Consider the following 58457-nt stretch of genomic DNA (forward strand, 5'->3'; position numbering starts at 1 on the left):
GATCCTGACTTGGGACGCGAGTCCGCAGGTCCCCGGGCCCTGAATAAAGCACCGCATAAACTGACACTCTGTTAGTTTGTGTTTTACTTGGGGTTTCGGGCAGCAGTTTTGGCGACCACGGCAGGACTCCGGGGGCGGCAGGGGCGGTTCGCGAGCTGATCTACTCCACGCCGGCACCAGGTGATTTCTGGGGAGACATCAACCCGTGCCCGACCCCGCGCCTGACGGACGACTGTGAGGTAAGCCCGCAAGGTGCTTTATTCTTTATTGAAAGGGAAAGCCCGCCGATTAAGACGGGACGGTGATCCTGCACCGGGGGCAAAGGACGTCTTAAAGGTTGTGGAAAAGGAAGCCTAGGCGCTGGTCGTCAGACGCAACAGTGATTGCGCAGATCCAGCACTTGCCACTCGCGGCGACGAGAAAGGCAAGAATTGTGGTAAAGGGTGTGTGAGTGTGGAAATAATAGTAAAGTGTGTGAGTGTGAGTGTTATGATGCCTTTTAAAACCTTTAAAGCTCTGGCTAGTTCGGGGATGGAAATTCCGAATGATTCACCCTTGGGCTGTTTGTTGCAACATTGGAAGGTGGGGAAATTTGGTCAAGAACTGAGTAAAAAGAAATTGATTGATTTTTGTAATCATGTGTGGCCCCAATACGAACCTGAGGGTATGCAATGGCCCCGAAATGGTACTCTAAATCCTGATATTATAACTCCTCTTATGCACTTCTTACAAAATAATGAGAAATGGGAAGAAATTCCGTATCTTGATTTGTTTTATTATTTGAAAAATAAGCCAGAATGGCAGAAGGAGTGTGGCATTATGGTCTTAAAAACAGCAACAGATGGTTGTGCGGGCTGCAAAGGGTGGCAAAAAGGGAAGGAGTATTCTGTTAAGTTGTCAGATCCTAAGGAGGATGTTTCTCTGTTGGTAGCACCTAGTGCACCCCCCCGGAAGAGAGTGAACCGAGTGAGTCGGACGAAGAGGTGAATGAGGAAGAAAAGGGGGGGGGATTTAGAGAAAGGAAAAGTCGTTGATAAGCCGCGTACTCCTCTATGTGAAAGGACCCGTAGCGGGCAGGAGAAGAAGGGAAAAAGGGGTGCACAATTGATGGCTCCGTTGCGGGAAGCGGTTGGACCCCACGGGGAACGAGTAATGGTGAAAGTTCCTTTTTCTCCTAATGATTTGTTAATTTGGAAGCAGTCTGCGGGGGCTTATCGGGAGGATCCTGAACGGGCGGCAAGGGTAGTGAAAATGGTGATTAAAACACAGAATCCAGACTGGAATGATTTACAGGTCTTACTGGATACAATAATGGACTCTACTGAGAAAGAGATGGTGTTTAAAGCTATGAGGGAAAAGGCACGAGAAATGATTAGGTCGCAAATAGTGGACGGTACATTAAATGATTTGGTGCCGCGGGAGGATCCAGAGTGGAATGTTAATTCAACAGGGGGTTACCATAGACTTAAGGCTTATCAAGAATTGTTGGTAGAAGGAATACGGAGCAGGATACCTAAGACGTTAAACTGGTCCAAGTTGTATTCAGTAAGGCAGGAGAAAAATGAGTCCCCGTCAGCTTTCTTAGAAAGGCTTAAGGAAACTGCTCGAAAATATACCAGTTTAGAAATTGAAGGGGAATCAGGGAAATTGCAGCTAGCTTTAATTTTTATGGGACAATCCCAAGAGGATATTCGGAAAAAGTTGCAGAAATTAGAAAGGGAAGATACACGGAATTTCGATAAACTTTTAGAAGTTGCGTGGAAGGTATATAATAATAGGGAAAAAGAGACTGCTAAGAAGCAACAAGCTAGTATGTTGGCAGTACTACAGCAGATAACGGGGAATGGTATGTGGGGAGGTGGCCGGGGGCGCGGACGGGGGCGAGGAATGGCTAGGGGAGGAATTTCGATGGGTGGAAGGGGATTCCCAAACCAATTACAAATGGGACAAGGAAAAATGAGATTGGGATTGGATCAGTGTGCCTTGTGCAAGAACAGAGGACACTGGAAAAACGAATGTCCACTTAATCAAGGTATGGGATTCGGGCTAAATAGCGGGGAGGGGTTGATAAATAATTCAAGTGCAGTTCAGGGAGGGCCACAAGGTGTCGCCCAAGCCTTTATGATGGGAAGCTACCAGACTCAAAGCTGACTAGATCGGGATCTGAAGGTAGTTTTAGAAGTAGACGGGGAACCATTGGAATTTAGAGTAGATACGGGGGCTACATATTCTGCAATTAACACCAAATTAGGACCTCTAAGTGATTCTACCATTCGGGTGGTAGGGGTTACAGGACAGGTGGAAGAAAGGGCATTTTTACGTCCGTTGGATATAAAGTTTGGGGGGAAAGAATTTGATCATCAATTTTTATACATGCCAAATAGCCCAGAATCATTAATGGGGAGGGATTTGTTATCAATGTTAGAGGCAAAAATAATCTTTGAAAAAGGAAGAGTAAAATTAGAAATTCCAAAAGATAATATAGCCAAATTATTTACAGTGAAAGAAGTAGAGGCAACAGAAATCCCCACAGAAATAGAACAGGCTGTGGTACCATGGGTATGGGAAACAGGGATTCCTGGAAAATCAAAAGCAGCACAACCGGTAGTTGTGGAATTGAAGGAAGGAGCACAACCCGTACGGATAAGGCAGTACCCTCTGAAACTAGAGGCTCGGAAAGGAGTAGCACCCTTAATAGATCAGTTTGTTAGTTTAGGGATATTACAGGAATGTGAATCAGAATTCAATACCCCCATATTTCCGGTAAAGAAGTCCAATGGTAAGTACAAGTTAGTTCAAGATCTGAGGGCAATTAATAATATAACAAAGGATATTCATCCAGTAGTAGCAAATCCATATACATTGCTAACAGCTGTCTCGGAGAAATTTAAATGGTTCACAGTAATTGACTTGAAAGATGCATTCTTCTGTATCCCTTTGGCATTTGAAAGTAGGAACATTTTTGCTTTCGAATGGGAAAACCCTGCTACAGGACGGAAAAGACAGCTCACCTGGACACGTTTACCACAAGGATTCAAGAATTCTCCAACCATCTTCGGAAACCAACTAGCCCGGGAACTGGAAGAATGGAGACTAACCCAGGTAAAGGAGTCACCTTCCTCATTTATTCTTCTACAGTACGTAGATGATATTTTTCTAGCCTCAACAGAAGAAGACATCTGTCGAAGACTCAGCATTGAACTCCTCAACATGCTCGGACAAGCTGGATACCGAGTGTCAAAAGAAAAGGCCCAGCTGGTAAGAACACAAGTCATTTATTTGGGATGCGAGATATCACAAGGAGTTCGGAAATTAGGGGTGAACCGGATCCAGGCAATATGTGCTATACCGACACCTCGAAATCCACAAGAGTTAAGGTCCTTTTTAGAAATGGCAGGGTGGTGCCGGTTGTGGATTCCAGAATTTGGACTAAAAGCAAAACCTCTGTATGAGGCAGTCAAGAATCCTGAATTTAAATGGAATAAAATACAAGAAAAGGCATTTCAGAACTTGAAGCAAGCTCTAAAAGAGGCACCTGCATTAGAGTTGCCAGATCTCACAAAACCCTTTCAATTATATGTAAATGAGAGGCAAAGACTGGGGATTGGGGTGTTGACACAAAAATTGGGAACATGGAAGCGCCCGGTGGGGTACTTCTCAAAACAACTGGATCCAGTAAGCGCTGGATGGCCTGGCTGCCTTAGAGCTGTTGCTGCAACAGTGCTTCTGATACAAGAAGCTAGAAAACTAACTATGGGGCAGAAAATGGAAGTGTTTGTCCCACATATGGTAATAGCAGTTTTGGAACAAAAAGGGGGGCATTGGCTCTCCTCTAGCCGTATGCTGCAATACCAGGCAATCCTTAGGGAACATGATGATGTTGAAATGAAGGTAAGTAACCATCTCAATCCAGCCGAATTTCTTAGAGCCACCCAAGAAGAAGGCAACCTGGTACACGACTGTGTGGAGACCATCGAACAGGTATACGCTACCCGCAAGGATCTAAAGGATGAGCCCTTAGACGAACCTGAATGGGAGCTGTATACCGATGGATCGAGTTTCGTGGAGAATGGAACCAGGTACGCCGGGTATGCAGTGGTAACTCTAAGACAGGTTATAGAAGCCAGAGCCTTGGCTCCCGGAACATCAGCACAAAAAGCTGAAATCCAAGCCCTCATCCGAGCCTTGGAATTGAGTCAAGGGAAAAGAGTAAATATTTGGACTGATTCTAAATATGCATTTGGGGTAATACATGTACATGGGGCATTATGGAAGGAGAGAGGACTATTAAATTCACAGGGTTCGTCAATTAAACACCGAGAACAAATTGTGCAACTACTGGAAGCAGTACATAAGCCCCAGGCGGTAGCAGTAATGCATGTAAAAGGACACCAGCAGGGAGAAGAAAGAGCATTCCAGGGAAATCGTCTGGCTGACAGAACAGCCAGACAGGCTGCTCGCGAGGTATGGACCCAAATGGCATTGCTACCAGCACGTACCAACCCTGCGGAAGCTTTTATGGACGAAGTACCAGTATATCTACCAGAAGACGAAAAATTAGCACGGCTAGTACAAGCTAAGAAGAATGTGGCCGGATGGTATGAAGCTGCCGTAGGACAAGTGATATTGCCAACAAAAATAATGAAAATTATATTAGAAATTGAACATAACAAATGCCATTGGGGAGCAGAAGCTTTAGTGCAATTTCTAAAACAAGAAATAATCTCCAATCAGATGTTAACAATGGCCAAAAGGATCAATGCAATGTGTCCAGTTTGTATTAAGAACAACCCAATGACACGTAGGCAAGTGCAAATGGGAAAATTGCAAATACACCCACAGCCAGGAGATTATTGGCAGATAGATTTTTCAGAATTACCAAAAGCACAGGGGGATAAGTATGTTTTAGTCTATGTATGTACCTTCTCAGGCTGGCCAGAGGCATTCCCATGTAGAACAAACCAAGCAAAAGAAGTGATTAAAACTTTACTTCGAGAGATCATCCCTAGGTTTGGAATCCCACTAGGGATGTCCTCAGATAGGGGACCTAATTTTGTGGCAGGAATAGTGCAAGAAGTGGCTAAGGTACTTGGGATAACATGGAATCTCCATACACCTTGGAGACCTCAGTCTAGTGGACAAGTAGAAAAGATGAATCAGACACTAAAAGGCCAAATTAAGAAAATCTGCCAAGAAGCAAAGATACAATAGCGTCAAGCATTACCTTTAGCTCTGTTAAGGGTCAGGATCAAACCTAGAGACAAAGTAGGAGTAAGTCCGTATGAAATTTTATACGGCAAACCCTATCATGCTGCAACTTACAAAGGGGACCCGAATGTGGTGGGAGATCAGGTACTGTTAAATTACATTTTGTCTCTCAATAAGACTCTTACAGCACTACGGGGGGCGTTGCAGTGGAATCGACCTTTGCCTCTGGAGAATCCCGTCCACGATATACAGCCTGGAGACCAAGTCTACATAAAAAACTGGAATGTGGAACCACTAAAAGAAACATGGGACGGTCCCTGACAAGTGATTATGACTACATACACAGCCGTAAAGGTCCAAGGGATCGACAATTGGATACACTACACCCGAATCATGAAAGTCCCGTCACGATGGGAAGTCCAACCTTTAACCGACACAAAACTGGTATTCAAGGCAAGGCCTTGATTGCGATGTTAATGTTGAGCATTGCTCGTATCGGAGATGCCTTTGTTAAAGTTACTGTTCCTAAACCAACAGTGATTGTACCACAAGGGGCAAATGTAAATCTAACCTGTTTGTTTTTTGATGACCAGGGAGCTGGATTTGATGAAGTAAAGACGAAATGGAAATTGATCACAACAAATAAGGTATTTTCAGAAGGGATTGTGACAATTTGGGATATGAAACAGCAGAAAGGTAATACTACCCTAATGATCTCACACTTGCGAAAAGCTCAGGTTGGTCAATTTTCATGCATGGTATGGATCAGGGAAAGCTTCGATTATGGGAACTTAGATGTAAAAATTTTGGTGGAGGGTTTTAAGACAAAAGGGTATTCTTATCCAATACAAGTAACACCCACAAGTATGAGAATTGTCATGTGGGATGGTCCTTCATTAAGAATCAATTGCACTCTCAAATTAGGGAATCTTTGCAGGATGAGAGAAACTAGAATGGTCCAACAAGCAAAAGAAATGGAAAATGTGAAACAGGAATTGGGGCAAGAGAATTTGGTAGTGGGATTAATTAGGGATTTTGGGAAAATGCAAAATGTAACAGCGATAACAGCGTGTTTGCCCTTGCCAAAGGCAGCAAGTGACCCTATACCGTGGGGAATCATCCCATTAGGAGAAATGCCCCCCAAAATAGTAAATGGAACGAGGAAATGCCACAGAGAGCTACGAAATCGCACTAGAATAGTAGAAGAGGTTTATACCTATGGAAGACGATGGTCAACCCCAGGGCAAAGATCGGAATGTTTAAAATTACCAAATTCTGTATTCACTGAAATAGGTCAATACAAAAATGTTGGGTGGTGCACATTTGAAGTAAATCAGAAAAGAAGAAAACCTGTAGTAGATTATTATCATGAGATAGTGTGTCAAGAAGGGAAAGAAGAATGGGAGCAATGGAAAGCAATTTGGGGTCCTAGCCTACTGGAACCCTATAGTTATATCGGATCAATACACTGGTGTATTGAGTGGTCAAGAAAACAGGAACATCCAGGGGCCCTCGAAGCTGAAACAGTGCACCACAACAGACTAGCCCAAATATCAGGTTGGAACTGTAGTAAAGTCATAACCTGTGATACCCCAGAATCCCAAATTGGATTAGTACCCGTCCGGGTGTTGTTGAAATGGGGATGTGAATGTCAGAGATACAACCATACAATAACGGGAGAATTAAAAGGAGCTCGGAAAGATTGTCAATCAACCACAGTACGAAGCCCCGGAAATTCAGTCTGGGTAATGGGACATGGCCAATGGACTACACATTTACCGATAGGTGGTCCGATTACTCAAATAACGTTAGGGATACCAACCTTATGTCCATTTTGGAAACAGTCCAAATTAACCAAGGAAGACCAAGAGAAAAGGACAAAAAGAGGATTAAGCCCTGAGACAGTCGAAGCAGTAAATCTAGAGAATGAATGGAACGAGCCAGGGGAAAGTGTAAAATTCGGTTGGATGCTTGAATCTTTATTTGCACCTGTATCTACATATAGAAACCGGGAACTGTTATATAAATTACTAGAGCAGACAGAAAGATTGGCAGCAGTAACAAAAAAGGGATTTAGAGATCTTAATCTACAATTACAAGCCACAACCAGGATGACAATCCAGAATAGAATGGCATTAGATCTGCTCTTATTAAAGGAACACGGAGTTTGTGGATATTTACAAGGAAGGGATGATCACTGTTGTGTACATATCCCAAATGTCACGAAGGAAGTAGAAAAGGATATAGGTCAATTGGAGCAAATTGAACTAAACATACATGAAGTACAAAAGGATGCAGAACGTAATTGGGTTGGAGCTTTATTCAGTTCTTTGGGAATCCAGGTCTCTGGTTGGTTATCCTCAATTATTCAAAATGGAATAATGATTGTAATAATCATTGTAGTAATTGTGATTATGTATAGATGTCTTTTAGGAATAATTGCTAAAGAAGGAACACACACACGGCAAATCATGAAGGCCCTGACTCGAAAAGAAGTGATTCAACCAACTTCTTGAAACAACCCTCCACCATCATATCTAGAAACTATCACTTGGAAGAATTGAGCATCCTTGCAGAAGACTCTAAAGAATGCTCAAAAGGGGGGAGTTGTTACCGTATGGACTAGAAATCCTGAATATTAGAATATAAAGTGTATAAACCATAATAGTAGTAGTAATGCTAAGGCTTGAAGACTGCAGTCCCCAGAGTAGGCCCTGGGAAACTAACTTAGGAATGTGCTGTGCTAAGAGCATGCAGAACCGTTAGTGATAAAGTTAAAGTATAAACATAAATAAAGTACTGGTGGTGGGCAGTGGCATAAGAGAGAGATTGAGGGGGAGAACACTATAGTCCTAAGGCAGTGGCGCCAGAGAGAGATTGAGGAGGAGAACACTATAGTCCTAAGATAAGCAACCATGTAAGATTTATGACGCCAAAATGCTATCTTCAAGGTGAATGTATCTACAAAAGAATGTGTACTTCTGCACATAAACCATTTGTAAAAGGGTATAAAAAACCCTCTAAAAAGGGAACCAGTGGGATCCTGACTTGGGACGCGAGTCCGCAGGTCCCCGGGCCCTGAATAAAGCACCGCATAAAATGACACTCTGTTAGTTTGTGTTTTACTTGGGGTTTTGGGCAGCAGCAACAGCGGGGAAAAACAATCTGGGCTGCTGATGAGTGGAAAGACATTGCCACTCGGGTAGAGAAGCTGCCTGTAAAAGTCCGTCATGTAGATGCCCATGTCCCCAAGAGTCGGGCTAATGAGGAACACCGACACAATGAGCAGGTAGACCAGACTGCACAGATAGAGGTGTCAAAGATAGATTTAGATTGGCAGCACAAGGGAGAGTTGTTCCTGGCTCGATGGGCCCATGATGCCTCAGGTCATCAGGGCAGAAACGTCACCTATAAGTGGGCACGAGACCGAGGGGTGGATCTAACCATGGACAGTATTTCTCAAGTTATCCATGACTGTGAGATGTGTGCTGCCATCAAACAGGCCAAGCAGGTGAAGCCCCTCTGATATGGAGGGCGATGGTCCAAATATAAGTATGGAGAGGCCTGGCAGATTGACTACATCACACTGCCTCAAACCCACCAAGGCAAGCGCTATGTACTGACCATAGTGGAAGCCACCACTGGATGGTTGAAGACCTACTCTGTGCCCCATGCCACTGCTTGGAACACCATCTTGGGCCTGGAAAAACAAGTTCTTTGGAGGCATGGTACCCCTGAGAGAATTGAGCCAGACAACGGGAGTCATTTCAAGAACAGCCTTATAAACACCTGGGCTAGAGAACACAGCATTGAGTGGGTGTACCATATCCCCTACCATGCACCAGCTGCAGGGAAAGTTGAACTGTGCAATGGCCTGCTTAAAACCACCTTGAAGGCACTGGATGGGTGGAGGTGTTTTAGGTGGTCTCAGGTGGGATTTGAGGGGGATTTGAGAGATTTTGGGGCTTCTGGGTGAGACTTTAGGGTGAAATCTTGGGATTTGGCAGTCCCAGGTGAATTTTGGTAGTCCCAGGTGAATTTTGGGGTGAATTTGTGGATCTTTGGGGTGTTCCAGGTGTGGATTTGGGGGATTCAAGGTGGAATTTTAGGGTGAATTTCTGGAATTTTGGGGTCCCAGGTGGGGCTTAGGGGAGGATTTTGGTTTTCCCAGGTGGATTTTTGAGGTGAATTTCTGGGGAACCAGGTAGATTTTGGGTTTCCCAGGAAAATTTTGGGGTGAATTCGTGGAATTTGCAGTGTCCCAGGTGGAATCTGAGGATCCATGTGGAATTTTGGAGTGGATTTGGTGGAAGTGATGGAATCCAAGCTGTATTTTAGGTTGAATTTTGTGGGATTCAGGTGGAATTTTGTGGGTCCCAGGTGAGGGTTTGGGGGATGCAAAGTGGAATTTTTGTTGGAATTTTGTGGGAAATTTTGGGGGTCCAAGATGAATTTTGTGGGTCCCATCTGAATTTCGGAATGAATTTGTGGCATTTTGGGAGTCCTGGGTGGATTTTGGGGTGAATTCGTGGGATTTTGGGGTATGAGTCTGGGTTTTGGGAGGGATTTGAGAGAGTTTGGGACTGCCAGGTGGGATTTGGGCATTTATGGATAGGTTTTGGGGGAGATTCGAGGGATTTTGGCAGGTCCTTGAGGGGGTTTGGAGGTGAAATTCAGAGAACAGCTTAATAATTCAATTTCAAAGCACTTAAAACCTCCCCACCCACCCCCTCCCCAAGCCCAGATTTCTCTTTTTGAGAGGCAAAACAGCCTCAAATCGCCCTCCACGGAGCCTCGTAGCACCTTAACTGATCGCCGCGAGCACCCCGCCACTAATTAGGTTAATTAAATTAATTGAATGAAGGCATGAATGGCTCAAAGCATGCAAGATCCACCCAGCCTCGACAGCTGCTACTGCTGGACTGAGGGTGAGGAAGGCTTGGGACGCCTTTTATCATCACAGTAGCCTCACCCCCTTTGCCTCCCTTCAGCCAATCACGATGCCGCCTGCCTCAGAATACTCCGCCCTTTTTCCCGCCCTGTTCTTTCCCGGTCAGTCAATCAGCCCACGGGTCTGCCCTCGGACACAGGCGCTGACCAATCAGAGAGCGGTATGGAAAGGGCGGGAAATGCTCAGCCAATGAGAGCACTGGGTGCCAATCAGAGTGTAGCGTCCGCCAGATGAGAAGGGAGTAAAATGGCGGCCGAGAGCAACTGGGGGAGCAGTTGGAGGGGTTTTGGGGGGTCCCAGGTGGGATTTATGGGGGATTTGAGAGATTTGTGGGCTTCTGGGTGGGACTTTAGGATGAACGCTGGGAATTCGGCAGTCCCAGGTCAATTGTGCTGGTCCCAGGTGAATTTTGGGGTGAATTTGTGGAACTTTGGAGTGTTCCAGGTGAGGATTTGGGGGATCCAAGGTGGAATTTTAGGGTGAATTTCTGGAATTTTCTGGGACCGAGGTGGGACTTTGGGGGGGATTTTGGGTTTCCCAGGTGGATTTTTGAGGTGAATTTTGGAGTCCCAGGTGGATTTTGGTGTTCCCAGGTGAATTTTGGGGTGAATTCGTGGAATTTGGAGGGACCCAGGTGAAATCTGGGGTTCCAAGTGGAATTTTGGGGTGAACTTGGAGGATTTCAGGGAATCCAAGCTGGATTTTATGGTGAATTTTGGGGGATCTAGGTGGAATTTTGGGGGTCCCAGGTGACAGTTTAGGGGATACAAAGTGGAATTTTTTGGGGAAATTTTGAGGGTCCAAGGTGAATTTTGTGGGTCCCAACTGAATTTTGGAATGAATTTGTGGCATTTTGGGGGTCCCGAGTGGATTTTGGGGTGAATTTGGGGCATTTTGGGGCATGAGCGTGAGTTTTGGGAGGGATTTGAGAGAGTTTTTGACTGCCGGGTGGAATTTGGGCATTTATGGATTGGTTTTGGGGGAGAGTGGAGGGATTTTGGGCCGGTTCCAGGTGGATTTGGGGGGAATTTGGGGAATTTTGGAGGGTCCTTTGTGGAGGGAGTAGAAAACATTCATAACGAAGAAAGTTCCTCTGTATCCCCAGAACAGGCTCCTTGGAAAACCATATCTGAAAGATAAGAAATGACTTGTTAAATGACGAATACATAAAGGAATCCAGCTTCCCTCACTTGGTAGACCCTCTTATCTATCTCCATTATTAGTGGTTCATTTTCTTTTAGTATCCATAGGCCAGCTTTGAATGTAAAATCCCTCAGGGATTGGTTAGAAAGTAGAATTCCCTTGGTAATTGGTGCAAAGTGTAAAACCCTCAAAAGATATAAAAACCCCTTTAAAACCCTAACTGTTGAATATGCTAGATAGGATGCCTTCATAGAATAAACTATGGATATGTGCCTTTCTACACATTCCGATCTCTCTACCCCACTCGTTTGAGAGCTCGCCGCGAGCCAAATTCTATTTGGCCAAGGCTTGTGAACCTGCTCCTTTGCTGAGGACTGCCGAAGCAGTCTTGGGGACCAGCGGGGAAACCCCAAAACCCCCAGCAACAGTCCTTGAGGGGTTTTGGAGGTAAAATTTGGAGAACAGCTTAATAATTCAATTTAAAAGCACTTGAAAACTCCCCCCCCCGACCCCATGCCCAGATTTCTCTTTTTAAAAGCCAAAACATCCTCGAATCACCCGCCATGGAGCCACGTAGCACCTTAATTGATCACCGTATTGATCACCCCCACCACTAATTATGTTAATGAAATGAATTTAATGAAGGAATGAATAGCTCAAAGCGCGCAAGATCCGCCCAGCCTCGATCACTGCTACCGCTGGACTGAGGATGAGGAAGCCTCGACACGCCTTTTATCATCTCAGTAGTGATTGTGAAGGAGCTCTTTGGCTGGTTGTCTGCCCTTCGCTGCACTGCGCTTGCAAGCCTGGTTCTCTGTGTCTTCGTTCTTCACCTTCTGCGGTCCGGACAGAGCTGAACTCCAGCAATGATTTTCAGCTCTGCCGCAATTCTGTGCAAGGCTTCTCCTCAGCTCTACGTGCAAGCAAGCCCTCTTGCTGTTGCTCAGAGTGAAAAGTCCCTAGCGAGCTCTCACTCAGTGCAATGCGCCGGTAGACACGATCTCGCTCGTCTTTCAAGGAAGGATTTCCTCACAGCAGCAGCAGCTCAAGATGGCCGACAAGAAGGGGCAATGAAGAACACGTCTCTGTCCAATTTGGAAAAAGTCCCCATTTAATGGAAAACACGAACTTCTGCAGATAAGAACAAGATGAGAAGTTCCAGATCAAGATGAAACTTGGCAAGAACCCTCTAGTGGAGTAAAATTTGAGTGGGCCCTAGAGTCTTTATTAGGCCCTATAGCAAACTACCGAAATAGAAATGTTGTATAAGCTTACAGGTCAAGTAGATAGACTAGCAAGAGTTACCCAGGAAGGTTTTAGAGAACTAAACATGCAATTACAAGCCACCACAAAAATGACTTTACAAAATCGATTTGCCTTAGATATGTTACTTGTGAAAGAGCATGGGGTGTGCGGATTTTTAAAAGGGTAAATTGATCATTGTTTCATTCACATCCCAAACGTAACTGCAGAGGTAGAATATGATATCAATCAATTGAAACAAATAGAGTATGAGCCACAAGAAGAACAAAAGGAATTGAATACGAGCTGGTTAGACAAAATCTTCAAAGGGTTAGGTTGGAATGTGAGTTCGTGGATTAAGTGTATCATTGAGAGTTTGATAATCTTACTAATTATGTTCTTAGTGATTTGGTTAGTTTACAGCATCCTGAAAAGAGAAATACAGAAAAGGACATCCTGGAACCGAAAGATAATGAAGGCACTAACACAGGACAGAAATCCACACCCATCATCTTCAGGTTCCCTGGTTTGTGACAGCATCCATGACAACAGTTATAACAACCATGGATTTGAAGACGAACATCAAGTATAAACTCAGAAGCCAAAAGGACTGTATCAAGTGAAAGCATTTACACTTATTATAGTGAAGTGAAAATACTTTCAAAGGGGGGAAATTATAGCATAGGGTTAAAATGTTTCTAAAATCATGGGAACTGCATACAATAGATTCAGGGGTAGGCCTGGGAAAAGAAACTAGGACCTGTGAATGAATATTGAGCTTTGTTTTTTTCCAGATCATGTGAAGTTACACCTGCATAATCATCATATGATAAATGATATGATTGTTAAATGTAACAATTGTTTGGTAATTGAATATAATTATTGCTTAATCGTAATAAGAATCATGAGAAATTATGTAATCGTAACAAGAATCATGAGAAAGAATATTTGGGGAGGCCTAATGAAAATTACAAGAATTCATGCTCAGATAAGATCAATGTATACAATAGAACAATAAGGGTTTAATAATTAATATATAGTTATATAACGAAAAGGGTATAAAAACATGTTCATCTCAGATCCATGTCAGAGTCAGATTTGGGTCTGCACCCCTGATTCCCAGAGCTCTTCAATAAAGCACCTGCATATAATCATTCTGTGATTATGTGTTTCAATGCTAACAGGGGCAATTTTGGATGGCACAATGTCAGAAAGACCTCAGGCTATTAGAGGAATGTCCAAAGGAGGGACACAGAGAGAGTGAAGGGTCTGAAGGGGAAGCCATACAAAGAGTGGCTGAGGGCATTTGGTTCAGCTGGAGAGAGGACACTGAGCTCACACCTCACTTGGGACCTCTCAGCTCCTCTCAAGGGTAGCAGAGGGACAGCTTTGGTCTCTGCTCTCTGTGACCAGGAACCAAGGGAATGCCAGGAGCTGTGTCAGGGGACGATTAGGCTGGGTATCATGTAAAGATTTTTTCTTCAGAGGGTGGTCAGGGACTGAATAGGTTGTCCAGGCAATGGGCACAGCCTCGAGGCTTCCAGAGATCCAGGAACATTTGGGCAATGCTCTCAGGGATGCAGAGGGAGGGACTGTTGGAGTGTCTGTGCAGGGCCAGGAGTTGGACTTTGATGATCCCTAGGGGTCCCTTCCGACTCAGGAAACTCTTACCATTTCCCCCTCTTTCCTCTCCTTGCACAATGCTCTCAGCTTACTGTTCCACCGTATGTTCCACTTCTGAAACCTCCACAACTTATTTACAGTTAAAGCAGAGTTCTACCGGTTACAATCCAAAGATATACAGATTGAAAAACAACCAAAAAGAAACACCGGTTTGGAATGTCTTGGTCTTATTTTGATCTTGAACTATGAAGTCGATTGTGCCTTGCAAGTTCTAAAAGTAAAACAACAACAACAAACACCCACCACACCATTTTAACATATGGATTTGCTTTCATATAAGAAATCCATATCCCTTCTCAAAATGGATCTATTTCAGTAAGATATCATCTTGAATAGATCACTTACTATCTAAAGAACCTGGAACACTCAAATCCATAACGATAAGCCTGTAACTTTGTCGTTTTCTGTTCCAAAGGCAAATGAATTTGTTAAAATGCTGTTTGTAACAAGGACAGAGTTAAAAGTCTGGGACTCAGAAATGTTCTGGTTTTCCTCTCCTATCTTGACCAAAAGCACTTCAGGGGCTGAAACAAGACTTGATGTAATCTGAATTTTGAAGGCAATGAAAAGTTTCTCAAAAGTGAAAAATAATATACCAATAAGGTTTTAAACCAAAGGATACTTTTGATTTAGCTGTTTGAAGATTTCCTTCACACTAAAATGATGGCTGATGAATATACTATAAGAAATCAATTCCCACAAAATGCTTCCGGGTAAGCCATTACGTCATCCATTACAATTTGCTTGAGTGTCTCGTTCCTGTCAAATTTAAGGTCCCTGTTTAAGAGACTCAAGTATGTATAGAAATAAAATTAAATATGACTATAGTGCCTTTAAATCTAAATCTAACTTCCTGATCAATCTCATAAAACCTTTAGGCTAAATGTTGCCATTGATCTGTTTATACTGAATACAATCACGTCCTGGCTTGTTAGAGATAAGTTCATTACAAAGAAAGAAATGCACAGAAGTTAAAATATTTCCAAACAAGCATTTTACATCTTTCCTTTTGGATGGGGAACCATTCAAACACTGCTTACATAAGAGGTCAAATTACTGTCTTCCATGTTAGTTCTGCACTATGCGCAGCATAAACTTTCTGGTTTATTTTCCTTTGACTTCGACATAAAGCTGAGTCTTGATTCAAGAAAAATCAATATTCACACTTGTTTTCATTTACATTGACATTTGCTTTGGCTCCTAAACAAAGAGAATTATGGGGAATTTATGTATGTGTTCAGATGTTCAGATAGGGAACATTCCCTTTCCGCAACCTGGCATTGTATTTTCACTTGGTCTGTTACCTCTGGCTTTTTTTTAACTGCTCAAATTATTAGGAAGAGTATCAAACCTCCAGCTCTAACCACAGTCCCACTGTGAGGTGTGTGAAGGTATGTGCATCTGCCCCTCAGGTCCATATTGCTCTTCTAATGGGCCTCTGATTGAGCAGGTAGAAAAGACCTCCTGAGTGTGTGAACAGAGCTGCTTCCTCTATGGCTTCAGAGCTGCTGCGAAGATCTTCAGGAAGGAGAGCGGTATTGTACCAATTTTTAGATGGTTTTTAAAGTTGCAAGTGCTTGGCTATCTTAAACATCTTCGTTCTCTAGAACTTTGAATGATATCAAATCTGTGAGTGAAGAGATGATGGTGCAGACCAACTTCTGATTCCGGTGATCCAAGAATCTGCACTACTACTTTGACCTTCTGAATAAGGCATGGATGTGATGGTATGCACATGTGATAGGTTGACTTAGGAAGAAGAAACTCAAAAGAGGTTCTTCCTAAGGGAATTTCCCCTGTGGGGGTTGGGACACCTGCAACAGCCAATTGGAGAAAGTTAGTTCGCTCCCGGAACACACATTTTGAGGGAAGTAATCCAGAACTGACTCTCTTTGTCTTTCTGGCAGCTAAGCAGGTAACATCAACCCGAGTTCCCCCCCCCCATGCGGGGGGGGGAGGCTCAGGAGGCCACTTAGGCCTCATTTGCAAACGAAGGGACCTGATGGCCGGGGAAAGAAAAAATTGTGTGATAAGACCTTCACAACTTCCTCCTCCACGGGCCTGCGGCTCTGGCGTTGGGGGGGGGGGAGGCCGACTCCTGCTGCTGTCAGACAGGCCGGGTCTGCCCGGGTGGCCATGAGCAGTGTGGGGCTGCAGCCCAGCCCCAGAAAGGCTGATTAACACCTCAGCTGCCCTCCCCAGCACGGCCTGAGCCTAGCCCCACTTTTGTAGTTGTGTTAAACTTTAACTCTTTAGTGTTCAAATAAGATTTGCAAAGCCTCCAGCCTTTCCTTCGAATATGAAAGGGAATAAGAAGATTTCTGAAGTAAGTGATGTAAGAGCTATGTTTTTAAGATGGAAGGAGAATGAGAAGATGCTGAAATGGCTGAAAATCTTTTTGTAAAATTGTAGGGATGATCTAATGTACTGAATATTCCTATAAACCATGGAAAGAGACATGGGGGGATGGAAATGTTCCATTTAATAGATGATTTGACTAAAGAGCACCTGTGTTGAGAATTTCTGCCCTGAGAAAAGAAGGGGATTTTGGTTTTCTTAAGATGAAGCCTAAGCAAAGAGAAAGGAGACAGAGAGAATCTTTGTTGTCGAACATTTCATTCTTAAAAGTAATACCCCATGAAACAGACAGGGCCCACATCTAAAACTTTGGGACAGCTGTAGAGTTGGGAGGAGTGTCACGGTTGCAGGTTCCCGGGCGGATGCAAATTGTGAAAAATAAAACCACAAGAGAACTGTCGTTTTCCTTCTTGTGGGAAAAATCCCTACAACTTCAACAAGAAGAGGCTTCTCTCTCCAGAAGTGAACTGAAAAAGACTATATTTGGGACTGACCAAAGTATTTGTTATATGTTTGTTTTGTTATAAAGATTGGGAGAGGGAGGGAAGGAGTGATCTGAAAATCTTATTCTAAATTTTTTCTTTTCCTTTCTCTTTGTTTGTGTAGTTAATAAATTTTCTTTTATACTCTCTCAAGTTTTAGGCCTGCCTTGCTCTTTTGCTCCTGGTTCTGTCTCACAACAGGAAAAATAAGTTTATTTAAATTAGCAACTCAAAACGAAAACATTAATTTGGTGCGTTGGCCGGGAAAGTCAAAATTAAACCAAGACAGCACAGTAATACTGATGTGCTATGGTTTTTGAATGATAGCAGTCTTCCTTTGTCCCATTCCTAAACCGTGGGTTTTAATTGCCTTAATCTTGTTCAGTAGGGACATTATTCTATATTCTTACATGAAGTGAAAAGCACTCTTTTTCCATACCTTCACACAACAGCATTAAAACAAGGCCTAAGTAGTACAACCAATGTTCAATGATGCTCTACCTTTTGAGTTTACAATACAAATTTCATACTTTATTCTAATTTGATCTCAAGAAGAAAGGGTGTTCTCCAAATACTCCTTCAGCTCTTCCTCACAGCTCACCATTTTCATTTTTTCTAAAATTGTATCCGGATGACTTTCATCATCTAAGGCCACATAAAAAAGCTAGTAAAAATGGTTTCGTATATACTAAAATCTCCCTAACTATTTAGGATTTAAGTAAGTTAATTATGTACATATATTCTACACCCAGAAGAGAAAGCTACCTCAGCAAAACTCATCGCCTATGAAAATCTTCCTAGATAATGAACATCTCTGACACTGCCACCCCAAGTTGGTTGTTGTAACAATGAGAACTTCACATCCAATCAGACTCTATACCTGCACAAGATCTTGTCATAGCAACTTGCAGCCACTTTCTACAGAAAGCAGCAGTGATCTCTATCACTGTTGCCATACCAAGACTGACAGGACTGTCCATTCAGCGTGAATCAAGCAGTTAGCAAAAATGCACCTGACAGAATGAAACTGAAGAGTAGAAATTCCCATCTAAAAGTCAAAGATTACATTTTTAATTTTATAGCAGGTATTTTGAATTTCAGAGGGCTCTTTGCATTAAGAAGTCCTGTCTTTATACCACACCCTTGTTTTTATGTTTATACCTGCATTATAGCCATTTAGCCGTCTCCTTATAATCACTCCAAAGAAAAACATTCAAGTGAACAAGTTCTTTCTAAACTGCTTCAAGGTTAAATGAATGAGTAAGAGGATATGTAACATGATAAAAGGCTGCCTGGAATTATATGACTGGTATTCAATATGGCGTCTTCTATCTGGAGAGCAAAAAAAATCAATCTCCAAGTAAACTGCTAAGAATGCGGATTATCAAAACTTCCGTTTATTCTGGCACCATAAAGCACCAAATCACATTCTATAATTTATCCCTTTAGAAACAACTGCCCAACTTTTTTTTATGTATAGAAAAGATTGGAAGACATTTGGGTGATCATTTCCAGCTACTCCTAAAGTCTGATCTTAAGCAGACTGGGCCATACGTCATTCATGGCTATCATATGTATTTCAGATAGAAATGATCATAAAAATACAATCTATTTATATTACAAATAATAAACACAATAATTATGAACACTTCCACATGAAACTCTTCCACACCAAAATGTTTCTTTGTAGTGTTTTGTCACACTATGGACCTCTTTCTAAGGTGACATCAATAGCGTACCATGCAGAAGGCATTGCAGGTGGGAGCACAGGAAGAACAGACTAATCCCAAGGAGTGATGAAAATATATGTCATAAAATAAAATAAACGTACATCCATGTGCTCCACTTCTTCTTCAAATCTACATTTTAGTTTCTCAGTCATCTGAAGCATGTTGGAATGCACAACTTCAGCATCTTCTGCTGTGCAAATGTTCATATTCAACAGGGTCATCTGAAGGAAAAGAAGAACAGATTATTGACATGCACAGAAGAAATACTGTGTGGCTTTCAGAGAGCCTGGCTAAACATAGTGTTTCTTTTTTTGTGATGGACAGAGAAAGATTCAGAATCCTACATCCCATATTATATTAGTAAACAATACAATCTGGTTGGATACAAAGGGAGAAATTGAGGTAGAATTTCTTTCCCAAGATAAGACAGATTTAGCACAAGGGCTGAGGCTCCTTGCATCTTCCACATTCATGTAGGACAGCACTCCCTTCATTACTGGCATTTGTTACGGCTTTTCCACATTTCAAGTACAAATACCAACTACTACTGTGAAACCAAACGGATGGCTTACTTTTTGAACAGAGTAAGGCAGAGGTTAAAAAGGAATTCCACTTGTTATCTCAATGTTTGGTGGATCCTCAGATGCATTTTACTCTAATGACACATTGGACCACGGCTATCACAGCCAAAAGCTGTGGCACTCAACTTGCACATCTGCCCTTTCTCCTGACATTTGCCCTCGACCAGCTCATACTGGATGCTCATTTTCTCCACGCACTCCACATTAGGGATGTCTGAATGATATGGAACCGACCAGAGTCAAAATTCCCATCTTTCATAGTGCAGTGTGACATGGAAACATGACAGAGGCCATGTGCTGAATCTCAGCACATGGAACAGATCCCAGCAGTGCCTACAGACCTTTGCCTACAGACACCAGACACTACCAACCATTCAAATCAAGACATTTTCATACACAGCTCTTTATCATTATGCTTCAAAGTAGCAAGGTACTTACAATCGCTACCAACTTCTTTGCTACCATACAGGCGACAAACATCCCAGCAGGATGTGCTCTGGAGCAAGAGAAGGCAGACACAGAGAGGGAAGACATACTACAAGGACACAGAGAAAGGAAGTATCTCCAATACTTCCCCTCTTCTTCCCCAAGAGTTAAAAAGGAGTATTTTTGTATGATTGAGAAGGGATCCATGTCAAAATTAACTTTTGATTTCCCCCAGATTCATTCTAACCAATGATGAAAGTGTAAACTATGTAAAGGGTATAAGAGACAGTGCATTGTTGTAATAAATATGTATTAGCCTTTTTTAGTGTAGTGTGCCTTTTGTATGTTGTGCCCATCCCTACAGTGACACCACTGGACCCCCAGAGATGGACCAGACCTTTCTACAGGATCACTACTTCGACAAGACAAGATCCATCACTCCAGTCGAACTGCTGCCACCTCTGTGTCTAACAGAGTGTCAGGTTGTATTCTGACTTTGTAGGTTTAAGCCAGTGTTTTTGCACTATTGCCTTTATTGTAATTTTTTCCTATTAAATTGTAGTTCAGACTTGGAATCTCTTGCAACATATTTGTGTGGAGTTGATTCCTCCCACCGGTTTGCCTTCAAACCAGTACATCTTCTCATCTCCTTAGCCCACTTAGGGCTAGGTCCCTATTTGCAGAAGCAGTCACAGTTATATGCAGCATTCACATGTAATTATTTTACTTACTTATACCTTAATTCTTTTTATACCTTAATTCTTTTGCTAACTTATACCTATGCTAAGGAGCTTGTGCCAAGTGAGATCTGTGTTTCAATATACCCACTCAATCCTGTGCTCTCTGGCCCAGGTGTCTATGAGGCTGTTTCAGAAATGGGTCCTGTTGTCTCACTCAGTTCTTTCTGGGGTGCCATGTCACCACAGGACTTGCTTTTCAAGGCCCAGTATAGCGTTCTCAGCAGTGGCATGAGGAACAGTGTACATCTCCAGACATCCAGTGGTTGTCTCTACCACTGTAAGGATGTAGCACATGCCTTGGTTGATTTGTGGCAGTGTGATGTAATCAATCTGCCAGGCCTCCCTATATTTTTATTTCGGCTATTGCCCTCCATACCACAGGGGCTTTACACACTTTGCCTGCTTGATTGCAGTATGTGTTTCACAATTATGGATAACCTGGGAGATAGTGTCCATGGTTAAGTGATAGTGTCCATGGTTAAGTGATAGTGTCCATGGTTAAGTGTACCCCTTGATTACGAGCCCATGGGTATGTCACATCTCTTCCCTGATGACCTGAGGCATCATGGGCCCATCATGTCAGAAATAACTCCTTTGTGTTGCCAGTCCAGTTCCACCTGAAACACTTTAATCTTGGCAGCTTGACCTACCTGTCTGTTGTTGAAATGCTCCTCATTCACCTCAGTCTTAGATGCATGTGCATCTACATGACATTTTTAAAGAAAACAAGATGGTGTAGAAGATGGCAGCCTCCGTAGCAAATTGTGTGGATCAGAAGACAAAGACAATATGGTGGAGAAACCCCACTCAGCTCAACTTTCCCCCGGAACAAAAAACTAGGAAGGTAGAAGCTTCCTAAGTAGTTCTGGTAGCAGATGGGGGAGGGGGGGTGCTGGCTTTGTCTGGGGCACCTCTGGACCTGCAGTATCAGTTTCCCTGCTTCTTTTTGGCCCAGTTGGATCCAATCGGTGGCAATGCTGCAGTTCCAAGTTGCTGCTGCATTGCAGAGGAAAGAAATAGTCCCACCAAGCAGCAAAGAATGGTGGCCCTGGCCTCTGCTGATCCTAGCACTGGAACTGCAGACAGGTATTGTGAAATTTGCTCTGAAACAGTTTAGGACTGCGAAATGCAGTTTCTCGGAGGCCTGCACCAGGCAACCCCCTTGGCAGCTCGGAGAGAAAAAAGAGAGCTTCTGCTTCGCACTGCCTACCTGGGAGAAGCTGCCCCAGGCAACTCTCTACAGAGCCCGGAGAGAAACAAAAGAGAGCTCCGTGTTCCTATTCCTTCTCTTTTAAAGGGATACCCCCCACCCCACTCCAGACTTCCCCATCTCTGAGAACCTGGGATAAAACACTCCAATTCCGTTTCCCAGGTTGCTACCTCTTCCAGTGACAGTAACACAGACTGCACTGATTGACGTAGAGGAAAGATGGAATACATTTTTTGGGTCACCCAGGACAAGGATATTGATACCTCATAAATTAGCTTTGCTTTGAAGGTCATGTACTTTCATATATTGGAGGGTTTAGTACGTTGTCTGTTCAACCATAATAATTGCAAATGCCATTTTGCTGTCACTGGCTTCTGTGTTAAGCCAGTAGAAGTTATGCTACTACAAATTAAAAGGTATTTTTCATTGTATCACTTGATTTTTAATGATCAAATATTACTCTGGGTGGGTATTAGATTCATATTTGTGTCCTACAGAGCACAACATGCATGGCTAGTGCTTAGAAAGTAACAAAGGTAGCTGTGGCATGCATACTATTAAATATATCGCAGTATGTAACTGCTATAGGAGAGCTCACAGACCCTGATGGCTGCAGATATTTGTAGTGTAAAGTGGTTGATTTCTGTAGTGTAACAGATAACACTTTTCATTAAAGCCAGTTAAACAATTTCAGTTTTTATTTTTAAAACTTGAGTTTATCTTTTTAGCTTCTGTAGGAGTACTCAAAGAGATTTCAAGTTTCAGTGTCAATTGTAAATTTCAAAGTTTGTCTTTTCTTACAGCAAGATGAGTAATAGGGGTTATCAAAAAGCTATTGAAATGCAAGAATATGTTGGAGGAAGCTAGAAGTTCGCCCAGAGCTTGAGAATTTGTTTCCTCTCCTTGCTGTGTGGCAAACAGTGTTGGGTTTTGGGGTTTTTTTCTCTGAGGTGTTTGAATTGCTCGCCACTTCCCCCCTCCCTTCCCCGCCACTGCTTAGAAAGCAGCTCTTGATATTCGAAAGCTGAGGCAGTTCTCTGTAATGCATTTTTCTCAGGCGGACAACAGTTTTTATTCGTTTTCCCACTAAACAATCTTTTAGCACAGTTGGGATCTTTCTCAGCAAAGATCTTAATACATTAAGATTCATCTATGCAGAGGCTGGGATATTTGCATCTGCACGTTTGTATATTGCCTGCAAACAGTCGAGTTTTGTAGCAGCAGCAGAGATATTTTTAGCTGACTGTGTAGGGGTTGATGCACGTTCCCCTTTTTCCATAATATTTATTCCTCCTGCCCAATATGCAATTCTCCTAATTATTACATCAGGAGGGTCTGGTTCACGATGTAACAGGACACTCACAGCCCAGAATTCAAAACTTTCTATACTATCCAAAAATATTCCATTTTCCCCAGTGAAACAAATTCTCAGCAAATACTCACTTTCTGTATCTCCTGCTTTTAGTCCAGATTTTTCTTGGAAGTTTGCCAATGGCAGGGAGTTCCAGGGAAAAGTTTTGACCGTATTCCTCCTCTGACCACCTTGGGGTCCTTCAGAGAGTTCATTTTTAATTATGGATTTCAATTTGAATCCTGGAATTTCTCCCTCCTTAAGAGTTGGGGGTTCTATGCTTGTGTCAGAATCTAATTCAATATTTGAATCACCAATTTAATCAGTTTCTCTGAATATTACCATCCTCATCCTCAGGTGATGTTACCAACTTTGGAATTTCTTTAACATCCAAAGATTTTGAGTTTTTAAATGATGTTAATTCCAATTTTTCTTCCAAGGTTTTTGGTTTTTTCCTTGGATTCTTTTAGCTCTTGTTTTGTCATTTTCTCTTATTATTTGTTCCCACCATCGGCAAGCAGACTTTAAGCATAATGCAAGTACATGAAAAATTATATTTTCTCCATTTTTATCTGTCAGCAATTCCCACTGTTCATTTATTTTCTATTGAATTTTTTCCCACTCAAATAAGTTATGTACTGGCCAAGGGTTATGATCACTGTACCACCGTAAGTACTCTGCTAAGCCTTTAGTCTGTTTCCTGATCATTTGTCATGACTCTGCTCTCTGCGCCATTTGTTATGAATGCGAGGGGAGAATTTAGACAAGTGCCTGCCTTTGCCCAGGTTTCTGGTAGTAGACAGCAGCTTTATTGAGGTGGCCAGCACCCCAATACCACTCTCGCTCGCAAATTCTTTATAATAACCTATCAGGTCTATTACAACATGAATTTTTTATTGAATAGACACAAGGAAAACAGATGTAAGACTTTAACAGGCTTACTTACTACACAGGATAAAACAAAAGAAACACCACTAGTAGGTTCATAAGACAGTGCACCATAATAAAGCTACCTATGTTACAGCTAGTGAAGAAATAGTATAAATTAGGAGTCAATGTCAATTACCAATGAATGATGGTGGCATGCAAAGATCTCCTTTCTCTCAACTTCTAGAAGAGTAACTCAAGGTGGATGTCCCCACTTTCGAGGAGAACTCTCCACATACTTAGGGAGTATGTAAGAGATTTCTGATTTTATGAAAATTATAGTGGTCTTTTATAGTTTGTAAAAGTGCTGTGTCTGTCAGCCACAAAATTTTGCTAATCCTTTCCCATGTATTCAAGGCAGGATGTTTTTCACTGACTAAAGATGTTTACAGCCAAGATAATTCACCACAAGACAAGCCATTTTGGCCTGGCTTAGGCATGGAGGAAGTAGATAAGTCTCAGGGGTGAAAGTTCCTGTCACACCTCTCCAACAGGTCCATGTTTTTGTTGTGCTGAGGCCTCCAGAGCTGGATGCAGCTCTCCAGGTGAGTGTCAGGACTTAAAGAATGCAATGAAAAGTCTCAAAACAATGCCAAAGAAGGAAGTTCTCATAAGATAAGCCACCATAGCAGGCACAGATGGCAAACAGGAAGGTGTTAATTCCAGGCCTAAACAAAAGTGAAGGTTTGGAATTAGCACACCAGACAAAATTCCACTGTGGGAACTTGTGATAAGTGCAGATGGCAACAACAAGAAGATGCCAGGCCCAGTGAGACAGATGCTGTAACCTATCCAGACATAACTTCCCACCATGGCAAACTGTGAGAAAGGAAGAAAGTCCTTATTCACATGCCAGCCCAAGTTGTGGGAACAGCATCTATACTCTGTAGATATATGAAACTTGGACTCTCTAAAAGTGGTACCTCCAGAAGAACACTCTGGGACCCCCACCACTAAGCAGACCAGAAGAAGGGCCGGCAGGACACTGCAGGGACCCACATGTTGGTTACTATCTTTCTACTTTGTCTCTCTCCCTCCCCCCTCTACCTCACATTTACTGTTAAATAAAATCCATACTGTTGACTTTGGCATACGGTCTTGTTTGCCCCTTAATTTGGGCAGAGGCATCATTTAATAATCGGATCCTAACAGTGCAGTCTCGTGAGAGTGGAGTAGAAGGGCAGAATCAAATCCCTTGACCTGTTGCCCACGCTGCTTTTGATACAGCCCAGAACGCAGTTGGTTTTCTGGGCTGCAAGTGCACATTGCCAGCTCATGCCCAGGTTTTCATCCACCAGTATCCCCAAGTCCTCTGCAGGGCTACTTTCAATCCCTTCATCCCTCAGCCTGTATTGATATTACGGATTGCCTCAACCCAGGTGCAGCATCTTGCACTGAGGTTCACATAGGCCCACTTCTCAAGCCTGTCCCGGTATAGCAGGATGTGCTGCCTAAGTGGGGGTAAAACAGCTGAAACTTTACCCTGTTTGCAAGTGTTATCAGTGATGGATGGAGAAGGCAGGGGCCTTTCTGCTTTTGGTGTTGAAGAATGCTGAGACAAGCATGACTCATCAGTCCTTAAATTAGACATCCTGAGGAAGGACAATGTTTCCTGACAGAAACTGGAACTTGTGAGGGTGTGGCATATAAAGTCCTTGATAAAGGAACCAACAAGTGATAATATTGATAATTTATCTAAAGCTGCTGAGCTGGCACAGGTGGCCTGGAGACACATGACTGACAGTCAATCACTATACTCTAAAAGCCCAATCCCACTTTTTAATGGCAGGGTCTTCTAACACATTCCTTCTTGGAGTATGTGTGGAGGTTCCTCCCTTGAGTAGGGATGGCCTTCAAGGTAACTCAAAGCTGAGCGAAATAGATTTGCCTATGGTTGTTGCTATGGATGAACAACATCAGTCTCTGATTAACAATTATTTTGCTAGCTTCACTATAATGAACAGACAGGAATATCATGAATAGACATGAACCGTTGACTAAATCTGGGGCTAGAATTGGATCCAGCCACACCCAGACTCCTCTCTGAGAAGAAATTTAGAAAGCAAGGGGGTCCTTTCTTGTGCCTCTTGACTCAGCAGGAGGGCCTTCTCTAATAAACTTTCTCTGAAGCTCTCATTCTTCCTGTGATACCCAGGCCTTCTGAATGGTATCCCATCCCTCAGGTATGTCAACCATACCACTCAAGTACAATGGGGAGTGGCTTGACAGCTTCATCAGCCAACTCCCTCAGGACTCTGGAATGCATCTTGTCAGGTCCTATGGACATGTGTACATTCAGATTCCCCAGGTGGTCTCAAACTTGGTCTTCTATGGTGGGAGGGATTTCATTCCCTCAGTTCCTTCCTGAGGTAGGTTCAGGGGCTTGAGTACCTCATCTCTCTCCATGTCAGTTGGTCAGTAGTCAATATTGGGATGGGAGGGTCATTCTTTCAATAGAAAGGATGTTTGCATGAGAACTTGATATAATTTTAGATAATGGCAAGGACACACAGGTGACATAATAACTGGTACCAAGTGGGAGCTGCCTTCAGGCTCCTCTGTTACAATGAACTGGCTAAGTTTATCCTGAAGCAAAGGAGTTTGAGCAGCACAATGCAATCCTGAAGGTCAAACTGTACATGCAGCACAGCAGAGCACAGGCCTAGGCCTATTCAGGTGCTATGGTTTAAACCTGGTGGGCATCTAAGCACCACACAACACCTTGCTCACTCTTCCCCACAGAGGGACGGGGGGAATAATTGGAAGGGTAAAAGTGCAAAATCATATGAGTTGAGATAAAGACAGTTTAAGAAGAAGGAGAAAAAAAGAAAGAAAAAACCCAAAACAACAAACAAAACCAATAAAAACAAGTGATGCAAAAAACCCCCTCAATTGCTTACCATCAGCTGACTTATGCCCAACCAGTACCCAAGAAATGGTAGCCCCAGAAAACTCCCCCCCCCCACTTCCTAGTTTATATACTGGGCATGACATTTTATGGTATGGAATATCCCTTTGGTGCATTCAGGTCAGCTGTCTTGGCTGTGCTCACTCCCAGCTTCTTGGGCACCTGCTCACTGGCAGAGCATGACACACTGAAAAGTTCTTGAGTAAGCACTACTGAACAACAGCCAAAACATCAGTGTGTTATCAACATTATTCTCATACTGAATCCAAAACACAGCACTGTACCAGCTACTAAGAAGAAAATTAACTATCTCAGTTGAAACCAGGACAATCTCTCTTGTGATAATTGATAAAAGATTCGTGGTAATCACAAAAGCATTGGGGTTTGTATAAACCAGAATACTAAGCTCTGAAGTGAAGCATGGACACTAGATAAAGGAAATTATATGATTAAATAATTCTGTTTAAAATCACCTTGTTATGGTATATTATGTTATTTTATGTTAGGTTATATTATGTTATATTGTTATGTTTTCCAAATAAGTTATATCGGCTACCAGCTTGCAAAATCAGACTTCCCAATAGCCCTTCCTGCCTTTGTCTAATCAATACTGCTTATCTCAAGGACCAGACTTCCAGAACTTCTCTGGTGGTTATCTACAAGGATGTTTATTCAACCACCACTGCTTATGACAACAAAAAACCCAAAAATTATTGATTACAACGAGAAACCACAGTATAAGAAGAGGCTGCAAACCAAGGTTCGGTGGAGCATGGAGTGGGCGGTGACCCCTCACGTTCCCCAGCGCGCTGCTTGCTCTTTGTATATCAAATAAAGCAATTTAAATTTTGCTGAATATCGAGACTTCTGTCTCTCATTTATAACAGCTATATAATCTGAGTACCCCTCAGCACAAAGCCGGGATGAGCGGGCCTCGCGCGTGCGCCTATGATACCTCTGGTGCCGAGCGGTCTTCCCTGTGAACGTGGACACCATCTCAGCTCGCTGGTGTCATGGCCCAGACCGGGCCTAGTGCCCAAGGCGGTGCCGGACCGTCATGCTCCCTGATAAGCGTTGCCAGGCAGCAAACACGCAAGGTCGCCCGGGAGAGGCAGGGAGCACTCCCTTCTACGATGAACAGCACGTCTATAAAACTATGAGGGCTCACCCGGAAGAGCTTCTGTAAGGGCGGTACTATGCGCCGTGGTTGCTCTTGAGAGCGCAGCGCTTTTCCTCAGTTAGGTTTCTCCCTTGTGATCGGTTGGCGCCGCAGACATCTTCCTCCGGGCTCTGTGCCTGCTGGCCTCCAATGCGGGGCGGCCCTCTTTCTGCCGGCTCAAACTGTGTAGCTATTCGTCCGCACTGCAGGCTGAATGATGGTTTTACGGGGCTACGGAACTGCGGGACCGTGGGGGTGGCTGACGCTGCTCCTGGTAGCTTGCGCGGCATGGGCCTCCGAAATCACTTTCGAGCTTCCTGACAATGCCAAACAATGTTTTTATGAGGAGATTGTCCAAGGTACAAAGTGCACCCTCGAATTTCAGGTACTCCGTGCTTCCCTCGGCCCCCGGGGAGCTTCTTGTTATTTCACTTTTGCCGTTAGTATTAGGAGGTTAATACCGATATAAACTGGTGGGCAGTAAAACTATGTTATGCAAATAGCCTACTGAAATGTTGCTTCTGCTGCTTGGCGCTTCTGAACAAATCTTTATAGCATGTGTTTGAACAGATATTTACATATTTCAAATAATATGTCATTTTAAAAAGCTTCTGTATGTATATTAAAAAGGATGTGCTATTGGATAGAAGTTTCTTCATCCTTTAGGATGCTTTATATTAAAGGCAAGAAGTTTGGAGCAAGGATTAAATTTAACTACTAGTCTGAGAGCTATCAGAATCACATTACAGAATGGTAAGATATGAATACCTAAACTGCCAGTTGCTCTTGTAGTGGAGATAGGATAGTGTGATTCTACAGAAGATCATGCTATGGACCAACAATAATCAAAGACTGACAATTCTCAAGACGATCATATGAAGTTTTGAGTTACTTGTAGATATAATTTGAACATGCTGGTGTTGGAAAAAATTACTGTCATTTATTGTGCAGGAGTAAGGCAGCATAACCTCCAGAACACTGCTCTGTTGATGTGACTGATGAGTCAGACTGTAAGACCTGTTCTACTGAACGTATGCCATTCCTGCAACATAAAGCAGCTTGACCCAATAGGCTAGTTAGACAGTTCAGGTCATACATAAAAGAGCTGGTTTATTGATTTTGGCAGTCTCAACTTGCTGAATAAATTGTATGGATGGGCTTGTGGATATAATAAATTACTGATTTATTGCAGTAATGTCTTTGCCCCATCAAATTTCATCAACTCTAGCCTTTGCTATAGTACTAGTATCTCAAAAAGAAGTAACTGAAGTTTCCTTCATAAACTGTTAGGAAACATAGTTGACATTACATATCCTCTGTTTAAAAAAACTTATTTTGAATTGTTCTGTGAGTCTTTCATAGGATGATGATTTTTTCAAACTTGATAGATTTATAAATGAATGCATTTTAAAACATTTGTCAGATCAAACAATTTGCAACACTAGCTGGATGTCTGTTCTGTTTAAGACAATTTCTTGGTTTTTTTTCAGGTGATCACTGGAGGTCATTATGATGTGGACTGTCGGTTGGAAGGTCCTGATGGTTCTGTATTATACAAAGAAATGAAGAAACAATATGATAGTTTCACATTTACTGCATCCAGAAATGGAACATACAAATTCTGCTTCAGCAATGAGTTCTCTACTTTCACACACAAAACCGTGTACTTTGATTTCCAGGTTGGAGAAGATCCACCACTGTTTCCCAGTGAAAACAGAGCAACTGCACTTACTCAGGTAAAATATTGTGTTTGACAGTAACTGTTAGGTGGAGGGAATGTTTTTCAAATTCAACTGCATTAAATATATATATTGTTGTTGAAAATGAATGGGTCAGAGTGTCTTTAAAATAAACCCTGTTACTAAAAGTGAACCTTTTATGAAAATTAGGATTTATAGAATGCAGAGCTGAGGAGGAATTACCAAGTGATTAAGCAGAAATTTTTCAAAATTCCTGAACTTTGGAGAAACTTTGAGAAAAATTTGATTTTTTATTAAAATAGTTTAGAGTTTTTTGAGGCAAAGACTTGAATGATTCATCTCTTATGTAACTGTCACTTTTAAAATTGGAAGAGAATTCTAGCAAAATAAACAAATGAACAAAATCAGTAATACTTAATTGGCTTCTAGATATGTAATTTATGACACTTAAGTGGCAAAACAATATTCTTGCTCCAGACTTTTTTCCAAATGTTTTTTTCTTTCTTCATAATTTTAGTTTTACACCACTTCTGCCTAAACTACATCAGCCAACTCCACTTGGAACAGTAACTTCATGAATTCTAACATTCTTACACTATAGTTGTTACCAAATTTAATTTTAAACAATCATAGGTACTGACTCTTACTTTCAGAAAATAAACAGAAAATGGAAGAAGTTTATATGTAAAAAAGATCTAGGTCTTGGAAAGCCTGTAGTACGTCTACTGAAGAGGTTTAAGATTTTTCATATTAGAGAAAGAAATGTGATTTTTATGAAAGATGACACATTTAGTTGGGCAATTTGGTCTTGAGTGTTTATTATATGAATATGGTAGGGAGCATCCAGGAACACTGAAAGATAACAGTTATCCTTTATCTAATAACTTTTTACATATGTGACTAATATAAGGATCTCCTGCCAAAAGAACATGTTGAGGTCAGCAATCTAGATTTCAGGCTTTTGGGAAACTGAAGTTTGGGTATTATGTGATGAAGAATCACATACTTCTGAAATCTAAAAGTGTTTTAATATCTACTATGCCAATCTTAATGATATAAGAAGCTTATTAGCTATCCAAATCTCAAGAAAGATTTACTGCTTGTTTTACTGGTGTATGTGGAATTAGCAAATGTTGGATTGCTGGCATATTTCAATACAGTGTTTATATTTACTTTTGAACCCCAACATGCATTAATTTTAATATTCAGTTTCTGGCTTTTAGAGTACATCACTTTGTATTACATTTGCAGTTTTGCACACTTTGGTACTTAAGTCAGTCACATTCCTGTGTGTAAAATTTGATTCATATGTTAGATTTATAGTATTTCAGTCTGACAGTGGACTGAGATAATCTTTCATTTGTAAAGCTATGTGAATCCTAAGTTTAAATATCAAACCACAGAACTTCACAGAACAAGTATTAGAAGAGTTCTTAATTGAGCATGTGTATTTATTTGCTTCTCTAGATGGAGTCTGCGTGTGTTTCAATTCATGAAGCTCTGAAGTCTGTCATTGATTATCAGACTCATTTCCGGTTGAGAGAAGCACAAGGCCGCAGCAGAGCAGAGGATTTAAACACAAGAGTAGCCTATTGGTCAATAGGGGAGGCAATCATTCTTTTTGTAGCTAGTATTGGGCAGGTATTTCTTCTCAAAAGCTTCTTCTCAGATAAAAGAACCACAACAACCCGTGTTGCATCATAACTGGTAGTGATAATGCTTCAGGTCATGTAAGTCCCTTGTGAAATTACGATTCTCCAATTAATTGTAAGTACAAGGAACTAAATATATTAAATATCTAAATGTCTACCCCTCCTCACTGATTAAAATCACAAAGCATAACCCACAAGTTATGAAAGGGACATCCAGTTTAAAATATAGATTAAACTTAGTGTTTTCTGACACTTGTATTAAATATCTGGCAATGACCAGCCTCTCTTTGGTTTTGCTGATTTTAATCCAAATTGAGTTTGACTTTACTGATATGATTGCCCATCTGTGTTATAATGCTTTAAAAGAACCTGCCAATCTAGTGTCTGATGTGAAAGACAATACTCATGAAAATTTGATTTTACTTGAATTTTCATGCTGAATGTGTTGGATTATAAACAAGCTAATGTGATGAACTGTAGTTGTGAGATGTATTGCACTGTTTTGATTTGCTCTAACAAAAAAAAATTCCAATTATATCCTTTGCTTATCTGTAAAATTGTTGCAAGCTTGATACTACATATTGGTGCAAAGTATCCACCTGCCTGGTAAATCTCCACCTTCAAAACCTGCTAAATTTTATACTTGAGTGTATTTGTCTAAGCACACACATTTCTACATTAAAATATAATGCATTTCTTCTTTTACAGAGTTTTACTAAACAACTTCTAAACTGAGACTACTTGAGAAACATGCTTTCTCTATTCAAAAATTTTATCTCCAAGTTGTTTTCAAAAATGCAATAAAATGGGGAATATTGTAACTTTGTTGCTGAAGCTACGCAATCTCTGTACTAGTGCTGCTGCTTGTCACATTTAAGACCAGAGACGGTTTGGGTTTTATTAAGCAGTTCAGCACTAGCATCAGCACCAGTTACATTGCATCCATTAGGCACATGCAAAGCTTTTAATTAAATTGTTTTCCTATTAAGAAGCCCATTTAATACTAATACTACATTGTGTGAATGCTGTGTGCTTTATTTCCCTGTCTGGTGCACAGATACATTATGACCTTGTGCATGTAATTGCTACTCTTCTGTTAGTGGTCAAAAATGTTTTAAATGTTTTGTAATATCTTTTTGGTAGATTTGTAGCTGTATTGCTTCCACTGTTCATATCTTTAGTTTATGTATTGTAAAATAATCTTGGTTTATTTGGATGTGGAAGATAGTGATTGTATGTACATGCAAGTACCTTTAATTGAGCTAGTCAAAATAAGGAAAGATTTCTTCGGATGATTCTGGAGGAATAAATTAACTTGGACCAGTTTTTAAGTGCACACAAACAAAACTAAGATGATAAAATTGAGTTACTAAGTCTAATTCAAAAATATTCCACTTAAACTAGTTTTCAGCAAGCAGAGAAAGAATGCTAAATTCTCATTAATTTCCTGTATTATTGTCCAGGAAAAAATTGACAGGATTTTCACATGCACTTGGACACCAAATAATCGATCTAAGATGACCTAAGATGCCTTTTAAATGGTGTGGTAGTTAAAAAAATATTCTCCTTGTCTCTATTGGAAACTTATAAACTACACTCTCAGAACTGAAGAAAAAAACTTTAGCACTTCAAAAATTTGTTAAAATGTAACAGGAGTATTAAAAAGTTTAATATTGTATTCAGAATTATGTATAATGTCTTTGTCTTTTATTGAACTAGCAATATTGCAGTTCCATTTTTGAGGTACAAACTTACCTGAAATTGTAGCAATCTCAAAGATCAGAACACAAAAACTAGTGCTTTCTTTTTATGCTACATATTTGAAAACTGTATATATATTTTTAAATAAGTGATTGGATAGGATACGATAGAACACATGCTACCACTTCAACACTAGGTGAAAAAAAATCACAACGCATTTATATATTTTTTTTAATTATTATTATTTTTATTTTGTTAAAGCTGCATATATGAAAATAATAGTTCGGTTAGTGGTGTGATATGCAACTAAATCACCCTGGGTTAAATGAGATACAACTGTGTTTGAAGTTGTGAAAGGTTTCAACAATTCATTTGATGTTTTATGTTTGCATAATGTGTTTTTATGTCCTGAAATGTTCATTGTTGTTTTAGTTTGAAGGAGGGGGGAGAAGTTTGAATAAGACAAAAGCACTCTGTGAATATTGTGTGGGGAAAATCCAAATTAATCATAGAATGACTTAGGTTGGAAGGGACCTTAAAGATCCTCTAGTTCCAACCCCCCTACCATGGGCAGGGAACCTTCCACTAGACCAGGTTACCTAGAGCTCCATCCAGTTTGGCCTTGAACAATTCCAGGGATGGGGAGTCCACAACCTATCTGGGCAATCTGTTCCAGTGCCTCACCAGCCTCACAGTAAAGAATTTCTTCCTAATACCTAATCTAAACCTGTCCTCTTTCAGTTTGAAGCCATTCCCCCTTGTCCTTTCACTCCATGCCCTTGTAAAAAGTCCCTCTCCAGCTTTCTTGTGGGCCCCTTTTAGGTACTGGAAGTTGCTATAAGGTCACCCTGAAGCTTTCTGTTCTCCAGGCTGAACAGGTTTTGAGCCTGTCCAGGTTTCTCTGGATGCCATCCCTTCCCTCCTGCATGTTGACTGCACCACACAGCTTGGTGTTGTCAGCAAACTTGCTGAGGGTGCACTCAATCCCGCTGTCCATGCCACCAACAAAGATGTTAAACTGTGCTAGTCCCAGTGCACCACATCACTACTTTTCACTTGGACACTGAGCCATTGACCACAACTCTTTGAGTGCAACCATCCAGCCAAGTTTTTATCCATCGAGTGGTCCATCCATCTAATCCATGTCTCTCCAGTTTAGAAACAAAGATGCTGTGCAGGACAGTGTCAATTGCTTTGCACAAGTCCAGGTTGATGATATCTGTTGCCCTTTCCTCATCTACCACTGCTGTAACCCGCTCATAGAAGGCCACGAAATTTTCAGGCATGATTTGCCTTTACTGAAGCCATGCTGGCTGTCACCAATCCTATCCTTATTTTCCATGTGCCTTAGCATAGCTTCTAGGAGGATCTGCTCCATGATTTTGCCAGGCACAGAGGTGAGACTGATCAGCCTGTAGTTCCCTGGGTATAATATATATTCACATTCATATAATATGTGAGTGAGATCTGATTTGCTTTTTGCAAGAATAATGCTTTTGAGTGTTGTAGGTAAATTATTAAGTCAACGTTATGGGGTTAACTAAAAGGGTTTTATTAATGATTAAGCGATGATCAAATGATAATCAATGATTGAATGAAAATGAAATGGTAATCAAATTGTGATTAAGCAATAACTGAATGGTAATTAAAAAGTAATTTAAATGATTTAACCAATAATTAGATGGTGGTCAAACATTCTACTACTTAGTACACTTCTAATAATTAAGCTATAGCTGTATATATAGACATCACTAGCATAGAATATACTTTTAGGCCTAATGTAAAATGTTGCTTACCTTGTTCTAGATAATTAATAATATAAAACTTCATTTTGGATCTTGGACAAAATAATTGTCTCCCCAAGAGATAATGACATGGATTTACCAAGTTTTATTCCTACTCTTTCTTTTCAGTTACAAGCCTATGTTTAGTCTTTCTGTCTAATGCTTGAAGCCTATGCTGGCATCATTTCTTAAACTTCAAAAACCTTCTGGTGTCATCTCATATATGGCACATATGGGTTGCATTGCTTCTGTATATCTCCTTGGCCCCAGTAAGGAAGACAGATTAGTCTAACTTCTGATCCATTTTTAACCATATAAGAATTAGGCCATCAGCATTATATCTGTAATGACAGGAGCAGTCCTTCCAAAACAAACCAGAATTTGGAGTTAGGTTTACATTCCTCAGCCAGTAGTTTCAGGGATTGACTAATCACTGGGTGAATTGTCCGTGTTTCAGATGTGACTGCAAATAAAATGGAGCAAGCCTGAAGTAAATGTGAACAGAATTACTTGGGAGGGGAACTACTGCTCAAGGGAACAGAATAAACCTTGGTAGCTGTACATTAGTTCTATAGTATAAATAGGAAGGCATATAATTAGAGTACTGCATATATATGTCACAAGACCATGCTGTTCAACCAAAGTGAAATCTGTTCCAGTATTACCAAGAAAAAGATTCCTACCACTGTACAAATGTATTAGTGTGTGTATGTATGCATGTCTACACACACCCACAGGCTTTCAGATGAACAAGAACAGTTCAGTTATCTTTTAATTATGTCAGATGATAAGTCAGGTACTGTAGTTCTTTTTGTGGATTGTATCTGTACAGCCTACATGCATTCCTCAAAAAGAGATGTTTCGAATTAGCACCAAACACGTTTAACAGACCCTGGGTATCGTGTTGAAGGGAAGCAAATTACCAAGGAACAAAAGGGAGTTATAAGTTTCTTGAGTATGTTCATAAACCAGGAGCACTTAAATGATATAGAAAATAGTCTTTTGAATTTTGGTTTATAAATGTCAGTTGACAGGACTGGAGCCAGTTTTGTTCTTGGTGAACTAATTTTCTTGATGCTATATTCCAAAGCAAACATCTAACAGGGTAATGACTAATCTGATTAGTAAAATGAACTGTTGCATTCTTAATAAATTATTTTATTGCTTCATGCCTTTGTCAGAATGGTATTTTGTCATAGCCATGATGGTCTAAAGGACAAAGATGGGCCACAGGTTGCTGGAAGAAGTAATATATTTCGTTAAATATATGGTATGTTAAGAAATAACCAAACTTGCAGTCAGTCAAGCCTGATTTCCAAGTTTGTGCACCCAAAAACTTGTCTAATTTTTCCAGCTGTATCAGTCTCATAATGTCTACCAGCAAACCACATCCTACTTTGTTAAAATTAGTTTGTTTGTTAAAACGATGAACAAATCCCGAGTTTGCAGTGAACAAAATTTTTAATGGAAGTTTGGTACCCTAAATTACTTCACTTTTCCCTGATTTTCCTTTTCTCCCTGTACTCATATGCCATTACACCTCTCTCATTGTGTAAATTAATTAAATATCTCGATTAGAGGCAAGTTCTTAGAGTTCATCAATCAATGTTCTCACAAACTGCATGCATAATATTACTTTGCAGCATATATGCTTACTCTGGTTACCATTTAGACAACTTAAAATCTTTTCATTCCTTTAGGTCTGATCCCACTTCTGCCATATGCCCACATTTCTTCAACTCATTTGTGGCATGCATTTTGAACTTTGATAAAGCATATGTTTATCCATGGCTTTGTATTTGTTTAGTCATATTTATATTCTATATTTTGCAGGATTTGATATATTTTTGATATGTCCATTTAAAAGACCACACTTTATTATGTATTGATTTTTGCTTTTTTCCTGACTGTGATGCAATTTAGTGGCATCTTTCTGGTTTGGAGGTATAGATAGTACTCTAAGCACTCATGAAAGAGTTGTACTTGCATGGTCTTTCTGCATAAAGCTAAAAATCATGTGTTTGGGTTTTGGCAGGGTTTTTTTTAATGTGATAATCTAATTATAAGCTTTTATAAAAAACTGACAGCTTTTATTTCAGCATTTCTGCCTTCTTTCATTAGCATGAATAATAGCTTCCCTCAGTCAAACTAGATTGTGTTATTTCAAAAATAATCACATCGGCAAATAATTTTTGAATGTGTTTGTTGTAATGGGCAGTAATAACTCCAAACAAACTCCTTCACCAGATAGTAGCAAAAAGGCTAACAACATGAGTACAAGTCAGAGAGACTCCAAGCAAATTAATGAATTTTGCAGCCTCTCTGCTGAAATCAGGGAGCCTGCAAGCACATCTCTGGGAGTTTGCAGCAGAAATGAGAAGACAGGATATTTTCTGTAGGTTTGTTGTTCTGCACACTGAGAATGATGTAGATAAGGTATCTGGATCCAGAACCTGCTGCAGAATAAATTTTCTATTAAACCTGGAATAATCTTTGCAGACATGCCTTGTGGTGAACAAGTCTTGGAAAACTTAAGTGATGCTGTGAATGGCTCAGTATATGATACTATATTATTGACAGGAAAAATTTCTGAATGAACCTTGGTATGAGTCTCTCTTACACCTCCCCTGTCAATCCACTTAACCAACAGCACAAATACAACTCTGTGATACCTCTGAGACTGCTGAATAACTCACTTCTCTGGGAGAAGGTTCCCTTTGCCTTGCAGGCTATTAACATGCTGGAAGAAGACAGTCATGACTCTGCAAAACAAGTGGAGAAAATTTTCCAGGAGTCTACATATAGGCAGCAGCAAGAGGTACAGAGAGAGAAACTAGAGTGCTTATAACGGTGAAAAAAGCTGTGAGAACAGATGATTATTAGAATAAGCAAAAGTCTCATTCTTTGCTCTTATTTTTAAAAAGGAAGGAAAAATCTTATTTTGACAAAACTGATTGCAAAGTTCTGTGCCAAGTTGCATTAAGTTCTCCTGATCACATTCTGTATATCAAGACATGAATATCACTGTACCTACTTAGAGGCATAAGATGCTGTCCACTGTTGTGGTTTGACACTGGCCAAATGCCGGGCACCCACCTAAGCCGCTCACTTGCCCTCCCCTGCCACAGCTGGGCAGAGGAGAGAAAAATTTAAACAAAGGGTTCACGAGTTAAGGATTGGGAGAAAACACTCTGTCATAGTTTTAATTTGCCAATTTAAATATAAATAATATAAATAGCTACAGTGAATACAGAGAAGATCAAACAGTTATCCACCCTGCCTGGCCTCTCAGAAGATCCCTTCATTGTAGACTTGCTGCAGATGGAAGACCAACAAGCAGCAATTGCTACTAGGATGGTGCACCAGCAGCAGTATTGCACAAACCGAGACTCTATAACTCCTATCCATTAACTAATTCGCCGACTGGAGAGCCAAGGAGTGATTAGCAAAACCTGCTCACCCTTCAACAGCCCCATATGGCCAGTGCAGAAGTTAAATGGGGAATGGAGGCTGACAGTAGACTATCGGGGCCTGAATGAAGTCATGACACCTCTAAGCACTGCTGTCCCAGACATGTTGGAATGCCAATATGAGTTAGTCAAAAGTAGCCAAATGGTATGCCACAATTGACATTGCTGATCACAGAATCACAGAATGACTAGGTTGGAAGAGACCTCCATCACTGAGTCCAACCCATGCCCTAACACCTCAGCTGGACTATGGCAACGAGTGCCACATCCAATCTTTTTTTAAACACATCCAAGGATGGTGACTCCACCACCTCCCCGGGCAGACCATTCCAGTACTTTATTATTCTTTCAGTGAAAAACTTTTCCCTAATATCCAACCTATATTTCCCTTGCAGTAGCTTAAGACTGTGTCCTCTCATTCTGTCAGTTGCTGCCTGATGGAAGAGACCAACCCCCACCTGACTACAACCACATTTCAGGAAGTTGTAGAGAGTGATAAGGTCACCTCTGAGTCTCCTTTTCTCCAGGCTAAACAACCCCAACTCCCTCAGTCGTTCCTCATAGGGCTTGTGTTCCAAGCCCTTCACCAGCCTTGTTGTCCTCCTCTGGACGTGCTCAAGCGTCTCAATGTCCTTCCTAAACTGAGGGGCCCACAACTGGACACGGCACTCAAAGTGTGGCCTCACCAGTGCCAAGTACAGGGGAAGAATGACCTCCCTGGTCCTTCTGGCCACACTATTCTAGATACAGGCCAGGATGCCGCTGGTCTTCTTGGCCACCAAGGCACACAGCTGGCTCATGTTTCCTAGTATTGCTTCCTCTTCTTCTTCTTCCTCTTCTTCTTCCTCCCTTATTAATTGGTGGTATTGGCCTGAAACTTGCCTTGTCCATTTTTTTGTTTTCATTTGCCGAGGCAATTACTGTAGTTTCTGTGGTTTGTCTCCCTGCCCCTGCCATAGTTGTTGTGGTTTGTGTCCCTGTCTCAGCCACAGTGTCCTCAAACACAATTTGGGTTCCTGCCTCGACTACAGTCCTCTGAGAGTATTGAACAGAGGCTAGGTAAGCCCAGGCCAGGCCTCAGTCCACAGCAAGAAGCTGCTCAAATTCCTGGGAGTAAACAAGGCATCCTTCCATCAGTTGACAGGGACAATTTCTTATGGTTCTTTACCTCTTCAGGAGTAAGGTCCCAGGCTATGGGAGGTGATAACTGCCCTAGGAACCTGCCCAAATACCTCCACACACCTTTCCACCCAGTAACTGGGTGCCTCAGGGCATTTTTTAACAGCTGCTCACAACCCAAAGGTTGTTTCCTCTTGTACAAGGATGATGACAAATTCCATGAATTCCATAGTCTAGCAACAGTATTGTCTAACAATATTAATAATATCAGGCAGCTTATATAAGGATTGGCAATGACCATGGGAGCCTGCAGTAAAAGATCATCCATATTCAAATTCATCCCAGGCAGAGAGAAGGAGTTCTATTCATTCATAGTCATTTTTTGTTTCAACATGTTCCTAAACTTAGCAAAATAAAGATAAGCATTGTGGCTGCCGAAGGCCATGTGCCACACAGGAGCTTACTACTTGAGAACCGTTATTGATAATTTGGCTAATTTGGGTCAACTGGCCTGGTTGTGTCCCCTCCCAGGAACTTGCCCACTCCCATTCCTTTTGGTAGGGGAAGGAATGTCAGAGGGACAGAGCTTCCCGGCAGTAGCCAAAACACTGGTCTTATCAACACCTGTCCAGCTACCAATGCAAACCACTGCACTGTAAGGGCTGTGTACTTTACCTTGGTCAGACCCAATACAATCTGTTATCACAGAGGTGTAACCATCATCTCTAATTGGCCCAGCCTTGGCCAGCAGCATGTCCATCTTCAGAGCCATCAGGGATTGGCTCTGCTGGACATGATGAAAACTTCTAGCAGCTTCTCATAGAAGCCACCTCTGTGGCCCTCCCACTACCAAAACCCAGGCCATGCAAAACCAACACAACCCCAAACCTTATCTATTTTTGCATTTATTTTGCAAGCTCTTCCAATCACATATTGTCTTCTGTTAACAGTGTAGATCTTCATATCCTATAGCTGTGTCCTGGTTTTGGGCAAATTTGGGAGAAAACCTCCGGAAGGAGCCCCCAGAAAGCAAACCCCCCCGACTCCTCCCCCCACCACCGGGTTCGGGAAGAATTTCCTCAGAGAGGAGTGGAAAAAAAACCTGTTTATTTAACAAGCGAAACCACTCCCCAGCACAAAAAAAAAACAACACCAGATGACAAAAAACTCCTTCACCGCTCTGAATAGATGACAAACTCAGAAAGTCTCTCCGGCGAGTGGTGGCCCAGTTATCAGTCTCTGGCGCTGGGGGATGACTGCTGCAAGTCACAGAATGCAGACTCCCGGTGTTTCTTGGTGTTTCCCAGGTCCCCGTCCGGAACAGGTTCAGATGGTATTCAGGAATGGAAGAGGAAGAAAAAAAAACAGTCCACAGGAAAAACTGGACTGCCTAGCTGAACTAACTAATAAGCAAAAGCAAGAAAAGCAGGAGCCAAAAGCGAGCAGGCAAGCAAGCAAAGAAAAGCAAGCAAAGCAAAGCAAGCAAAGCCAGCAAGCGAGTGAGCCTCTCCTAAACACAGACCATGGGGGAGGTGAGCCGGCTGATAACAAGACAAAACAAACCTTCACTTTCAGAGTCAGTCCTGAAAGCACAGGACATAATACCAAGCACAAACAGAACACATGATTGGAGATACAAGCACCACAACGTCACCCTAGGACAAGCTGATATTGAAAAATGAAAAAATGAGGAACACTAATCATTGTTTTGAAACCAGAACGTTATGAAACATGCTGCTGCTTTAAGAAATAGACATTTTTAAGTACGTGGTTATTTTATTTTTCTTGTATATGTGATTTTTTTTCATATAGCAAGCACTTTCTGATCTGTCCTGAATATTTTGTTATCTTAAAAATAGAACTTTCTTGACTCATTTTGACTGAATTTGCTTTAGTATATTCTTTAAAGGAAAAAAATCCCAAACAAATGTATTAGAGGGAAGATTGGGGGATACGATTTATGTCTTTGAGATAAGTATTCAGAGTCCAAATTTGAAAAGGAGACACACAGAAATTGCAAGTTCAAATATCCTAATTTTTAAGTGTATTTGAGCAGATTTACAATGGATCTTAAATGGTGTTTTTTCCTCCTGTACTTGATAAGACTGCTACCTATGGTTCAGTAAGCCAGCTTATATTAGATTTAGGTATACTTTTGTATTGTTGATGTGTAATGTAATTACTAAAATAGCCTTGCTGTTTCTTGTAGAAATTAAAAAGTGGTAATTTAATTTTTTCAAATGATTGAAAATGCTTATTCTGAAAGTGAGGACAGTAAGTGCTGAGAAAAATAATTGGCTCTGCTGAAGAGAAATGATAGTGAGTAGGACTTTGGTGTCTGGACCAACATCAATGAGGTACTTAATAGGGAGTTAACTAATGTCATAGTTCTGACACCTGCTTGCACAATTTGGACACGATCTTCTGCATTCTGCCTCGGTTTCCCGTTTTGGAAATGATAATAAGAGGTATGTATCTGTCTCAAAAATTTAGGGCAAAAATCATTTATGAATGCACCACATGCTTCATCCACGCTCAGACCATATTGTACCACAGAAGAGATTTTGTGGAGCTAGAGCAATTGTGGGATAATCCATTGACTTTCACAAAGAACCCTCAGTATAGTCAGCACTTCATAGAATCACAGAATGGGTAAGGTTGGAAGGGACCACAGTGGGTCATCTAGTCCAACCTCCCTGATCAGGCAGGGTCATTGTAGAGCATATTGCACAGGATTGCATCCAGATGGTTCTTGATCAAGCAGGGTTGTTATAAATGAGAGACAAAAGTCTCGATATTCAGCAAAATTTAGATTGCTTTATTTGATATACAAAGAGCAAGCAGCGCGCTGGGGAACGTGAGGGGTCACCACCCACTCCACGCTCCACTGAACCTTGGTTTGCAGCCTCTTCTTATACTGTGGTTTCTCGTTGTAATCAATAATTTTTGGTTTATTTGTTGTCATAAGCAGTGGTGGTTGAATAAACATCCTTATACAAATTCACAAAGCTTTCGGGCGATAATCAGTCACAGATAGCCATCTGGTCCTTGTAGATAACCACCAGAGAAGTTTTGGAAGTCTGGTCCTTGAGATAAGCAGTATTGATTAGACAAAAGCAGGAAGGGCTATTGGGAAGTCTGATTTTGTAAGCTGGTAGCCGATACAACTTATTTGGAAAACATAACATAATATAACATAATATAACATAACAAGGTGATTTTAAACAGAATTATTTAATAATATAATTTCATTTATCTAGTGTCCATGCTTCACTTCAGAGCTTAGTATTCTGGTTTATACAAACCCCAATGTTTTTGTGATTAACACGAATCTTTTATCAATTATCACAGGGTCATTGTAGAGCATATTGCACAGGATTGCATCCAGATGGTTCTTGAATATCTCCAGTGAAGGAGACTCCACAACCTCTCTGGTCAATCTGTTCCGATGCTCGTCACACACACAAGAAAGTTCTTTCTCATGTTCAGGTGTCCTAGGATGACTTTATGATTTTGTATCCATGTATCCACAATGGTCTGTCCTGTTTTACTGCCAGATCTTGACTTCTGTGCCTTTAAGACTAGATCCGAGAGCGAAGGGGGGAAGAAGCAGTGCATAGTTTTGTCTGCAGAAGCTTCAGTTTCACCCCCGGAATTCCTCTCTCACAGACTGTGCTGACTAGCATGGACAGCGAGAGAGAGCTTTGCTTTTAGTTTTTTTTTTCTAGTTAGCTGAGACAGAAAAGTTTCCTGGACTGTGGTTTTTTTTTTCTGTAACTGTTCAGCTTTTTCTCCGGTCAAGAACACTGGGAAAATCACCCGGGGGCCCCCAAGCAGCTCTACGGCCTGGACGTCAGGCCCTATTCCGGGATGGACTGAAAGAGACTGAGCAAGCCGAGACACACCCACAAAAGGACTCTCAGAACTACAGAAAGACTCTCTGAATTTGCCATCTCTTCAGAGCCATGAAAAGTTTCATTGTTTAATATTATTAAATTTTTCATGTTTATGAGTATTTTGCTTGTGAAATAAACAGTTTTTTCCACTTTTCTCTAAGGAGATTATCTCCCAAACCCATTGGGAGAGGGGCTGCTGGAATCTTCCCTTAGAAGAGACATCCCTTCAGGAAGTTTCCTTCCAAATTTGTCTCAAACCAGGACAAGGTAGAACTTCTTGTGTGTCAGTTTCTGTCCATTGACTCTTGTCCTATTGCTTGGCACCACAGAACAGAGCCTGGCTCCATCCTCTTGACATCCTTCCTTCAGATACTGATAGACATTGATGAGATCCTCTCTCAGTCTTCTCTGCTCCAGGTTAAATAGGCCCAGCTCCCTCAGCCTTCCCTCATAAGTGAGGTGCTCTAGTTCCCTTATCTTTGTCACTCTCTTCTGGACTTGCTCCAGGAGCCCCATGTCTTTCTTGTATTGAGAAGCCCAGAACTGGACAGCATTCCAGATGCAGCCTCACTAGGGCTGAGTAGAGGGGCAGGATCACCTCCCTTGACCTGGTGGCAATGTACTTAGGGCTGTCCAGTTACAGTATTTGGGATGTCAGAAAGTCCTGAACTACATCTTGGCTGGCTGCCAGACACCCACCCAGCCACTCTTTCATTATCCCTTCTCAACAAGACAGGAGGAAAAAATATGGTGAAAAAAATGCTTGTAAGTCAAGATACAGACAGGGAGATCACTGACCAATTACCATCATGGGCAAAACAGTTTTGATTTGGGGAAAAGCAATTTAGTGACGATTAGAAATAGAGTAGGATAGAGAGAAACAAAGGCAAAACCTAAACACCTTCCACCCACCCCACCTGACTGGCTCAGCTTTAACCAGCAGTAGGTCTGTTTTGGAGATGTCTGGAACTGGTTCTTTCCACCACAAGGACAGTGTAGCAGGATGCTCTGCCTAAATGGGGGTAAAACAGCTGAAACTTTACCCTATTTTCAAGAGTTATCAGTGATGGATGGAGAAGGCAGGAGGCTTTCTGCTTTTGGTGTTGAAGAAGGCTGAGACAAGCATGACTCATCAGTCCCTAAATTATGCATGCTGAGGAAGGACAATGTTTCCCGACAGAAACTGGAACTTGTGAGGGTGGGGCATATAAAGTCCTTGATAAAGGAACCAACAAGTGATAATATTGATAATTTATCTAAAGCTGCTGAGCTGGCACAGGTGGCCTGGAGACACATGACTGACAGTCAATCACTATACTCTAAAAGCCCAATCCCACTTTGCAATGGCAGGGTCTTCTGACATTCCTTCCTGGAGTATGTGTGGAGGTTCCTCCCTTGAGTGGGGACTCCCCTCAAGGTTACTCCTCCAGGCTGAGAAAAAGTTTGGCCAGCTGCCTGGTGCTAGCTTCTGGAATGGACAGAGTATGTGTACTTTTCCAAAACCTGATGTGCATGGGGATGTGTACGTGTGATTTGCTAGCCAACTTCAAACTAGACTAGCCAGCAAGTTTTACAGTTAAATTTGTGCCATGGTTTAAGCCCAGCTGGAAATTAAGTCTCACGTATCCGCTCCCCTCCCCCTACTCCCTCAGGTGAGAGAGGGACAAAAGGCAGAGATTCCAATTTTAGATAAGAACAATTTATTGGACACATCGAGATAAGGAACAGTAACAGCAACAATACTATTAACAAAAGTATACACAAAAGAGGGTGATTTACATACAAAAAAGTGCTTACTGAGGGACCCATCCGACCTGACACCATGCAGATCTCCAAACAAAGACAAAATTTCCCCCCCCCTCCTTCCTTGACCTTCCACATGCACCTTTTTCTTCCTGACAACAAGGCACACCCCCTTCCTTCTCAGAAGTGAGAATCCCTTACTTTCGCCCCCTAGCCGTGATGTAGATGGTATAGAATAACAACCTAGGCACACTCACATGCCTCCAAGGTCCACCCTCTCATGTCTACTGCAAGAAAATTAACTATGTCCTTGGCCAAAACAAGGACAGTTTGGCAATTAATTTACAGCTAACACCAGAAATCGCTGCATGTGCTGCACTCTATTTCTACTGTTGGCTGTAAATTATCTGCAAAAGGAAAAGGAAAACTCAGCTTGCAGCTGTTCAGCAAAACCTTCAAAACTTTAGAATTCTTGCAGATTCAAATCTATAGTCGGCTTATAACTTACAAATTTCAAATCAATCTGCACTAAATTAGTCCACTTACACAACAATTAATGAATTTTATTCCCAGTGTTTTAATCATAGGATAATATTGATAAGATAGTTGCCAGTTAAAGAGGAAGAAACTTCATGACTTGTCTAACTTGCCCACAGTGGACTTGCATACAAAGAATTGGGGGTTTAGACCAAAGGGCTAATGTCTGGTTCATTAAGATCACCTAAAGCATTTGGAAGGAGCCAATAAATAACTTCCTTCATATTGAGACAGAGAATTGAAAAGTAAGGAATAGTTCATCAAAAACCAAGGCAATGAGGAGAGGCAGACTGCTTTGTGATAAATGGAGCCAGGACTTGCAAACAGGGTGAGAGGTGCAAGGCTACCAGTGATAAGTGATAAATCCAAAACCCTAAACCAGCAAGAACTAATGTCAAGGTCTGGAATGTGCCCAAATGACTAAGACGCATGCTTCTGAGACAAAGTTGAAACGTTAAAGTGCGATGAAGAGTTTGGAAGCCTTCATCAGAGACCCCCGACGACCCCTGAATTGGGGAAGCGCAAGCTCAAGAGGACTTTTGGTTCATTTGAAAACGAAGCGAGAGTAGGTGGGCCTAGGACATGAATATGTATTAGGAGTATTGTGTAATCCTAGGCTTTTAGGGAATAAATAGAGCAGAAGTTTGAAGTTTCGGTGTGCATGCTTTGGGAGGAATTATCCCCGTGCACCTCAGCGCTGAATGAATACATACCTACTTTATAACTCTCATTTCCTACAAGTTATAGAGTCTTTTCTGCTTATCAATACAGAGGAAATCTCAGCTAGCGTGATAACAGAGCAGCCTTCTGGCTTCTGATGCTAGCCATGCCCTCTTATTCTGCTTATACCAGTGTGGAGGAGGTCATAGATTTTTCTGGAGAAAGGATGTGGGCAAAACAGGAAGACAAGACATGGGTCTGTCAATGGCCAAGCTGCAGTTGCCCCTGTGAACTTGCACTGGTATTGAACATGGGACTCCCAACATAAGACAGATGTAACCAGCACTATCTGATGTGAAGCATCAAGGCAAAAATATTTATTTTAAAGAAAGTCCACACAATATCATGACTCAAAAGGGAGAGTGACAAGGTCAAATTGGCAGGTGTACTTATTTGAAAGCAAACCAGTGGGGGATCCCAAGTCAGAACTAAAATTTAATAGGAAAACTAAAATAAATGCAATAGTACAGAAATGCTGTCTTAAACTGACAGAATACAACCTCATACCCTGTTTTTCAGGGTGGTGATAGCAGTCTGATTAAATGGTGGCTGCAGTCCTCCTGGAGTGACAGATGTGGTTCTGTTGAGGCAGTGATTCTGGAGAAGGGTGTAGTTTTCCTCTGAAGGTCAAGTGAACTTCCAGAACAGCATGCAGCTCTAAGTGCTGCATGGAACCTTGACAATCTGTTATTGCCACATCCTTCCATCTGCCTTCCTCCTGCCATGTCAGTGCTGCCTTTTGTGACCTTCCATCCACATCTGTGAAAACAGTGATCCCCTTAACAGGAAGATCGGATTGCTTGGGTAGTTCCTTCACTCAACCAGTCTGCAAAACACTAAAATACTTAGGAGGTGGATAATGTACTTTTAATTGCTCGGGATCGTCCAACAGCGCCACCTGCAATGGCATTGAGTGTCGCAAGGCCCATTGTAGGTATTCAGCAACAAGAGGAGTCACCAGAAAAGCAGGTTCCATCCCCACTATTTCCATTACATGATGCCTATCCTTCATTACTAACTGAGCCAAAGCCTCCACTTGGGTGGTAACTGTGCGCTTGGGCTGCAGTGGCAAAAACACCCACTCCAAAATGTGGAGTGGATCTTTCCCTGAAACACACTGCATCAGCAAGGCAAAAGGATGCTGGTCATGATTACAAATAACCAAGCCAATAACATATTCAGGATCCCACCGATGGGTGTAAGATAGAAGAACCTTGCTACTTATTAATTGCAGCCCTTGTTGTGCTTCCCTAGCTAGCTCTTGGGGTGCATCAGCACCACCTCCTCCCTTCAGCAGTTTCATCAATGGGGCCAAATCTTCATTGGTAAGTCCACATGTGGTTCTAACCCAGTTCAAATCACCTAATAATTTCTGAACATCGTTTAGGGTATGGATCTCAGTTCGAATTTCCAGCTTCTGAGGCCTCACTGTGGCCTTTGTAATTTCCCAGCTGAGGTACCTCCATACCTCTGTTCTTTGTACTTTGTCGGGCGCAATTTTCAGTCCCTTGTTCCTCAAGGACTGTTCTAATTCCCCAAGTAATTGGTCTGCATCCAATTGGAATCCAGCTATCAAAATGTCACCCATGTAATGATAAATAATCAGCTCAGGGTGTGCTTTGCACACTGGAGCAAGGGCCCAGGCCACATAAATTTGACACATGGTCAGTGAATTACTCATTCCTTGAGGCAATATAACCCAGTAATATCTTTTCATTGGTTCCCTCTTGTTTGGTGAGGGTACTGAAAATGCAAATCTGTGACAATCCTCAGGGTGCAGAGGAATTGTAAAGAAACAGTCTTTAAGGTCAATAATTAAAATATCCCAATTTCGGGGAATCATGTTCAGAAATGGGAGTCCTGGCTGCAGGGCCTCCATGTCCTCCATAACTTCATTGACCTTATGAAGGTCATGCAACAGCCGCCATTTCCCACTTTTCTTGGGAATGGCGAACACAGGAGTGTTCCAGGGGCTCGTAGTTGTTTCAATATGGCCTTTTTCCAGTTGCTCCTGTATGAGCACCTCCAGGTGGGCAATCTTTTCAGCAGTCAGCGGCCATTGAGCAATCCAAATGGGTGACTCAGTTTTCCATTTCAACTTTAGGATTAGTTGCCCCTCAATGGCTGCTGTTAAAAACCCTTATTACCTGTTACCAAACGTGCCCCCAGCTGGCTCAAAGTGTCCCTCCCCAATAAACAAATAGATGCCACCATTACATAGGGACAGACTGAACACATACTGCCATCCTTCAATATAGTACATTGAATAGGATGCTTAGTAAGCTTTGTCGACTGGGCACCTCCCACTCCCATTACTGGCAATGGCAGGGAATCCAGAGCCCATGAGGCAGGCCAGAAATAGTTACTTACAATACTAATATCAGGTCCTGTATCGAGAAGTGTTGCTTGTCCCTCTGAGACTTCACCCTTGTTCCCAAATAGCTCAGATGTTAGGATGAAGCCTCTGGGATCAGCTACATGGACGTGTGTCTTGGGGTGACTGTATGATGCCTATATTCCCAAATCTTCTGTTCTGTTGGTGTTGAATATTAAATTCTGCAGCTTTAAGACTGGTTCCAGGAGTGAAGGGGGGAGAAGAAGTAGTGCAGAGTTTGTTATCAGAGACTGCACTGGCTCCCCCACATTCCTGCACACAGACTGTGTTGTCTGCTGTGGACAGCGAAGGAGAGCTCTCCTTTGCTCTTGGTTAGTTTTTTGGCTAGCTGAGGCAGAGAAGCCCCCTGGATTGTTTTTTTTTTTCTTTCTTTTTTTTTTTTTCTGTTTTCCTGGAACTGTTTGAACCTGCTCTGGACTGAAAACCCAGAAGAGCACGGGGAGCTCACACCTGTGGCCCACCAAGCCTGGCCTGGGCTGCACCATTCCCCAACAAAGGAGGGACTGAGAACAGACTGAGTGAACAGGGCAGCCCACGGAAAGAACTCTTCTAAATCTGTCATCTCTTCAGAACAGCAAGAGGTTTTGCTGTTTGATATTGTTCATTGTTGTGCTGGGAAGTGTGTTGCCTGTTGAATAAACAGTTTTCTTTTTTTCCACTTCTCTCCAATTTTTTTGGTTTTTTTCCAGAAGGACCTCATTCAGAGGTTTCCTCCCAAATTTGTCCTAAACCAAGACAACGTGAATAAAAGATAACAGAAGATGCTCTTTCCCTCCCTGGGGAGAATCTGAGATTTATTTCTTGTGGTCCTCCAGAAGCAAAAAGAGAGCGAGGTCAGGGGACATAGGTCTTTTCTAGGGTCTGTAAGGGGGCGGGGAGAAATTGGATTTCGGCCAACTAGGCATGGCCAGAGGAGAGAGGGACCGGGCCACAGGACATTGCAGGGCTCACCGAACCTACCATTTTCAATACTTCTAGTGAGTTACATCTCCCAGTTTTTTGTTTAACAAAGTTGAAGGAAGGATATTAGGTTCATCTTGATTCAAATTATGATCTTGCCCACCACTTGCAGTTAGTGGGAGTGTTAGATTGTTCTAGGTTTTTCATCTCTATGTGATTGACTACTAGGGTAGAAGGAATGAGACCATTAATAACCTTGAAAATCATGTGACGTAGGATCCCAAATACCATTATTACAAGGAAAAAATAATAAAAATGAACATAATTGTTTTAACTATAGAAGTCCACCACCCAGTGAGTCCCCAGCCTTTGAACAGTTCAATGAACCAATCTTCAGATTCTTGCTTCACTTGTCCGATCAAGCTGTTCATGCTTCGGAGGGCAGCGTGGATGTTAATAGCTCTCGAGGTCAGGTTCATGCAGCAAAGTCCTTCAAATTCCTGGCACTCATTATCCACGCAGCAGTAGGAGAAAATCTGTAGCAGCACGATTTTGGTGTGTGGCTTGCCTGGAAATTTCCTCATCTTCCAGGAGGGAGCTTATTGCGGTGGATGTTAAGTTTGCCTATTTGACTACCAAACACTCTAGGTGGCCCAATTCACCCAGAGCTTTGGCTGCTGCAACCCATGGAAGAAACAGGGAAGCAGCAATTCTTTTGGACTTGGCCCAATGGAAAATTTCAGAACCACAGTTTGGGTCCAAATTGTTTGCACTTCTCTTTTGGATTTTATTACCTGATTTGTTTTTGTGCGTCCAATTGTTAATTAAGGTTTCGTTGGGTGCCAACAGGGACAAACGCCCAAAGGTGCATGGCCCTCCTAAGAGCTGAGAAGGGATCCCTGCCCATGCCCGTTCTCCACAAATCAAGAACAATCCCCTAGGGAGGCTTTTGGGGCTTGAATGAGTTGGGGTGTCAGCTGATATACGGTTTAGAATATTATACCACCTTTTGGCAGTGAATTCCTCACGATATTGCATTATGTTGTGGAACTCTTTTAAGCTAGAAGGTTTTGGGCTTCTTTTTGAAGCCACAGCCACTTGCTCCTCGTCCCCCTCAGTTGGAGCAGGATGTTTGGGGACATACGGTTTCACTCACTTTTGGGGAATCCACCGAGGGCCTGAGGGAGTGGATACACACGCATAGCCACATCCCCAGGTAATGAGCTCATAGGCACCTTTGGTTTCCCAGGTTTCTGGGTTCCTAATCAAGACTGGAGGATGTTGGGATAACTTGAACTGTTTACCACTGTTAAAGTGACGTACCACAGGTGGACTCATGTTTTCAAATGAACAATTCAGAAAATTGATAGTAAACATGGCTTTGCAGAGCTTCTGCTATGGAGACATCCATGCTGTTGAACTGCTCTCTTTAGCCAAGACCTGCTTGAGCATCAGCTTGGCCTGTGGGGGAGTAGGCAGTGCCAGTTTTATGTTCCACTCCCCACTTCTGGACAAATTCTAGGAATTCCTTGGACTTATACTCTGAACCCTTATCAGTTTTGATTTCCCTAGGGATCCCCAACACTGAAAAGGCTTGTACTAGGTGTTGTTTGGCATGCACAGCCCTTTCTCCTGCATGGGCAGAGGCATAGACTCTGCCTGAATATGTGTCAATGCTTACATGAACATATTTAAGGCGACCAAAACTAGGAATGTGTGTGATGTGTGTCTGCCATACCTCACAACTGCCAAGACCTCGGGGGTTAACCCCCATGCCCATTGATGGCATGGTCTGGAGCTGACAGTTGGGACAGGTGGCCACAATGGCTCGAGCATGACTCTGTGTTAGCTGGAACTTGTTGCATTTCCTAGATACATTGTAAATGGTAGATTCCGTGACCCCTGCTATGCCCTGTAGCTTGGTCCCTCTCCCCTCCTGGCCATACAGGGCTGGCTGGGATCCAATTTCTCCCCGCCCCCCTTTCCAGACCCTAGAAAAGGTCGGTACCCCCTGGCCTCTGTCTCTTTTCCCCTCCTTTTTCCCCTCTTTTCTCCCCCTCCCTCTTTCCCTCGCTACCCACGAGAAATAAACCCTGTAACTTCATTAGGGAAAAGAGCCTCTTTTGTTATCTTATTTACATCCATGAGGCAAGGGCCCAGGGAAACTTCACCCTAACACCTGAGCTAGACCGGAGGAAGGGTGAAAAAACCCATTTTAGGGCCAAGTAAAAGCCTCAGGAACTGATGCATCAGACCTGGCACATTCTGATGATGTTGCTGGTGGCTCAGCTTTGCCTGTTGGAAGATGTGTGGGAGGCGTGCTTGTTCTGCTGGGGTTGCTTGTTCAGCTGGGGTTGCAAGGGAGTCTGCCTGATGATTCCCTTCTGCAATTTCACCTGGCAAATCGGTGTGTGACTCCTGGAGTTAGTAAGTTAGGAGTCTCTCTGATTTCTTCAGAGGGAAATCAAGGTGCAGGGATTGAATTAAAGTCTTTGAATGGAATGAGTAAGTGAATAGATGGAGTGAATAAGTAAGTAAGTAAATGGAATAAGTTTTAAGTGTTTTTAGTGAGTAAAAGGTCTTAGATGCCTGAGAAGTAGTACATGTTCTACTGAAGGTTGAAAAACATACTAGTGTTTCCTTAGAGGCTCCTAGAACCTAGCTTTAGACATAATAGAGTTAGAGTTAAGAATATTGCTTACATTTTTCAGTTAGAACAAGATCGGCTATGAACATAGTCTATACATAGCCTGGCGTGCTAAGAAACTAGAATTCTATAAGGTTAAGAAGTAGTGGTCCGAGTTTGTGTCTTAGCTAGTTGGAAAGTTTCTATAAAATAACATGCATCAGAGAGAGCTGGTGTTCTACGCCATGGCTTTATGCCATGTGCATTTTGCCATTGCATTTTGCCACTGCAGTTTTGCCATTGCTTTTATGCCATTGCTTTGCTTTGTTTTTGCCTTTGAAACTGATGTGCTTCTGCAATAAATAACTTTATAGCAACTATTAGCTGCTTCGCTTTTTACACAAAAGGAGAAGAAGCCCGACAGTGTGGGTGCCCAAGAGGCACACAGAGGTTTGCCTAAAACTCACATATGACCTCACATGCATCACATAGAACGGATCTTCTCTATGGGAAATCAAATAAATTAGTTTTGAAAGCAACCTGAAAAGCTGCTCATTCTCGATGTCCTTGAGCACTGCCTGCTCCGCCCTGGACATAGGCTGAGTCCGTTACCAAGTTGATTGGCTCCGAGAACTTCTCAAAGGCTCTCACGACTGCTGCCAGTTCAGCTACCTGGGGTGATCCCTCCACAAACTCAAGATCAGCTTCCCAATGCTGAGTCTGGGGATTTCTCCAAGTCATCACTGACTTGTGGGAGCCCCGGATTCATCCGTGAACACTGTGAGAGCTTTGAGTGGTCTCTGACTCCTCACGAGGAATGAGGTGGAATTCCTCATTAAACAGCTTGTGAGACGGGGCATGGACTGATATTTGTCCCCTATAGCTGTCCAGAGATAATTGGAGACTGGCATTGCTCTGGAGCAAATGCTCAAACATCTCTTTAGTCAATCTCTCAGAAGAGCTCCTCCCCTCCTCAGAAAGTTTAACTGGGAGGTGAATACATGTGAAGTCACAACCAGCCAGTTCATACAGTCTGATCCTTGCTTTCTGAATCAGCTGAGCTATCAGCTCTTGTGGCTTAGTGATGGTTTTGGATCTTTGGTGGGAGAGGAAGACCCACTCTATGATTAAGAGTGACTCTCTCTGCCCCTCGATCCATTGGAATATCAACCTGTGTAAGTGTGGCAGTTTTCCTAGGACAATGAATTTGAAGGGCAGCTCGGGCTGGTAACAGTGAGCTTGTCCCTCTCCTAAAGCCTTTTGTACCTTTTCAATTGCAGCCTTTGCCTCTGGGGTCAGTTCCCTGGGAGAAAGCAGCTCTCTCTCCCCCTTCAATAAATTGAAGAGAGGTTCTAGGTCCTCATTAGTGAGGCCTAGCCAGGGCCTGATCCAATTCAAAGACCCACACAAGGAATGGAGATCTGCCGAGGTTTGTGGATTACAATTAATTTCCAATTTCTGCAGAACAATGGTCCATGCAGTAATTTCCAAGCCCAGGTACTTCCAAGGTGGCATCCTTTGGACTTTGTCCTCCTGCAATTCAAATCCAGCAGAGGTTAAAACCTTAACCACTAGGTCAAGTGTGTCTTGAAGTAGAGAGTTATCGGGGGCACACACAAGCACATCATCCATGTAGTGTAAGATGATGGCTTCCCTTCTCTGGGCACGCACCGGGGACAGCAATGAGGCCACATATCACTGGCAGATGGAGGGACTACATTTCATTCCCTGCGGCAAAACTTTCCAGTGGTAGCGCTTCATTGGGGCTTCTTGATTGATGGTAGGGACCGAGAAGGCAAACCATGGGGCATCTTCTGGGTGTAGGGGAATGTGAAAGAAACAGTCCTTGATGTCTAGAACAGCCAATTGGCAATCTCAGGGAAGCATCGTTGGGGAAGGCATCCCAGGTTGGAGTGACCCCATGTCCTCAATCACTTTGTTTATTTCCCTGAGGTCATGGAGCAGCCACTACTTGTCCTTCCTCGGCTTCTTTATTACAAAGACCGGGAAATTCCATGCACTTGTGGTCTCTTCTATGTGGCCTTTGGCCAATTGCCCCTCCACAAACTCTTCAAGCACCTTGAGCTTCTCCTTACTCATCGACCACTGTGCTACCCACTTTGGGGTGTCATCTAGCCATGTTAATTTATGGGTAGGGTGCTCTACAGTGGCCGCCTATAAAAACCCCGGGGAGTCTTAGGAATAATCAATTTCACTCCCCACTGGGACATGGTGTCTCTCCCCCATAGAGGGCATTTATAGTCTGTAACAAATGGACCGATGCTAGCCAATTTTCCATCCGGCCCTTCAATTTGCATGATGCTTTTTGATATTTTTGCCAATTTTGCTCCTCCTACATCTTGGATTTTGCCAGCCACAGGTTGTAATTCCCAATGTGCCAGCCACATCTTCTCGGGTATGATAGTCACATCATCGCCTGTGTCCAGTACCCCTTCCACATGGAGGTGATCTGATCCCCGGGTTAGGTTGCATGCCAAAGAAGGCTTTTCCTCACCCACCACTTCTGCCCAGTAGACTTCAGGTGATTTTCCTTCTACTGGGACCTCCACTGGAAAGGGAATGGCCTGGGCAAGGATTTGTCCCTCAACCAGGTAATATGGTGGTAGAGGACAGCGTGCCAGGAGAATGAGGCAGGTTATGCTTCCCTTGATGGTCATGGGAGCTACCTCAATCTCTAGGTGTGTGTGTGCTGTATCCCCAATAACAAAGTACTCACTGTCCAGTTTCATGTGATTTAACGTCACGTCCTGTGAATTATTAGGTAGGTCCACTGTAATGACTGTCCAATCAGCTGACCTGAAATGAAAACCTTTGGTAGTCATGAGCCTAAAACAGCCTCGTGGCTGCCAAACCTTGTTAATTGAACATTCGACATTTTGATTGTCCTTCATCCCCACAACCTGTATTCCATCCTCCCCCTTATTTTTTAAGAGAGAGTCTTTTGTCAGTGTGGAGCCCGCAGCATTTATAGCCGAGCGCGCGATTGTGTTAATGGCCGGTACGCACTGTAGATCTAGTTTTTTTGTTTGTTGGTCTTCTTCTGTTTCTGGTTGTGTGGACAGTCCCTGGCGAAGCGTCCTGGCTGCTTGCACTGGAAGCAGATGATCTGCTGCAGCTGCTCTGGTGACATTGGTTACTTCTTGGCTTCCGGTGTTATAGCTGCCGTGGTCTTTGGGCGTGCCAGTCCTGGATTTCTCTCGTGTCCACTGAGCAGTTCTGCTTTCCTGGTGCAGGCTTCTATCATCTGTGCTAAGCTAGGTGCTGGTTTGAGGGGAAGGCTAAGGATAACCCTGCGGCAGGTTTCATTAGCATTCCTCTGAGCCATCTCCTTAATCAATTCAGCTTGTACCACCAGATCACTCACCTGTCTTTCCACTTGCACATGAAGACGATCTACAAACTGTAAGAAATTCTCAGAAGCAAACTGTTTAATGTTAACATAACTACCCTTGGCATCTACTGTTGGTAATTGGTTAAAAGCCTTCTCTGCAACATTGCATATTTTATCCAGGACATACTTGGATAATACTCTGGTTTGTTTTTCGGGACAATGCCAATCCCCTTCCACATATAGGTGTTCATATGTGATGTCATTATCATCAGCATCTTTTGCATCATCTGAGCTTTGTAAAAGCTCTTGTAAAAGCACTTTCAAAGATCTTTTCCACAGGCTTTCCCATAGATCATATTCTGAGGGAGTTAACAGACATCGGAAAAGATCCTTCATCTCATTTGAAACTAGTTCGTTTGAGCTAAAGGTGGCTCTCATCATGCCTTTAAAGATTTCACTACCTCTGCCAAATTCTCTCTGTACCTTACAAATATCCTTTTTATCTTGATAGGACAAAGGCTGATAACTTCTCTTGCCATTTCTCCTACCAAGATAAACCACGGGAGCAACTGATGGTATATGTTCTTCTCCCAGGTGTTGACTTCCAGGGCTGGGCACACCCCCCACTGGGCCCGGGAGGCTGCCCACCCACCCCCCACCATCTGTCCTGCAGGGGCTGTGAGCTGATCCCTCCCCACCCCCATCCCCACCGGCACTGAAACCAGCAGGGGCTCCACTGCCCCCCCCTCCCGCAGTATGTGGAACCGGAGCAGGGGAGGGGTAGCCGTGGGAACCAGGGTTGCAACACGTGTGGGTGGAGTTGCAGGGTGATGTCATGCAGGGCAGACCCTTGGAGGAGGGAGGGGGCAAGGCAGCCTAGGGCAGGGATGGGTTATGGGAGGGGAAAGGGTTAGGGGCAGGGATCAGAGGGCAAAAGGGATTGTGGGATGACAGAGGAAACATGTGACTGCCAGCATATGGGACCCCTACCATGCGGTCTGCAGTGCCTTGGGGACAAGCCGCATGGCCAGAGCCATCTTGAATCTTGCCCCCGGCCCCTTCAGGCTTAGCCACGTGGCCATTGCCCTGAAGGGGAGGGAGGTCACTTCTATAGCCTTCTGAACACTGCTCCAAAGGGAAAACATTTGGGAGGGAAGGGTACAATGTGGTTACCACGCTGCAAAGAGAGAGAAAAGACAGCAACACACGGACCTCTTTTGGAGAAAAAAGGCCAACTTTATTGTACGGACATCCCGTATTTAAAGTGTGTTACATGCAGTTAGGACAGGACAGTAGTTCATTGGACAATTGGGACAAACATCTCTTGGGACAGCATGTCCGGATGTCCAGTGGGAAAGACACCAGGTGTTAATCTTTGTTATGACTTCTTTTCTGTTTTTCACCAAGTTATCACTCTGGGAGACTGCCTCCCTTAACTGAAGCTGTAGTCAGCTTATCACCCTGCGAATGGACCTGAGAGACAGGAGAAATCCAGGCCTGAAAGGAATTGCCAAGCTATAATTTCCTAGCTCTCTAAATGTGTGTGTCCACAGTACAAGGAATAATGGCCGACAACTTTCAAAAAATCTTCAGAACCAGGATACTGGGGAGGACTCAGGGGCCCAGAGCAGCTACGGCTGTGCTGGGTGCCCTGCAGTTCCCGGGGAGACCTGTGGGTCCCCTCTTTTTCTAGGTTATAGGGTTTTGGGGAAAGGGAAGTTGAATCTGAGCTGTTTTGCCGTTGCTGCCTGTTGTTTTCTGTCTGAATTAAAAGTTTTCGAATTTGTAAGAATATCGGGAGGAATAGAGAGGCTGTTTCATCTCCATTTTCCACTTTTAAAGTTAATAAATCCCCTATTTCGTCCCAAAATGAAATCGAATTTATATCTTGCAGTTCAAGGTCCGATTTTTCACAGACAGCCAGCTTGTAAAATGTGCTAATCTTTTCTTAGAGATTAAAACATCTCATGAACTTAATATTTCCCTAAGCTGGGAACTTAAACTCTTTTGTAGGGCAGATTGTTGTAAGCCCATGATTTTTAATAACAATCTGCCACTATATCTACCCCACTACAGTTAAAACACAGAAAAACGAGTCAGTTGTTAAAATCTGCCCCGTACAGCACCGTTTTCAGGCTCTGCCGGCCACTGATCCAATGTTAATTCCTCTGCTCTTTTCGGCGAGGATCTGCATTGCAGCCCCTCTGCCGCGTTTCGGAGGGGTGCCACCCCTGCCACCGCTTTGAAACCTATCAAAGCAGGCGCCTGCCCAGCCCCCCCAGCCAGGCTACTGAGCCACGTCCCACACACACTAAATGCCACTGGTGAAACCCCCCCCCCCCCCCCCGCCGTGAAAGGAAGCTTACACTCACCCTTTATCTTGCAGGCAGAGGCTTCTGTGTAACTGTAGTGGGTCTCTGTCCAGACCTGCCTGGGCTACTGACAGGCTCCTGATTCGTCCTTAAAGTCTCTGAACTGCGCAAAACGCAGCTGAAAGAAATTTAAGGTAGTTGATCAGCTCAAAGGCTTATTGAATCCAAAAAATGGGAGTCACAGCCGGTCATGGGGTTCTCTAAATCTGTAGAGACCCATTCACATTGGTGCCAACTGTTGCTTGTCCCGCTGAGACTTCACCCTTGTTCCCGACTAGCTCAGATGTTAGGATGAAGCCTCTGGGATCAGCTACATGGATGTGAATAAAAGATAACAGAAGATGCTCTTTCCCCCCCTGGGGAGAATCTGAGATTTATTTCTTGTGGTCCT

The 58457-nt window shown here is 42.6% G+C and overlaps 1 protein-coding gene and 1 long non-coding RNA gene across 2 annotated transcripts; one reads left to right on the plus strand and one right to left on the minus strand.

Annotated features, from left to right (window-relative positions):
* Positions 1-754: 754 nt before the first annotated feature.
* LOC148220241 (uncharacterized) lies at positions 755-28100 on the minus strand. Its single transcript, XR_015798852.1, has 4 exons — positions 27896-28100; positions 18899-19018; positions 11999-12433; positions 755-11288 (listed from the first exon to the last, which is right to left on the minus strand). It is a non-coding gene; the product is annotated as an uncharacterized LOC148220241 (long non-coding RNA).
* Positions 28058-36105, plus strand: LOC148220242 (transmembrane emp24 domain-containing protein 7-like). Its single transcript, XM_088155475.1, has 3 exons — positions 28058-28484; positions 29590-29835; positions 31267-36105. Exons 1-3 carry the CDS (start codon positions 28314-28316, stop codon positions 31501-31503), a joined length of 654 nt encoding a protein of 217 aa, XP_088011601.1. The 5' UTR covers positions 28058-28313; the 3' UTR covers positions 31504-36105.
* The last annotated feature ends 22352 nt before the right edge of the window (positions 36106-58457 follow it).

This window comes from Sturnus vulgaris, chromosome W (assembly GCF_052056855.1).
Source record: "Sturnus vulgaris isolate bStuVul1 chromosome W, bStuVul1.hap1, whole genome shotgun sequence".
Classification (NCBI taxonomy): domain Eukaryota; kingdom Metazoa; phylum Chordata; class Aves; order Passeriformes; family Sturnidae; genus Sturnus; species Sturnus vulgaris.

Excerpts from the sequence above, each read along its gene's own strand:
- LOC148220242 (XM_088155475.1), top strand. The coding sequence starts at position 28,314 with ATGATGGTTTTACGGGGCTACGGAACTGCGGGACCGTGGGGGTGGCTG. Across the intron at positions 28,485-29,589 it reads AGTGCACCCTCGAATTTCAG|GTGATCACTGGAGGTCATTA; the intron begins GTACTCCGTGCT and ends GTTTTTTTTCAG. Across the intron at positions 29,836-31,266 it reads GAGCAACTGCACTTACTCAG|ATGGAGTCTGCGTGTGTTTC; the intron begins GTAAAATATTGT and ends TTGCTTCTCTAG.